Genomic DNA, 60948 nt, shown 5'->3' with positions numbered 1-60948 from the left:
TCCCGTCCCCCTGCGTTGTCTCACGTCCATCCCGTTTTGTCCACGGTGGCCTGAAACGGGGCCGCGGTGGCTGCCGGGAACATAGTGTAAACGTACCTTGAGTGAGAACCCCCACCGAGATGCCCTTGTCACCCTCTCAGCTGGTGAAACACTATGACACCCCTCTGCAGAAAGTCAAGTAAACAGTAAATTAGGATTATTTTTATTTAGATGGATGTAAATCAATAAGTTAAGGTCCCCTGTGACTGGTGACATTGGGACCAATAGGGCCTGAGGGGTTACTTTAAAGTTGTATTAATTTATTTATGTTGACTTCGTAAGCATGGTTATTTGGTTCAAAATAAATACCTCGATATACTGATAACACTCATTGACATAGCTTCTCGGATGTTTATTTGCTGTATTTTCATGTGAACTTCCACGTTTTAGGACTCCAGTGATTTTCTTCACATAACTTGAGTTTGTATAGAAAAAAAAAGTTGCATAAAGTTTCTCGCAATATAATCCCGATTCACACACTTAATATTGCCATTAAGAAACTTGCAGCTGATTAAAAAAAAAAAAACAAGATTGATTTAAAGTCTATATTGAAGACTACGAGAAGAATTGGCAAATTTTGCAGAAATACTGCTGCAATACTACTGCACGGAAAACAATAATGTCTGTCTGGAATATGTCAGAGAAGAAACGCATCTGAGTTTAACAAATTGTGACCGGACCTTGAAATCTCAATAAGAATTAGTGCCGTTGATTATTATCCAGGTACAATGTGTTCAAACTCCTGTGACAATCAGTGAAGACGTCCAATCTGAAGATGTTCAGAGAAATCATGGGACTCATGAGTACCTGCACCAAATGTTCATGGATCCAGCTTATGTATATTTTTCACATGATTTCCCTGTATCACAGCCGCTGTAGATCAATTCATTCTCTGATTCTACACGTGGACCGAGCAGCTGCTCCAAGGCGCAGACAGCTGGGTGAAAACATGAGTAACCTTTCCTACCATGCTGACACAGGATTACAGGCAATAAATACATGGAAATCATTTCAACTCATAAATATACTGCTGCACTTTAAACCCTCATAAATAGAAAATTACTAAAAGTAAAACATAAAAGTGAAATGAAATCGGTCGTGTTCTTTCAATTTTATTCATTCACAAATTAACGATTTTCTATTTGAACAGAATAAAAACAACTCGGGGAGATCGCACATGAGAAACTACAAACAGGATTTAATTAGATCAGAAATTAAGTGAGGTTTTATTTCTTTAATATAATCTGTATTATTCTGCAAGGTCGTATCTATAAAAGATAAAACATTTTCATAGTTTATAGTTTGGTTAAAAAATAAAATAAATCACAGTATACAGTACATAGATTCCTCCCACAATTTGCACAAAACTAAACTGATGCACAACAGAAGTGAGTCGACGTGAAGCAATGACGCAGACGAAGAGACAAAGATTAGCAACGAAATGAAAAGACTTTTTTTTTTCCCTCAAACAACCGACAGCCGACAGAGTCCAGGAGGTAGCTTCCTCAGTTAGCATCCCATTCGTGATTTCTCTTTTCAAATAATTTACACAACAAAAAAAAAAAGAACCTACTTAACAATTTGTACATTGTGAACAGATGGGACATTCAAACAAGCAGCGGACATTTTGGTTGGCGCGAAAATTCACACGCATGCTCAAGAAGTTGTGGAGTCGGAGGTGAGGAGGGAGGATGTCGTGTTGTGTTTCGTGGGAGGAGAGGAAGGTTTCCCTACATTGTCTGAATTCCTGAGAGCTCACATGGTGCAGGACTAGTGGATACACGCTCCGAGGGCGGCTCCACCTTCACCCTGCACCGTCCATCTCGAACACCTGAAGCCTTAAAAGAGTCTCTCAGTCACTGGCACCACATTTTAAAAGTTCAAGATGTCTCCTCTCATCCTTAAATAAAAAAAAAAAACAGAAAACGATTTGTACCGACATGTTCGTTTGGACTGAGCTCTTCCTCCTCCTCCTCCTCCTCCTCCTTTGCTAAAACGTGAGGAAGTTCTGCAGGTACTCGTCTAATAATGACTAAAATAACCCCCCTCAGCTCCATTACACCGGCTCATTTCAGACTTTTTGGCTTTAGTTGTGCAGGATTGTATTGACTCAGCTGGCTGCCAGTCTGCAGTTGATGTGAAGAAAAAAGAAGGGTGGGGGTGGGGGGGGGGGGGTGGGGTTACATTCACGTGTTTGACTTGGATGGTGTTAGTTTGAATCGCAGCCAGAAATTGTCTAATGAGTATTCAATCATCCCGACACATTCATCTCTCAACGTTTCGTCAATAACTGTTGAATTTGGTTGTAATTGCTCGTTTCTTTTTCACCCTTTATTGGGACTTGCCGTTTTCAAACCAAAGGCTCACTAAAGCCTGCAGCAGCGAGGAGAATACAATCAAACCAAGCAGCTGCTGCCTTCAGCTTCACCTTTAACTACAGACGTATTGAAGATATTCCCCCCTTTTAACAGCAAATAAACACGTTTACAAAAAACGACTGAGTTGATTCTCTTTATTGAAGTGACTTTTTTTTTTTTTAAATATCTGTGCTTCAGTTTTGTTTTTGATGAGACTCTTGTTTGTGAGCAATTAAAGTCACAGCTGTAATGCAAATGTTCATCATCACGAATATCAAGAAAGAGCATTTCCCTCTTCGTGGCCTCTGAAAACTTTTTTTAGTATCTTCTTGCTTTGAATACCTATTTTAGCCGTACTCCTCTAAACATGTCATAAATGTTTTAAATACAGTTTTAACTCTAAAAAAACAAGCCTGCAGTTGTACGTAATCTTAAAGTTTTTCTTTTTTTTTCAAATTCACTTCAAGTTAAATTCAACAGTTCATGTTGCAGCTTTTTAATAGTTTTTTTGCTCTCATCCTCAGAAATGAAGTTCGAGGCCAAAGAGAGAAAGACTGCTGTACTAAGATTTTATTTTTGTTTCCTCAATTTTGAATTGATTTTTATGTCATAAAATGCTTTAGTGTTGACCAAGTGTTTCACTGAAGCCTAAAATTGCCATTGAGGACTGATGGAAACAGAAAATCAATTAATTTGTGGATTTTGAGCTGAAAGGCTCAAAACAATGTGCCAGTTATTAAAATAGCTGTTGATTTATTTAATTCAAGACTACAAAAATAATTTGATGTGCAATAATATAGTTGCACAAATCCAGAATTGAAGTAAAAGAAAGTTTGAAACAAATCAAACAGCACAATGGACACCAGACTGCAGTAAATATAAGGTACCAAGATATTTTATTCCTTCCGTTATGATGCTACTAAACACATTTAATCATTGCAGATGGGATTCAGTGATTCATTTATCATCATCTCATTGATTTGTTTTTCTTATGTGTCCAGACGCTGACTAATGTTTCCTTTATTTCTATATTCATTGATTGTTGTAAATTAATTTCCTATTTGGATGAATAAATGAGAATTTCTTTTCAAATAATGAGCGAAGCATGTGTGTACTTTGTTATCAGAGGACATGAACAATTGGAGGCGCTGCTGTTATAGTGAAAATACTTTATATGATTTGTTGATTATTCAGAGGCCATTTTCAAACACATGAACTCGCCTCTAACTGGACATTCTTCTTCCTCCTCCTCCTCTTCCTCCTGCTGCTGCTCACACAATAAATAACATCTTTCCAACCCACTGAGCTTTGTTGATGCTAAAACAGTGATGTCTGCTACTTTTTATCACATTCTTAGTCTGAGGAACTTAAAGCGAACGTGTGTGTGTGTGTGTGTGTGTGTGTGTGTGTGTGTGTGTGTGTGTGTGTGTGTGTGTGTGTGTGTGTGTGTGTGTGTGTGTGTGTGTGTTACCGACCATCGCTCAGGTTTTCACCCATGTTGATCCAGCCTGCGAGCCGAAGGTTACATTCACTTATGAAAGTCCAGAGCGATTATGACACTTGCTACATTTGTTTTACAAAAAACAAAAACACATAAACGACGTATAAAAATCAACAGTTTGCTGCGGAGAAGCAAGATGAACTTAGAATAATTCAAATTTAAAAGCTTATAAGTGATCACAAAAACGTCGTCATGACAGCCAGCTGGAAGCGAGAGGCAGGCACTGGCGGCGAAACGTTTGTCTGTCTGTGACTGGATGAGCTCAGTTCACGTAGAAACAGTCTCCGAGTTCAAAAAGCCAAGTTCCCTTTAAATGATCGGCGGCAGCTCCGTTAACAGTCGTTAAACATTAAGTGCTTGAGGAATCGCAGGGCAGTTGGCACATGTTGCTGTTACCGTATAAAAACGTTCTTGTGTTTCTGTAGTGTCTAAATTCACATGACGGAGATGTGTGCACACGTGTGTGTGTGTGTGTGTGTGTGTGAGCTGTGAGGGTCTTCAGTCTTTAACTCGAGGTATGTTATATGAGTAGTGTACGAGAGGAAGTCCTCGGCTCTGACAGAAGCAGGCTCTGCCGCAGGCTTGAACCTGATCCGAGCTGTCCGACACAAACGAGTCGCCCTCGTCGGCGTACTCCGACTGAGCCGACGGCGTGCCGCTGTCGGCCCAGAACCCTTCTGGGCGCGGGCACACGGGCGCTCCGGCCAGGAGGGTGGGACAGCTGTGGGACTTCACCAAATGTCTGCAGGCGGTGGCGGACGAGGGGGAGGAGCAGGTCCTGGCACGCAGCGCCGCCTCGCACTGCTCGCACACCACTGCCTCTCCGCAGAGCTGCGAGTATACGCCGCAGTCAAAGCCCAGCTGGGTGGAGGAGCCCCCGTCCGTGAGTTCCGACCCCCCGCCGCTGTCGTCCCTGTGGCCATCGGCGCCAGACTTCACCTCCCTGCTCGAGCCGCCGCGGCCGCGCAGCCTCATCCAGTCCTCCCTGAACGCCGGGCTGAAGAACACGTACAGCACGGGGTTCAGGCACGCGGGCAGCGGGAAGAAAATCAGCGTCACCGACTTGGCGATCTCCGGACCCCCGGCCGTGGAGCCGGTCAGCAGAGGGGCGAAGGAGAACGCCGCCACCGGACAGAAGAAGATGCAGTTGGTGAAGATGAGCCAGGCAACGTGTCGCAGGGCGCCGGTCTGCTCTGGGTCGGCCAGCTCCACTCGGCCCAGGTGGCAGTACAGCTGCGTGTACACGGCGGCGGTGAAGAGGTACGCCAGAGCATTCAGCAGCACCAGAATGACGGTGACGCTCAGAGCCGGGCTCTCGCCTCCGGCGAAGGGCAGACAGAGCGGAGACGAGGACTGCTCGCTGAAGGTCAGGAGGGTGAGGCACGCTCCGCCGGCGGCCAGCAGCCCCAGCAGCCCCGCGGCTAGGCTGAAACGGCGGTCTCCTCTCAGGCAGCCGCGATGAGCGCCGCCGCTCCTCCTGGGCGACATCATCACCTTTCCAAGAATCATGCGCACGGCCACGCTGCGCTCCACAGCCGCCAGCGACAGCAGCAACACGGACCACTCGGACGAGAAGACGGCCAGGGCTCCCGTGATCTGGCAGCCGGGTCCCATCTCCCACCACACGCCGAACTTGGCGAAGGACCCCCACGTGGCGATGTCGAGCACCGTCAGCACGCCGACGTACAGGCCGGTCAGCAGGTTAGCCAGGGCCAGCAGCCCCATCAGCAGGCGGGGGGGAGACAGAGACGGAGCCGGGAGGTGGGAGTGCCCGGACCCCCGGTGTGCGGGAGAGAAGGTGACGACCAGCACCACGCTGTTGAAGATCAGCGACACCAGGCAGATGAACCAGACGGTCAGACGGATCATCCAGTTACCCAGCAGGTGCTCGCAGGGCTTGAAGGCTCCTGGGGAATCAAACAGTGGATCGAAATGTCGGGTTCATTTCAACACTGATCCTTAAAGTCACAGAATTCAAAGTGTGATGAGGTGATTATATCTATGGACTCCTGCGTCTGCAATAAAGATGACGGTGATTACCCGGGGAAGGAGAACAATGCATGACCATCGAGATTCTTTCCACATCCTCTCCACCTGAAAGAACAACGCAAACTATTAACGGGGCAATTTTTTTGGAAAAACACAATAGAAACGGAATCAGCAGAAACTTTCAGAATTCAAAACTTTCAAGTAAAACTTCAATAACATACAGTTGAAATGCAAAAGCAGCTCTTTAAAGTAAAAACTGAACAAACTTGTCAGACATTAACTGATGAATGAGAAACATGTTGCTGTTTTCTTTATATGATTGGTTAGTGACCGTAGGTAGAACAGGAAGAGGAACTCAAACTTAAGAATTAACAAGATGCTGGTTTTTAAAGATTCCGTTTGCAAATATACACACTGACAGCTAATTTCTCTGAAAGCATGTAAAAATTGACACTATCCTAACTAGTTTTGTTAAATGTAAAAGCAAATCATGAACATAAGAAACAAAGTATTGACAGAAATACAGATGAGAAGGTTGAATATTACTACGTGGTCAGTGGTGGCTTCTGATTTGAAAAGTAGAAAAGTACTTCACATGGTGTAAATTGTACTTAAATATGAGGAGAATAAATGCTTGAACACATCTTATACAATGTGTGACCTTTGTTTGATTCTAAATCTACAGATGGAATTTGTCTTGTAGAAACGTGGATGTAAAAAGTAAAACTTGGAAGTTATTTGTGTTCGCGCCTCAAACATTGTTTGAAACACTACAAACTGCACGTTATCTTTTCATTACTTACCTATCTGCCTCTAATTACATCTAAATAATATTTCCAAACACTGAACGTGTCCCAAATGACTCGAAATGCTGACAGGCGAAGTGGTGAGCATTTGTTAGTTTAAGTTATTTGATTCGATAAAACACATCAAATATCTCCTGATGCACAGACGAGCCATGCGCACAACGTGACCCGAACAACAAACAGGCTGCAGGCGGGGTCAGGGCCGCTCAAACCAAACGGTGACATGCGGCGCAGTGGTGCCGCCGTCGTGCTCCCAAAACCAATAAAGTACATTTTGTGCCACTGAAAGGGTTGTGACAGCACTGATCCTACCTGCGGATTTCTTTATGTCGCTGTCCTCAGAGGAACTCGTCACGGAGTCGCAGCCCACGAACGCGCAGCACTGGTAGGCGTACGGGACAGAAATGGACCTGCGAACAAACGGTGGATGTGGAGGCGCCGTTAGTGTCAGAGAGGACAGAGTATAGAGTGTGCAGATATCTGTTTAATAAAAACATTTGGATGTTTCCATAGTATGTCCACTGGAGGAGACCGACTCACCTGCGTTTCTCATTAGCTGTAAGAGGAGGAGGCCACGTCTGCTTTTGTACACATTTGTTCATTTGTTTCCAGTTCAGCCGCGAGGTTTGAGATTGTGCAGCGCAGCATGAAGGGGTCGTGTTTTATACATCAGCATTTTGGATGAAAATAACCTTTTGCCCTCTTTGAGTCACGGCGTCTTTCAGATTGAGGAGCGCTGCTCACCCAAGAGAGTTTTACTGGACAAATATTAGATCGCTTTGCTTTAATGAGCCGTTTGGAGATTTGCATAATGGAGTTGTTTTTTTTAATTGATACACTTTGAAATTCAAATGTTTTTGTGACAAAAGTAGATTCCACCTTTAGCTTTAAACTGCCAAAAATACACTTGATTGAATTTAATTAAAGTGATTCAGATCTAATTTTGAAAAGCCAGAATTTCTGAATACTAATATTTGACGCTGGAGCCTAAGATGACCTAAATTTAACTGGATCCAGAGAGCCATAGAAGACTATATACGGATTTGATTAATGTGGCCTTCCTTTCTGAAAACTTTTACAGTTTTCCAAATAGAAAACAACCACAAGTACATGACAAGATATTTTTCACAGGGCTCAACCGTTTTTCAGACCAAACCTTGTTTTTATAAAGCCATCCATTTTCTGTTTTGACATAATGAGACTAAAACGTGAGGGAATTGAACAGCCACTGTTAACATTTAGTATTATATCCTATATTATGTCTCCAGTCTCCTCAGCCTGCTCCTCACAGAACTCCTGCTTCTCTGGTTTCCTTCCAGCTATTGCTCCTCCCATAGCGTGTCATCCCCGCTGACATCCAAAATATTTGACATCCACCGTTTGGAAACATTTCAACGACTTGTTAAAACCATGTCAACCTGCACCGGTTGCATCTTATGTAAATGCTTTCAGGGATTTTCAATGTAACTAACTTATTTTAGCTTCCTTTAACTTTTATCTTCAAATTAATATTCATGAATCAGTAAACTATTGTGCTTGTGGCTTATTTTTACCTTGTAGGTTCACTCCAGTCCCTAATCTACAAATCTTGAACATTGCAGTTGCGCAATCAATGCTTTAACCCCGCCCCCTCCCCCACGACCTGCTGGTAATTTGTCCCTTACGTTCGCTCCGAGTCACAGCAGATAAAAGAAACCAAAGGCACAGTGAATTCGGTCTCTCACCTGAGTTTGGGCAGGTTCTTCGCTGTCAGCACATTTTTCATCTGCGGGTTTTGCGAGAGTTTCAGCTGACTGAGGGCGCTCAGTCCAGATGTGGGAATCACAGCCAGAGAGTTTTTGCTCAAATCTCTGCAGATGTTGGGACACAACAGGCAGTTAAATTCTGCGCCGCACACTCTGTCAGACCAGGTAATGCTACTTACAGGTTGGTGAGCGCGGTGAGGGTGAGGAACGCGTCTCGGTGGATGACGCCGATTTCATTTATACTCAGGTCTCTGCGTGACATCAAAACAGTAAAATCACAATCCAAATAAAGGTCCATCGGTGCAACGACGCGTGCGTGTATCACTGAGCAGACTCACAGTAAACGCAGAGCAGAGAGGCCTTGGAAAGTGTCCCTGTCAATTTGTTTAATGTGGTTGTTCTGAAAGCTTCTGCACAATGGAAACAGAAATTTGACAGCAGATGTTAAACACAATCGAGCTTTACAATTTTGTCTCAAGTGATGTCTGAATTTAATTTTGCACATCTGGCACTCACATCTCCTGCAGCCTCAAGCAGCCCTGAAGAGAAGGGAGCTGCTGGATCTCGTTGTAGGACAGATCTCTGAAGGAGGGAAACGCACTTCAATAACAAGATAGCAGAGAAAGTTTAAACCAAACTTGATAATTAAGCACTTTATCGGCAAGACAGACTTTAATCTGCTATAACTGATCTGTAAACATATTAATGTACACGTTAATGCTCCTATCTTGAGACGACTGACAGCAGGGGGTATGTGTCATTCTAATAACTGGTTGCGATCACGTGTATAAACATGTCATTATGGTGGTCGCACAGACGAGGTTAAACAGTTTGTCACACATTTTCTGACAATTCTATTTAATAGTGGACATTTTACTATGAAATGATGTAATTGCAGCTCTCTTTGAACCTTTGATTATTCATCAAGCAATATTCTGATCGTACAAGAAATGAAGTGACGCCCTAGTGATTTTCCCTATGATTGTGGCTTGAATACACTTTAACTTACTATTCTTTTAAACGTTTGATAATGACACTGATCTCTAGGGATGCAGGCAGGAGAAAGTAAAATCCCTGCTCAAAGGGAATTCAGACTAACAGCAGGACTCTGTGAAGAAGTCGCACAAACAAATGCTGGTTCAGGTCTGAGTTAAGTCCAATGGCTTCTGCAAGGTTTCTTACAGCGTCCGAAGTAACTTGAGGTCCTCGCACAGACCAGCAGGTATGGAGGATATCTTTGTTCCCGACAGGGTCCTGCAAAAGTTTCATAACACTTGTGAATTTATCATCAGACAACTTTGCACTAAAGCAGAAACTTTGACGCCAAATTCACTCACAGACTCTCCAGATTATTGGTCAAGGTGAGGACGGGGAAGTCCTGCATCATACTGGCGCCGCGGAGCATCCTGAAACACAAGATGGGAGGGAGGAATGATTCAACACAGCAGAGGTGGGGCTGCTGTGCTCCTGTGACCACCGAGTCGTTGGGACTTACAGGGAGTGCAGGTCTGACAGGTTCTGGAAAGCCGAGGCGTCGACGAACGACAGAGGGTTGTCATAAAGGTGTCTGAGGGAGCAGAGGGACAGTCCTCAACAAATCATTCACAGTGCGAGAATGGCACCATCTTCTGGACGCTCGTCACCCGAAGCCTGAAACTGCCTTCATTCTTTATCAGCTCAAAATGAACGTGTGCGGATCTAACAGGTCCTTCTGCATGGTGGCAGCGCTACTCTACACTTCACAGGAGTTATTCTGCGTGCCATGTGTTTGTGAGTGTCTCAGCGGGGGAGTTTGACCTTACATGGTTCGCAGCAGGGGGTTGTTATGGAAAGCTCCTTCCGGTATGGAAGCAATACCGTTGCTATGAAAGCCGCTGCAAAGGAAAAAAAAAAAGGTCAAGGACACAGTGTGAAGAAAAGTTTGCTTGAATGGACGTCAGACATACACGTTATGCATTATTACACGTGCAAAACCAACTTAAACTGCAACACTGGAGTTACTGTCAAACCATGTGTGTCTTCTTATCTATATCAGAATACTTTATGAAAGCATAACAGAAGCGCAAATATCACAGTAGTAATGTTAAACTATATCTTTGTTTTTGACAACAAATCTGTATCAAAATCAGTGGTCTTCAAAAGTGGGAGTGTCCTCCACCGGGGAGCGCAATACAAATGTCAAACAGGGGGTCAGGGGGACACCTTTTCCCAACGTGACGTTTTGAGACAAAAATCACGAGAAAAAGAAATACATGGAGGTTCTAACCAATAATCGTTTCAATAAAACAAGCGGTCGGGAAATTAATGGAGATTATTCAGAACAATAAAATGTGCAACAGTCACAGACTATATATAAAGGCTTTACCAGAAATGTTCACATTTACTAAATATCAACCAATAAAAGAGCCCCAACAAATCTGCATGTTGGCATTTGTTTTCCTCTTATTTTTTTACCGACCCATCTGACAAGTCCACTTTTTCCAGTCAGAGAAACGTTCAGACACAAGGCTCCTTTGTGAGTTAAACGGTCCTTGACTTCAGTAACAATGTTTCAGCCGGCGTGCAGAGACACACGGTGGGATACTCACAGTTCCTTCAGTTTGGGCAGGGCCTCGATTGCTTTGGGAAAAACCATCAGGTTGTTGAAGTTAAGATCTCTGGACAGACAGGGACACAGGAAGTCACAGTGATTTTCTCACATTACGACATGAATTCTTCTTTGTAAACATAATCAATGCTCCACGACAACAAAAATGTCCCGTGCACAAAACGTCAAACTTCAAACATTTAAAAGTGCGGTGTACAATTACCTTTTTTTTTTTTTTTTTTGCATTTAAAACGTATAAAAATGAGTCATTGAAAAATAATAGTCATGATATCAACCTATTGGTGTCTATGTGTTGGAAGAAAGCCCTGCAGATAAATCAGCGTCTCGTCCGTCCTCAGTCCAACCAGAAACACAGCAGATTGAAGTGAAAATACAACTGAAGAAGGATCTCTTGGACTTATAGTGACTCATGGGCGCCACCTAACACACAAAGGTTGCATCACTTTAATTTTAAATACTGTAACTTTTGATTTAACAGATGAGATTGGTGCCAAGTACTTTGACAAATCAAAATTACTCTCGATGTTCGTCTCATTTGCCACAAGACAAATAAAAACTAGTCACCCAGCTTAATGGAAAAACTTAAAATAAACCGCAAATATTTAATACCCCAAGTGACGTACTTTGAATAAAGAATGTAAACTATTAAGTTTTGAATTACCACACATGAATTGACTCCCTTTTAATCTTTTTTTTTTTTTTATATAAAAACAACCTTTTAACAGTCGAGAACAGATATTCTGGTGTCATTTTTGTCCACATATTATTTACATTATAGTATATTTATCCTCATCATTCAGATGGAAGAAAGTAAATATTTTCTCACCTGCTGTGAGTTGGAAAAAGATGGTACATATTTCTGACTTCAACTTTTTATAAAGCTGCATCTAATCCTGGAAAGGGGCTTCTGTGGAAAATATTTTATTTTTTATAAGTAGAGTACATTTTATTATGTTTCAAATTACCGTGAGTTTTGTATCCCCCACTACTGTGATTTAAACACATTCTGGCAGTCTTCAGATGATTCAATCATTTCTTTTTTTGCGATAAGAAAAATACTGTGTAGCCGACTGAATTACAAAGCAAACCCTCCAGTCAAGTTGTTCATAACTTACTGGAACTCACTGCTCTGCTCTAAATTTAGCTGTTAGTGTAAAATTCCTCAGTTTTAGGAGACTCGGCTGTGGTTCAGTTGGGACAGCTTTCAACCCCGAGGTTCGATGCCCTGCACTCGTGTTACAGAGTCGCTGGACGAGACACTGAACTTCAGTTTGTTGGGTGAGCACCGTGTATGACCCCGCTGGCCTCGTGAGTGATGGAGAAACGTGATGAATCTTATCAACTGCTAATCTGTAATGTATAATGGTAAAATAAGTTATTCACCAGTGAATTTTAAGCAATCTTTGTTGACATTGATGCTACTTTTCTCAATTTTGCATGCATGTTAAGAAACCACCATATTTGACTGAAATTATTTTCATAAAAACAAACTAGTAACACTGAGAACTGTCCATGAACACCTCGAGTCCATGAATGAAGCATTTGCTGTTGCTAAAACAAGCAAAGCAGATACCAGTGGAAAAAGCAGTGACTCAGCAGTTTGTCATTTTAAATGCTTGATAAATGGAAAATCTGTTTCCATCCACATTTAGTAAATTCAGTCATCCTCCTGCTGTTATAAGTGCTGAAACATCATGAAGTCAGAAAAAAGCCCCAATACTATCTAGAAATCTATAATGTGTACATGGTGAATGATGTAACACACTCCAGCTTTGGGTGGCAGTTCTTTGGTCAGAACACGGTTGCAAGGAGGTTATCCAACTCTTTATCACAGTGTCCTCTTATGGCTGCACACGAAACACAATGGACAACAGTCAATAAAATAAAGTCAATAATTAAACTAAAAGGAGCTTTGAAGGAAAACTGTTTAGCAATGTTCAGAAAATATGATTTTTTTTTTTTTTAAATAAAACCAGTACAAGCATCAGTGGATGTTGGATTAACTACAGTAGTCTCTAAAAATAAGTTCATTGAGCAGTTATTTGAGTTTTTTTCCATATACTCACAAAGAATCAATAAATATAAAATTATAAGACAACCCCCTAATCCCCAGGCTCATAATTGCAAACATGTTTTGCAATTCAAATGTTGTTCATACAAAGATTTGAATCGTATTGTTAAGCATAAATGAAATTTTTTAAAAAGCTTGCAATGGCACATGGGCGAGCACTCTTTATAGTGCAACTTCTCATGTGCGTCATGCTTACGTAGACTTTCTACTCGCTGGTTTGACTCCAAATATCATCGCTCTCAGGCCCGGTTGGACTCGCTCCTTCCTTTGTGTGTCACTCCAAAGTATTTGAGATGCAAATTTTAAAGCATCTGATTGGCATGTTACAAGCAACAGGTTTCCACAGATCACCTGCAGCATTTTCCTCTTTCTCATAACACCAGAAGCTGGATATATTAGAACCAAAATACAAAATGACCCCACTTTGAGAAGAAAAAAGAAAAAGTGTTTATTATTCTGACCAAAACAACATTATGGTTCTCATGACTTATAGGTTGAAATTATAATTTTTTTTATAAAAAATAAACCCTTGAAATATTTCAGAAGCTGACTTTCTCGGATAGACTCAAATCAGACTAGTTTAAGATTTTCCTGAAAAACTGGGTTGATTTAATCTCACCATTGAGAGCAGACTTTATCCAATAAGGGCATTGGACCTTACAGATCCCCTTGGTTTATGCTTCAAGTTCAGATTTTATGTTTTTTGTTCCCTTCATGGTTTAATATGTTTAAATTTGTTCCTACCCTCCAACAGAAAAAGAAACATTCTGCAAAGAGGGATTAAAAATAAGAATTGGAGTGACACAAATACTTCATTCAACATAAAGCAGGGTAAACCAGATATGGTGTTTATGACTATTTATGATTTCATTCCAATGTATGGGTTTGTTTTTTACATCTGGAAAACGTATATATAAAGATGTATGTTGTTGATGGGATGATGCTGTCTGGAATCAATCAAAAAAAAAAAACTAACTAAAAGAAATTTCAGTTTCACAGTTTGAATTAGACTGTGGGAAAAGAACGATGTTCAACTGCACATTGGTGTACTGGTCATGTGCTTGTTTTGTCTGGAAACTCAGATTTTCTTTCCACAGTTCCAACAGATGCATTTCAGGCAATGAGTGGCTCTTTATTAGCAGCAGGTGTTTGTGCAAATGTGTGTCCCTATAATGAAGCGGTAACCTGTTCAAGGTGTACCTTAACTTAATGGAAGTGTTTTACAGGGCGATTTTCAATTAATAGCATGGGGGACATGCGCCGGTGTTCTGTACAGGTGTGTGTGTGTGTGTGTGTGTGTGTGTGTGTGTGTGTGTGTGTGTGTGTGTGTGTGTGTGTGTGTGTGTGTGTGTGTGTGTGTGTGTGTGTTGTAGAGCAGCAGTTTAACTGTGAGGCGCAGCCCAGCACTGAAAGGTCATTCATGGCTGTGTAGCAGCAGGAAGTGGACAGTGGGAGGGCAGATTTGATAACTATCATGTACTTTGCTCTATTTATCCTGGAGCAATTAAAGGAGGAAGTGGACACAATGATGTGTGGAGCACTGAAGCAGAGGTGGGTGGGGGAAGCCGTCAGTGTGCGCGCGCGCGCACACACACACACACACACACACACACACACACACACACACAGCAGTATGAATATGCACTTACAGTGTCTCCAGGTTCACCAGTCCAGCAAAACAGTTGTCTCCAATCTCTTTGATTCTGTTGTTATGAAGATGCCTGGAACAGTAAAAGACGTTTTGCACACATTACTCACATGTGGGAGACCTTCATACCGACACAGATATGAGCCCGTGTGTCAGCCTTTGTTTATAGACATCCCACAAATAAATTCTGACTGCACACTATGACTGGTGAATCAGGTGTGTGTACGGTTTGTGTATACACGGTTGGTTTTTCTAGCTTAATAGAAACAAAGTCTTTTCTTCCTGTTTATCCTGACATGTTTATACGAACCCTGCAGCAGTACCACTCAATGCCTGCGTGTATATTTGTGTGTACAACAGCAGCAGTGGGGAAAAATGTGAGTTTGGAACAATCCCTCAGAGCTGTAACACTACACACTTTCGCGCTGGTTGCAGTGATGGAAGGTTTTCGGCATTTCTCCTCAGACATAGAAACAAACAATAACAGCTCAGAGTGAAGCAACTTTTGTCAAAAGTTCATTAGCATTCATATTGAAACCCCCGATGGCACATTTCGCTGCAAAAGTGCCTGCGTGTGAAAACGCAGCGGGGCATGAGCTGCAGCCCGTTCTGTTGACTTATTAACTTGTAAGCTGTGGAAATAAATACTACAGCATGTTTGTGTTTGGGGCTGATTTGCAGGCGCTCTGAGGATACACTCAGAGCGGGAGCAGCACACAAGGAGAGGTACTTTGCATTGATTTGTGGTGACAGAATGATGCAGGTGATGTATGAAAAACTAAACAGGAATTACAGCTCGCTTGAATTAAATGTGAGCACGAGTAATGTTGTTCAGATTTTACTAACTCGATGTTAATCTATGCAAACGGATAGGAGTTTTAAGGCTAGTACCTGAAGAGTCACGGTATATTCCATTTACATTAGAAAATATGACTGAAGAGACAGGAAACTACACTGTATGAGTGATGGGCGCTGGCATTTGAACTTGGGAAACATCCTGATCTTCTTAACACCCAAAGGTTTGCCTTTCTGCTGCGACTGCCTCAGGTCATGTTAGTAAACACACCAATGCTCTCAGTAGGTGCACTCGGTTAATTACAGTTTTTTTTAAAAAGTCCACCAGCAGGTTGTTCCAGCTCTGTTTACTTGTGTATTAGGCTACGAAAAGTACATGTAAATCCTCCTGGCTGCCCTGAACGAGTTCACATTTAATGACTCAGACACAAACAGCTTTTTTCTTCTTTTTTTTTTTAAGACGACTGGCAACCGGAGCCTTCATTGTAATGGAAAATTATCCAGTCTTGTAAGATAATGTAGCTTCGGGTTTCTATTGTCAGTAGGTTGTTTTCAGATACAGGTGAACTTGGAGGAGCGAGAGAGTGTAAGACACAGATGTCGTTTGGTGCCTGCAATGCTCATTATCCCTACACTGTGACATGGAGGCCCCTTCTGGCAGCCGGATGTTCAGTAAACATTTACACTTCAACACCTCTGAGAACATTTTCATTTCAAACCACAATTAACAAAACAGTAGCTTGACGAAACGTACAGCACGACCAGGCTGGTGAGGTTTGCGAAGGCGTTGTCTGGTATGTACAGGATGCGGTTGAGAGCCAACGTCAGCGCCTGAAGGTTCGCCTGGTGTCTCAGACAACCAACGGGGACCTCTGTCAGGTTGTTATCATCCAGCCAGAGGTGGCGCAGCTGCTGCAAGCCTTCGAAGCTGTTGTCAGGAACCATGGTTATGTGGTTTGCATCCAGGCGCCTTCAAGACAAAGACATTGCATTAATTCAATGACTGCAAACTGAAAGTGTTTCACCCTGCAGTGAAGTCCCGTCAACACTGAACGGATGAAAAGACAAGATTTTGAGCTTTTTTGTGATTTTGTGTCATGTACTGTTTTGATGCTATATAGTACCGTTTCATTTGTGTTATGTCAAAAGCAAACCGACTACGTCAAAATGTTACTTCACAGCTTTCTACAGAAAGTCACTGTTTCATGTGGGTCAAATGTTTTAGGAGCAGAACGTATTTATTTTAAAGAGGAACATCACATTGTACATTTCAATCTTATTTCAAGCTCATGCTGGAGTCCTGTGATCACAACAGGTTGTTGTTGTACGGTCCACCTCATCACAGAGGTCGTGTTTCAGCTGCTTGTCAGCTTTCAATTTGAAAGACAGGGTTTTGGACATTCTGTCAAAATAATTAGTTATCTTATAGACTAATACTGCGGCCACACCGGAAACCTCCAGAAAAGTGTGATAATGTATAACCACGTTATGAGAGCATGATGTGAGAATTTACTATGCTGCAACGCAAAACGCAAGAAAATCAATCACAATACAACATTTTGACAAAAGACGGATTTTTCTTTGTGCCGCAGAATAAAAATATTGTAAAATCAAAACTATTTATAAGCTCACAAACAAAACAACTGTTAAAAAAATTCAACATACTGACGAGAATCAAATAGAATGGAAATAATTTATTATTTTAGAGTAATTTATTCACAACATTCCTCCACACAGTAATAATTAAGAGTACATATAATATAAAACTAATGAAAACAAACCTAAAGTCCTAATTAACACTCAAAGGTGGGTATGAGTGCTTGTTTGTTTACTGTATTTACTGACTATATTCAGAAAATCAATAAAAAAAACCCTAGTATTTTCTCTCATCTCAACAAAGCATCCATCGATTGTCTCCAGCTGGTGCAGAATGACACGGACAGGCTGCCAACAAACTCAAACAGATCATATGGTCATATTACACAGGCTTCCCATTAGCTTTCCAATCAAGTTCAAAATCCCTGGTTCAACATTTAAAGCCCGACGTGGTAAGTACTTCTGAGTACCTGTCCAACCTGCTCTGTGTACCAACGTCTGTCTGCTGGCCAGGTCTGCTCGGTGTTTCCCACACGAGGATGGTGACGAGAGGCCTTTGAGTCTGTTGCACCGCGATTATGAAACGTGCTTCTGCTGGACTCGGCGGACATAAACCTGCCTATACAAACCTGTATCGGCAAGATTTTTCCAACTTGTGTTACATCGACTGGATTTAATTTTCTGTACGTATACTTTGTACGTATGCGTTGCATGGTTTCTATTTAACTTTGTCAATCAATTTGTTGGATTTCTCTGTGAAAGGTGCTTCATAATAAAATATATATATATATATATATATAAATAAAAAACACCATTTCAGTGTTATTAACCTCTGAAAACCAATGAAATACATGTTTGTTTTGAAGCAGTAATATGAATGCACAAGTGCCCTTTTCACCATCACCATGTCGTTTTCTCCAGCTATCCTCCCTCACAGAGTGTCTCACCCTCCCTCAAAATTCCTCAAGTGTCTGGGCTGGAAGAAAAACACTTTTGATTGACATTTAGCTCTCCAAGGCTTAATACAACTCAAGTCCTCACTCTGCCACAGCATATGACTTCTGCTACAGACCTTAAAACCCTTCACAGGGAGAAGACATCTGGTAAAAAGAAAGACGAGAGACACACACACACAAAAAAAAAAGAAAAGAGATGGAAATGAAGGACAAGAGGGAGGGACAAAGAGAAGCAACAAAAGCTGAAAGTTCAACGTTCAGTGCGTTTCAGCGGCTGGATCCATCTCCACCATTAGTCCCTGTCAGACTCTAGAGGCACAGTGATGGATGTAGCGCAGCTAATGAAGCCAAACGCAAGTTATGGTGTCAGTGACGCCGTCATTCGATAGTCACAGTAAAACAAAGATGAATATGAAGCCAAGGAAGCTGTGAGGCGACCGAGAGTGGACTATGCTGAAACACACAGGCCTCTGAAAGACCAGACAAACATAAGAAACAAGAGAAATTTGCAATCTGCTAAATAAAGCTGACCTACATTTGCCTTTGCTGGGCAAAAATACTGCAGCAGGAGCAAACTATGTGATACGGGGAAAACCAACCCGACATGACCGGAGCCTCTTCAGTAAACAATTTCAGAGTTATTCTGAACTTCCAGTTAATTTCTTACAGAGATCATTACAAACAGACCTCTAACGTATAGTGCTGACTGTGCATATTTGCTCGTTCAGAGGTATTTCAATGGCAAATATTTGCACTACTGAAGCAAACAACACAAATACAACTCCACCAATAACCTGGTGTAGAAGCCACGCGAGTAGAACAAAACTACACCACGCCGCATTATGCTGTGTTTTAGGATATGCTTGAATAAATGCCAGTGTTGTTGCTATCAGAATGGTTTTTAACATGACTCTTGCAATGTGCTGCTGAACATAGATCTTGTTACAGTTTCAAGCTTATCACGCAGCTCAGAGCTGGAATAGTTACCATTTCACAGTTTACAGAGTTCACATGACAATAAACAAGGAATATGGTCACCCTACAGCAGCGCCGCTTCGCTACCGCTGTCTCAGAAAACAGACAGACAAGCTCATCTCATACATCAACCTGGAGGGGAAAGAAATAAACTTCAGAAAGTGCAATTTATGGTCGTACTACATTCATGTACATTTGCTGTACAGGCAGCACTTTGTTTTCTGCTGTTAATATAACCCCCCCCCACACACACAAATTATAGAGGATGTTCATTCAGCTGGTTAACTCAGAAGGAAAAAAAAAGAAGCAGTCCCTTAAAGTGGCAACTGGCGGGTTTTCAGAAACGCAAAGAAAGCAAGGTTTTTTTTGTTGTTGTCAATAACAATAGCCTTTTTAGCAGAGGGAAAAAATTATGGAATCGTAAAAAAAAACCCGCGATTGCTTATGGAAGTTCTCTGAAACCGTCCAACTTCCTATTGGGAATTATTCCTATTTTCCCACTTGGAAGTGGGACCTTTTCCAACTTCCAGATGCTCATCACTGCCTCATCAGTACAAATTGTCACAGTGTGTTAATGACAACATGTTTAGGCAAGTTTGCTCCTTTCAGATTGTGGTTCGTTTCAACACTGATACATAATCACCTGTGTGGTACGAAAGTCATGGGATCTCATAAATCACTGGGATTTTTCATCTAAAAATCAGGAATGTGTGTAGAAAGTTGCTTTGATTTTTTTTATTCAAAACCAAAAGTGACACAGCAACTAAAACAGTGGTATTTCAGCACTACTACTATAAAAAATATAAAAAAATACAAAAATAAAAATTCTTAATAAATGATTATTATAATTAGAATAATCATAAGAAGAAGAAAAGTCTTTTTAAGAGTGAAAGTAGCAAAAATCAGTCCAACACAAACAATGTAACTCTAAAAACAAGTAAATTAACAGTTATTTGTCTGACAGCAGCCATGATGACCGTGTTTCTTCCTGTAGGTTAACCATTAGTCACAGAGAGCTTTTGTGAAGACATTTACATGCTATTAAGGGCCAAGGCAAGTGAAGTACAAAAGATTTTGAAACAAATATAAAAATCAAGAATTGAATTTTTCATCACAACATTATTTCACATTTACAATTGCTGTTTCTGAAGTAGAGGAATATATGTTGAACTTGACAATACAGTCAGTTTAAACTACATTCGTTCAGCATCACATCTGACTGCAGTGGGGGCCCTGACAAATAATATTATAACCTCCGCAAGTGTTTCCCTAATGGCTTATATGCAGGACAGGAAGGCCCACTTGAGACACAAAGACTTTCTGAGTGGACGAGGCTCAACATGTGGCCTTTAATTTCTTTGTTTGCGGGTCCAAAGTAGGGAAGCACAATACACTTGTCGGGTCCAAGATGCAGATATTTGATTGATATACAAGTGCTTAAGTCACTCTTATAATACGGTACTTGGGGTTAAGAAGGACATTACAGTAATGTAGAGGCCCTCCGAGGATGTGTGTGCGTGCGTGCGTGCGTGCGTGCAACTTACAGAGACTGGAGAGAGTGAAGATTGTTGAGTGCTGCACTGGGAACAGTTTTCAGTTGATTATTCTGCAGCATTCTGGAAAAACAACAACAAAGTTATGATTTTAAACTCAAACTTTTAATCTAAATAATATGGATGTAAGAGATAACTTCAAGGCTACGGATATTAGTGACATTTCTGAGGTTGTCCTCATAGCAAGTGCACTCATTGTTTATGTGGCTTCGCGCTGGTTACAATTACCCCCTCGAAATGAGACACTGGCTTCATGGAGGTTTCCTGAACAAATACAGACAACTGCAGACAGTCAGTGGAGTCTCCACAAATTGGTGCCGGGGAATAAAATGCAGTCTTTATGTGTAAAGTGTTTAATTTCACGACTGAACGTTGCAGCGTGAAAACTTAGAACGGAGCTCATGTGTAAAAGCCTGAACATAAATCAGACTTTTTTTTTTAAAGTTGCTGTTGGGTCACGAAAACTACCCTCGTTTTATTTGTTGAGCTACAACTAACCAACTAAGAATAAATCTCTTGATATGATAAGCACTTGTGATGCATCCGTTATCGGCCTTGTATCTAAGACCTCACCTGTAGATAAACAGGACTTTGAACTGTTGGCTTGGCGCACAAGAAAAACAGGGCAGCTCTTTGTGTGCTGCCCCGAGTGCCTGAGTCTCTGCAAGCATACTAGGGCGAGCTGCCCGCTCTAATTTAGGCCATACAAATTTTTTTTATTTATTTATCTTTTAAACAGAGCTTGTACACAATTCTCTCTAGGAGGGTTTTCATACACACACAGGCAGGGATGGAAAATTGCATTTTAAGACTATTTGAAGAAGATGTCCAGAGGTAATAAGTGGCAGCACCACAATGTTACCACAAATTGCAATATTTACTTTCTCCCCCAGCTTGTGGAAAATTTCACACCGTCGCAGCCGTGAGCATGCATGTTTTCCCGTGTGTGTGTGTGCCCGTGTGTGTGCGTGTGTTGACATTGGCAGACAGGGTGCGTGCTTACAGGACTTTAAGCTGATGCAGTCCAGACAGGGCTTCAGGGTGGATGAATGACAGGTCGTTCCCTGCAAGTCGTCTGGGTGAGAAACAGAATTTCTGAATTATTTTCATGACATTGTGCTTTCACGAAAAGGTATAAAGTCAAGGAAAAAAGTAATAGTTAATTAATAATGACATTAGAATTTTTCATAATTGCAACAAAAATAAGTTTGGAACAAGATATGGAAAAGAAAGAGAATATTAAAGCAGTCAGGAGTCACAATCATTTTTTTTTTTTTCTCAGATTGCAAAATGCAGGTCACATGTCACAAGGTACCCAAGAAAAGCATATGGGGGGGGGCAAAAAGAAACCCACGTGCTGTACAGTGGTGTCGTGGTTAGCACTCTTGCCTCATGGCAGTGCAGAGTTTGCATGTTCTTCCCATATATCCATGGGTTTTCTCCGCAAACTCTGGAATCCTTCGGTAGTCCAACAACATGCACAGTGTGTGTCAGTTTCTCCATGTTTACTTTGTGATGAACTGGCAACCTGTCCGGGGTGTGTGGGTGTCACATGGAAAGACGGAAAAGAAACAGGAAAAAAAAAAGAAAGAAAAAGAAAAAAAACCTAAAACCTTTTAACCGAACCCTGACAAAGCTGTACCACGAGCAGACAAAACCGTAAAGCTGAGAGGATGAGCGCGAGAGCCATCATTTAAACTACCTGAAACTTCGAGTTTATTAAAAAAAAATGGGACGCCAATAATCCAGCGGGTTTGTGGGGGATGTACTCCAGATTAAAGTTTTCATTGGTTGCAGGAAAGTGAAGACAAAGGAGAGGAAACTCCAACTTAACTGCTTACAGCGTTTCCCCAAATGCATCACTTCGCTCACTTTTGAAAGAGTGAACGCTACAGGGCAGAAATGATGGGTAGAGCTACATCATAGTGTCACAAAAAGACGATACGTTGAAGTGTGTTTTAAGGAGGAATTGAAATAGTTGGAGCCTGATCTCCTCAGGCAGGTCGTTTCACAGCCAAAAGGCCTTGATGAGTCGATAAACTTGGTCACCTTTAGATTTCTGTCTCGTCTCCAGAACAACCTGAGGGGAGACACCCGAGGATCTGAGGGCGTACAAACGCTAAAAGCAGACTCTCAGTATTTGTGAAATATATAACAGGGCAAAACTCCGGCAAGCTTTAAAAGTAGTCAGTAACACCTTAACGTCAACTATAAAATACACGGGGAACCAACAGAGGGAAACTAAAATTGGAGTTATGTGAGCTTGCCAGGTTAAAAGACACAAGAGACATTTCAGCAAAGAAATAAAATATTGAAACACAATTTTATTTCTGAATAAAGCAGTACTTTTAGCGGGGGGAGTGCACATCTTTACAGGAAGCCTTTCGGTGTATAAGGTTCCAGCTCTGGAGCGGAGCACGAGGCCTGGGGTGTCAAAGACGCGACTGTGCCATGGCCTGTTGTCACTTCGTCCGTCACCCATAAGAGATTAGAGCTGTTCCTGGATACCCCCTTCTTAGAGCCCTTTCTGAGCCCCGCAACCATTACTCTTCAGTGATCCCCTTAGAGAGCGAGGGATAATTCACAGAATACAAGCAGTTATATAAAATGTTGTAACATTTATCATAAGACAGCTGCATCAGCTGCATGAATTACTGGAGGCTGTGGGGACCCCTCCCTTTCCTGTTGGGAACAGGAAGTATATAGGAAACAGGGGTGTAAATAAGCAGGGGACAGACTGACTGGGACACAGAGACCAAGTATACTATCTGGCCTGAGAGATTAGCAACAGATTTATCACCCTGCAACGTGAGTCAGGCCAGGCTGAATTCCCTGCAACAAGAGCTGCTGGGTGCGAGCCCGAGAATCAAGGCCGACTGTGTGTGAGGACCACATGTCTGTTATGAGGACTTGAAACAGGTCTTTTGTTAGTTGGTCATAAATTTCACTGAATAAAAGAGCAAGTTATTTAATGGAGAATTCTGTGGGGGAAGTAGGGCCAGCCACGAGTCCACGTCGGTGAAACCAAGATCATTTAGGCCCTGTTAACATGTGCATTGAGTGGTACAGGCCCGTGGTCCCAACCTACATCCCAAAAGACCAATTACCAACTAGAACTTAATACCAAATAAACAATTGCCTATTCTGCATCTCTCCAATGCTGTCTGTATTTCCTGGCATGTCACAGATCTGCTTTAATGGGTCGAGGTCTTCACATAAAGGGATTCCTCAGAGGATTTCTCCAAAAGCAAAGGCCAAGTCAACTTTGAATGTCGACATACTGGATGTGTTAACTTGTCTGACGAATGCATTCCCACATTTAACCTGGTGATTAATACAGACCATAATATGCACTTGCAGTACAGGTTGTCACATGCATATGGATGCCTACAAATTCAAGCCAACACCACTCTGGGCAGAAGCTGTTAGGGCTCTCTCTTTTTTTTTTTTCCCCCTCAGATAACTATGGATGTGACTATTTCAGTCTATCTACGTGAGAACCTGGCGACTCTCACAAGTCTAATAACCACATGCAGACACAGTTTGACAAATCATCCAGCTATCTGTTAGGTTTCACAACACCAAGAGCTTCACCTTCTCCTGCCTTTTTCTGCAAATTCAGTACATATTGCTCCAGGGCTTTCATGATTCTCAATGAGGAAAGACTAAATCCTCTCCTTGTGCAACACCCCTCCCACAGGTCTGCTTCTGTCAACCACAAACCTACAAAGTGAAAAACTTAATTAAAATAATTAAAATATATAAAAAAAAAAAAACTGTGACATGACAGCAGTGAAATTACCACAGTCGTCTTACAATTAAAATGAAAAAAGCCTATTAAATTTAAACAATTCAATTATCTATTTTAGGAAACATGTGTGGATACGTCATAAAAAGAAGTAGTACCCGCCACAACAAGCTCCCACATGAGGGACACACACCTTTTGGTTATCGCTGTTGCTACAGGTAGCCTCAATAAGCCTGTGACTATATTTTCTACGTGCAAGTTGGCAATTAATTTGTTCACAACAATTTGTGATAATTGTGCACGAGCTAATAACAGAGTTACAATGGGGAAGGAGCATTTTCAGACGCCTGTTACCTGAAATACAAGTTACTGTCACGTTGCTGGTCTTAAAACTGAAGCTCAGCAATTATTTGGATACCAAAGTGGGTCTCTCTTGTTTGTGAATTAGGTTTTGAAGTTGAACAAATGTATTTGTCATTAAGACGTTTAAAAGGGAAAAGATGGTGAAGTTAAGTTATTTATCGTGAATACAGTTTTCTAACAAATATGTAAATAACTTAAATCTGGGTTCATTATCTGTAAAATCATCCGCGCCAGTGGAGTTTTTAGGTTGCCTTGACTCTGAAAGGATTCTGCTTCATAGCAACAAAGTTTTATCTCTCAGAGAGTAAATTACACAGAAATTAAACAGTTACGCAACACAAAACATCACTGTTGACAGAAAACTTGACAATTATATTACATAAAAAAAACCCACCAAAATGAGCATTTGAAACCCAGTCCTCCTACTTCATGACTCCATAATAATAATTATTCCTCATTACAATCATTATACTGCTGAGAAGAAAAACGTACGAGTCAGTCCATGATCCTTTCCATAAGTCCCAAATACTTGAGTGAGCGTAACACAACATAATCAGATGAGCTTAAATGCTGACAAAGATGTCATGCACTTACTTCCACATTCAAACATTTTTAAGTTAGAAGGAAGGTGATATATCCTAACATATAGATTTACACGAGACACAAGAGGAGGCAAGTTTATCTGTAAAGACATTTTTGGCAACTTAACAATTTAAAGCGTTCTCAACCATTCAAATTGAATAGAGAATAGGAGCAAAAAGGGGAGAAAGCTGGTTTCACACCGATTAGTGCCGATCAGGGTGTACAACTGCAGTTATTACACTTCACATTGACACTCAGCTCTGATCCAAACACGGCACCAACTGGCGGAGCCCTTTGCTTGTTTGACTACTGAGCATGACGACATGAGGACCGTCATGTTTACAGACAAGAAGGACGGAAACATAAATGAGGCATCAAATCTTGGTTTGACACCAAGTCAGTGGGGTCCAACCTTGGCCCGAGCAAACCTCTGTCCTGTTTTAAATGCCGCTCTGCTTCGAAACACATGAATCTATTCAACAAGCTCCTACAAAAGTTTAATAAGAAGCGTGTTGCAGCAGGAAGGGACCCCAAATATGCAGGACAGGGGCCTTGTAGGACCAGGATTGGACACTCGTGTGTTCCAAACATTTGGCGCAGGCAAACTCGGTGCTCTCGCCAGCACATTTCAGCACAACGGGCCGCTACGCTGTCACACTTGTGAAGCTGACGCTGTGATTATGGCCGTTTAGCTGGCTGTCTTTCAGGGTACTGCCGGTTACGTACGCAGTTTTATGGGGGCCCTTTGCGCGTGCGTACGGTGTTAAAGACCGATTCACCTGCACCCTTTGCTGCCACGCGGTTTCAAAACATGTCAATGACAACAAACGCACGCGCTGCATCCCAGCGTACATCCAGGCGAAATCAACTGACGGATTGGACAGATTTAATTTTGTGGCTTTACTCAATTGGCTTGATAGTTTATATGAGATAGTTTAAGATTTGTCAATTCTGTTTTTCACTTTTACATAAGGTTTTTATTAAAGGAATGCTGTGCAGTATCTGCATTGCTCATCAACCTCCAAGACAAGGAGGTATAAGAGTGTGGCGTGATGTCAAGGACCTGCTAATTTACATCAACTCAGTGAAGAAGGTTAAATATCTGCCACTGATTATAGTCCACCAGGTTGCCAAATAAGTCTTCCTAATAGCCTAAAACCTCAAAGTTTCCAGAGGGCTTCACCCCCGTGGGCGGCCCCCTAACACCTGGCCTAACTTGCAGTGGTCCCACCCCTATGCTGTCAGAAAATCCTGGTCTGAATCCTGAAACTGAAAGTGGGTTCTGCATGTTTTGTTCCGACTCTGGATACAGAAGGCAGGTTTTTTTTTTTTTTTCCCATCCCAGACAACCTATAAGGTCAGGACAGTTCACCACATGATGGAGGATATAAAGTGCATTTAATGCTTAAACCATTCACAGATTTTAAGACCAGCAGTCATATTTTGAAGTCAATTATGTGGATACATCATTGCTGATAGTGAAATAATTTTTTTAAAAAGAAGAATACACTACACAGAGATTTCATCAAACAACTAAAGAAGCAGACGATGACTAGAAAATTCTTTAAGAATAAGACACATTAAATCATCTTATCAAAAATGATTCTAGACAACAAAGTTATCCTCATCACTTTATTACTAGTGAAACAAAAATGGATAAGATGGAAGAAATTAATGGTTTTAACAACTTCTTTGGAAATATTGTAGCAAAACTAGCAGAAGCAATCACTGAAGAGAGGAGTGATCATATTATAGAGAGGAACCCCAGCTCAATGCTCCTTACAGCAGTACAGGAAAAAGTAACAATAGATATTGTAAATAAATCTATATACAACACGTCTGCTGATCATAATGGAATAGACATGAAAAACTGTTTAAAAAAAAAAGAAGAAAAAGATCATTGAGGGGATTTCAGAGCCACTAACATACATCTGTAATTTATCATTTCAAACCGGTGAATTTCCAAACATAAGAAACATACTTTCTGACGGTCAATACGGATTCAGGCCAAACAGTTCAGCATCACTGGCATTAACAGAATCGATTGAGGAAATTACAAATGCTCTAGTTCAAAAAAAGCTTTTGACACAATAAACCGTGACATATTAATCACCAAGTCAGAACGGTATGGGATCAGAGGATTTCACTGGGTGAAAAGTTACTTAATGGGCAGGACACAATTTGTGAAGCTGGGACAGTATTCATCATCATGCTTGGACATTGCTTGTGGGGTTCCCCAGGGATCAGTATCGAGTCCAAAACTATTTTTGCGCTATATAAATGACATTACTAATATATCAAAAGTAATAAAACTAGTTCTATTAGCAGATGACACAAGTATCTTCTGTTTGGGGGGTGATTTACAGACGCTACTCAAAACAATCAGTGGTGAAATGTGCAAACTAAAAAAGTGATTTTACCTCAATTAAAATCATTAAACTTAAATATAACCAAATTCATGGTATTTGGCAACGGTGAAAGAGATACATATTAAAGGTAGATGGTGTGGAAATCGAGAGAGTACATGAAAGTAAGTTTCTTGGTGTTATAATTGATGATAAAATAAATTGGAAATAACGCATAAAACATCAAGAAATATTTCAGTGCTCAATAAAGTAAAACACATCCTGGACCACAAATCACTCCACATTTTATACTGTTGACTGGTGTTACAATATCTAAATCACTGTGCAGAGGTCAGGGGGTAATGCATTTAAAGTTTCACTACAGCCACTATCAATATTCACAAAACGAGCAATGAGGATAATTTCATAAAACTGGGTATAGAGATGATACAAATCCACTAAATCAAATGAAAAATACAAAAAGGAATTGACCTGGTACATTTCGAACAACAAAAATAATGTATAAAGCGATAAACAACCAACTTCCTACAACTATTCAAAACTTATTTTTTTAGCAGGTTGAGGGTTAAATGTGGAGAGGAGATCTAAAGTTAAAACATGGTTGGTTTCGCACAACACAAGTAATTTTGTCTTTCAATATGTGGAGTGAGATTGTGGAACGGACTGGAGGTGGAGCTTAGGCAGCGTCCAAGCATGACCCAGTTCAAAAAACGGTACAAAGAAATGGTGTTCACAAAGTACAGGGAGGAGGGCAGGCTGTAGACACGGGTGTCAGGATGATTTATTATTTCTTTCTATTAAAGAAAAAAAATTCTTGGAAAAATGAAACAATAGAGTTTGTGGTTAATGTGTACATAAAAAACTGCAGAGGTATGAATAACTGATGGTTGAGGTGGAGAAGGGGGAGGAGAAAATAAGCCTCGTCATTTCCTACTCCTTTTCGGATATGTCAGGCCATCATTTTTTTGTTGTTGTTATCCGTTATGTTTGTTTGGATTTTTATAAAAAAAAGTTGCTATTGTTCCAACTTTTCAAATCAAAATTTTTTTTTTTTTTTATATAATAGTTTTTTTTTTTTTTTACTAATAGATTAAATGACACACACTTATAACAGATGTACTGAAAGAGTTGGAATGTGCCTGAAACATATAAGGAAGAAACATATGATTGAAGTAACATTAAACAAGTTACAACTGATGTTTGTAATCAATCAGTCAACAAAATGGATTATATCAGCCTGGACGGCCACATTTTCCAGCTGATATATAAAGAGCCCGTCACTGGTTTCATTGAAGAAGATAAAGAAACTGCTAAGGAGACAGAGAATGCCTCTGTCATCACGTCTGCTGAGCTTTGTTGTGCCTTTGGCAAGTAAGAAAGAGTGTGCAGCAGATTGCGTGACTGAGAAGGAGGGAGTACTCCTCCCTCGTCTCTGCTCCTGTCCTGTATGAAGATGGCCCGCTCTCTTTTCTTCCCCTGATCTTTTTCTCCTTTGGCTTTTTCTCCCCCTGCTTTTGCCCTCGGGGCCCATGCTCCGGTTAACTGACACTGCTGCAGCCCTAAAGCGAAAAAGTCATCCACTAAAGTTCAGAGACGGGACTGCCGATTTGCTCCCAGAAAAAAAAAAAGCAAAGGTTAAACCAACACACAAATGAACTAAGGGTTTATGTCAATCAAACTTCCTGCCTTCAAAAAAAAAACCAGGCTTCCTAAACAAGAGTCTCTCAGTTTTGACGATTTAAGATGAGAAAGACGTCGAAATGACAGTGGGTGGTTTTTTTTTAGCCATGTTGCCACAGAAACCATTGTTTTGCCCTTTTCCTTCCTGGCTTGCATTCCTCTGCACAATACGATGAAAAGTAAATTGCCTTTCAACAAAGCAGATTGGAGTGGTGCATGGAGGAGGAGAGGTGACGATTCGACCAGCTGAAAGATGCAAAAAAAAAAAAAAAAAAACCCTTGAAAAAAAGAATTGGGTGGGGGTAGGGGGCTACAAAGCCAAGTGAGGCTGGAGCCGCTGGAGTTTGCTCACTCAAGGGTCATTTTGCATTCTCTCTCGGCTGCATGTTACCTGATATCAGGTAGACAGATTTTTATCTCCGACTCCCAGCAGCACCGAGTCAGACAGCAGAGTATTTAAAGAGTAAAGAAATAACACCCACCAAGATTAGATGCATGCCACTCAACAAAGCCCCACAGCGTAGCTCTGCTGTTGCCACCCTGATAATCCCTTAAAAGCAAAAATCAATACAGGATGTCACGTGATTGCTGCCTCAATGCATGCCGCCTCATCTCACCTTTTATAATTGAGCTCTACTGCACCTTTTATAACTGCCCCAGTTCGACTCATGACTGGTGAGCGATTGGTTACCTCATGTAAAGCCACGCTCACCTTCTTCAGTGGAGAAGAAGGGGGCATGCCGTGTACCTATACCGTGGGCTTTTACAGCACAAACTGAAATACCCAGGTGCATATCATAAAGACCAGCCCTCATGTCAACGCCTCACAGAGTAAATACATCATTATAAGGTGGAAAAAAAAAGGGGTGTGTGGTGGGGGGGCAAGTACTCACAGTTCCTCCAGATACGGGAAGTTTTTGAATACATATGCTGGAAGTTCAGTGATGTTGTTCATGCTCAGGTCACTGTTGAAACAAAAACAGAAACACGGTTAAAGTGCCAGTTTCTTCATCCATTCAATGTAGTTGCAATAAAAAGATGAGTTTGTACTAGCATAACAATTTATTGAGAAAGGTGGTTTATGAATGGCTTCCTTGCTGGCATTGTGCTTGTTTGGCATTTAAACATGTCGTACAAATTTCATATCTCCCTTCCTGCCTTGACAACGAAGCCAGTTCTCTCTGGTTTTGCAAAAGGTTTCAAAAGTTTCACTTGACAACCATGATGTTGTGTGAGAAAATGAACTTTGCAGAATTTATCAAATGATATCCGTGGGGCATTTGTTTATTAAACCAGAGCAAACATGCATATTACCATGTTGAAATGTTTGCAGTTAAGATATGTATGAATACAATAGGGTTGTCAGATTACCCGTGTCATATGGCAGCTGTACGCGTTTGACTGTGCCTGCATGAGTGTAACCTCAACAAAAAAAGCCTTAAAAAAGCCCTTCTCTTTACCCGCGGGGATATTCATTTTTCAAATCAACAAGTAAAGATAGGCATGTAGCGGCATGAAAAATATGTGCACAGGACTTGATTTGCTTCCTCACCCCATCTAATGCAAGTCTGTGTGTTCACGGCCTCATAAAGAATATTAGGGGGGAAAAACCTGAAAAGGTGTATGTTTGCTGCTGTAAGGAGAGCCTGTCTGTTTTCAGACTTTGACAAATGGGGGTCTGCCACTTTAAAAAAAAGGGAACAAACACGCTGTCTAAAGTGCACTGAGGAGACTTCTGCAGCGAAAGAAAACAGTGCTCTGGCAGCCTAATCTTGATGAGGAACTCACTAACTTGCTTCAAAGAAAAATGCCCGTAGAAGCCAAATGCAAAGAGATGGCACAATCAAGATTGATAAAACATCCACAAATAAAGCACCCCCACTACACCCCTCCCTCCTCTTTCACTCTCCAACTGGCCATCTTGAATTTCACTGCCAGATCTCTCCTGGACCTTGTGTGTGGGCCCCTGAATCCTGCAAGGATCATATTGCCCTTCCTCCGCAGACCCAAATACACACACACACACACACACACACACACACACACACACACACACACACACACACACACACACACACACACACACACACACACACACACACACACACACACACACACACACACACACACACACACACACACACACACACACACACACACACACACACACACACACACACACACACACACACACACACACACACACACACACACACACACACACACCTTAAAAGGTGGGCCCTCACAGAACCCTCATCATCCCAGCGACCGATGTCCCATCTCCACTTACCTGCTTATCCAATTACTATATAGACTGAGCAGCTACAACAACACTTCCATCAACATCCTTCTGTTTTCTTCTTTTCTCCACCCTGACAACATCTCTGGTGTTCTGCAACCATGACTGCACATCCGCCACCGCTGGTGGTCAGATGGATACATTCCCTAACCACATTTTATACCGTTTGACCAACTCTTCCCCAGACTGTTGACTGGTCTAAAACCACATGCAGGCCTCGGGAGTACGGGAGGCCTGCATGACTCCATCACACTTCCTCCCTCCCTCTGTGTCCGACTGCTGTACTCATCAAGGTCCTGGCCTGTCCTTGCTAAGAGAGATGGGAGAAGACACTAAAAATGCAGCTGTGATAAATAGTGACAAGCCTAAACGCTTCTACAAACAGGTATCAGTAAATTCCTATCCCATGTGCCATTTGGCTTCTTTTTGAGCAGAGAGCAGACAGATAATCTGAGGAAAGGTATGAGGCGTGCTTCGAGGAGAGGAAAATGTGTCTGCTGCAGTGAACAAACTGTCAAAGTCACAATAGAATGTCTGTTAAAATTAGGATTTAAATCTGTTCAGAAAGATTTTAAAAACAGAGTCTAACTTTGTAACTGTATTTGCATGAGCACTAACCTTTTAGCCTGCAAAAGTGTTCATGGTTATCCGAAAACCTGAATAAAACAGACTGCTGGTCCTTTACAAGGCAATGAATGCCATTAATGCATCATTTTATTTTATTTAGTACAACTGCTGCACTGAACAAAGCATGTGAAATAAATGCAGGTCATAAACTGCACCTCCTTGCTGACACATTCTCAAGACAGCTCGATAGTCATGACCTTTGTCCAGGACTGCTACACCGAGTTTCACAAATGACAGTTGTCCAACAAACACAGAACACATACATTAATCCTAATGAGTCCTATAATGTGCTTTATTATCATCAAATCATCATGCTTGATAAGAAATGCATGTAGGACTTACATAGCCACTTTATACACCTGGTTAATCTCTCTTCATGGGGAAACTGTGCAAATTATTTGCGAGAGCACGAAAAGATTCATAATTTGGACATCAGTCATCCAGATAATTTCCGAGAGCAAACGAGGAGCCAGGAAAGGAATCTGATTGGGGTCATAAACCAAGATGCCAAGAACTGCTTTAACACAACTGGAAAGGTCATTGGTTCCTGTGGGAGGTTTCACCGGAAGGACAACAATCAGCGCAGCTCATCACAAATCAGGCCTGCATGGGAGCGAGGCCAAATATCAACTCACTCCTGGAAAAAAAAAACTTGTTCCTGGGGTCTGGTAAAAGTAAAATAGGACATTTCAGTTGTAATGCAAGGTGAAATACTTTGTGGAAACCAGACATAACTATGAACATAAAAACCTTTCTGTCTACACACATTAATATGTGAGTCAGTATGATTAAAACAGTGAGAAATGAGGACAATATAAAACATACATTTAAAATCATAACAAAAAAGCCCACTAAAACACGAGTCTGCCTCTAACATGTCTGAGGGTTTGTCAAACTTTGGAGATAGCTGAAGCATGGTACTTATCGTCAGCTTAAATTTACATCGAGGGGTTTTTCTCAAGTGGTCAGAGAGACAGTGACCAAACTGTTCCAGAGCGGCTGCTGCTCAGTGTTGGAATCAATGAGAACACTGAACTATCAATTTCACAATTATTCCATTAGAGACTTGCATTGATAACATTGTAAACACAGCATTAGCACAACACCTGTTACCATGGATACATGTACTTCACCTTACACACCGACGGTGGTTAAACTGTCCAGCCTAATAATGTGTTAACTAGTCTTCTATATAATCCAATATACAGCAGCGACATCTTTTACTGGAAATATCAGATGACATCGATGAGAGTTAGTTAATATATCAAGAAACCATTTATTTACAAGTTTCAGTTTCAGACATCGATTGTGTCAAATCGAAGAAAGGCAGCAGATGTTAAAATCCCTAAAGCGTTTAAAATCAAATGACCATGGCAGCCTGTTGATACGCGGCCTACTTTCCTAACGACACATTATGTACTCTGTCAATAATAAGACACATTTCAGATGCATTTGTGATTTGTTTGCCTGATAAAAACAGACGTGTCTATTTGCACTATTAAGCAACTTTTTACTTCACGTGTGCATCAGAGTGCAAAGCAGTGCGGCAGATGAATAGATCTAGTGTACGCTGACAGCTGTGGCTATGCTGCCTTCACTGAATGGGCAGTCGTGACAAAACAGTAAAAGCATTTGAGAGGTCAAATATGTTATAACTGAGTCTTTAATATAAGGAAATTGTCATTTTATGTAACAGCCTAAAATGTCACAGTGTAGACATACATTTGCGGTTTTCAGTTGAACAGAAGGGGGGGGGGGGGGGGGGGGGTAATGATGGAACTCTAAACTTGAAAAAGACAGAATGTAGACACATTTCCTTTTCAGACCTTTTAGTTCATTCTACATGTGAGCTTTATCCTTAAGTCTCACTGAAACGTTCATTGTTTGACTTTCATTTAAATGTTTTAGTTTTGCCAAATGACACACACTACATGTACAGTATCAGACCATGTCTACTGCAAGGAGAATTAGTACAAAGCAGTTGACACAATTCATTTTAAAGGACACTTAAAAATTAACCTAACTTCATTGAACAACATTAATATTCTAACCGAAGCATAACTCTGGTATTTAATGGATGAATGCTGAGATACAAAGTAAAGTCCTCACCCTGTTCCCGTCTGGCTACAACACCTGAAGTTCTGAGTAGTTTACCAATTAATTTCCACCACACTACGCTAATGTCACAAAGTAAAATGGTCAAACGCACTTGATATGCACTCTAAAATTAGAACCACAACAAGTACTGAATGCCCAGCAATGTGTCACTTATTTCTAAGGTTAAGGACAACACTCCTAAAACACCCCTGAATCATGTGTTTAACCATTTATCCATTTTAATTTCTATGAATTTGCACTTTCAAGCGCATTTTGGCACACTCATTGTCCTTTGGTGTCACATAAGACTATATTTTTTAACACTAAAAATGTAATGCCAACATAGTATCTATATAACTGACTCATATTACAAAAGCTTAGAATATGATTTAACTGTTGGATTTATCAGCATTTAGGATTTATCGGCCCAAATTAAATCACAACCCATTGTGTATTTCAGGCCTCAAGTGTATTTTCTTTGTTAGATGTGTATACTGTATAACCCCAGTGACTGTGATCTGAGCTACCAACTTGTACCAAGCGTGATTTTTACTCAACACTAGCTATCTTCACGTAGTTACCTACTTTCTTAATTCCTGTTCCTATTGAGAAATAAGATTGTCCTGTTTACATGAAGACTGATTAAATTGATCAGATTAATGTGCAAGTTTATAGGTACAAGAAAAACATCTCCCGATTCAATCAATAGATCAATGCTTTGCTTTGTGATGTTGGTCATTTTTGATGATATGCGCACATGATCCCGCATCCAGTTATACCTGGAAACTCACCAGTAATAAAGACAGATTTGTTAGCTCCAGACTATGTTAGGGTCTCATGACTGTTAAAAAAAAATGTATGACTGCCAACTTTACGCTTATCAAACCTTTAAAACATTTGAATGTCTTTTGATATGTTTCATAGCAGTTTTGTCTCCTGCATCAACCATTTGGGTTTTTTGTTTCCACAAAACACTTTGGCTGAAGTGTGACATGATGATGTGACATAACATTCATAGTGAATGTGCCGTTTACTTGGGCCGGATCATAAATGCCCTCCTCTCTTCTGATCTGAATTTCAATTGGGCCACTCTAATAAGATAGGAGGTTTTACATGATGTGATTGATGGAATTACTTCAGGTTCTTGTGTGGGAACACATTTCAGTGCTGCTCAGTTGAATGTGCTGCCCCGATCCTATCGTATGACACTAAAACCAAGTGGTGAGCCTAAACAGGTCTTTTTTGGTGCGTGGCAAGTAAAAACTGATTGAAATGTTACTCTTTTAATAGAGTAATCTCTGTACTATTCTCTACAACTCAATCCATGTTTTGGACAAAAAACGTTTGGCTCTATGAACCCACTCTCACTCGAACTCCTGTCTTTTGAGTCCCAGAAGTCCCCATGATCTTACTTTTTAGACAGTTGGTCATTGTCTGACAATATTAACAAACTCTAAAGACTGTGTTCACTAACTTTCTAAAAACATCAATTACGTCAAGAAAACACCCACAGTCTTAACTATCCTCTGCCTGGGCTCATTTTTAAGGAGAGAAAACTAAAGGGCACAAAAAAAAGCAAAAAACCTGAAATCATTAGCTGCAAGATGCTGACTGGTTGTGGGGGGATGGTTAAAGGTATATAAATGAAGGACCGGGTTAAGGATTCTGAGGGGGGGGGGGGGGGGGGGGGTGAACGTTAATATTCTTCCATCCACAGCTCATCCTGTTTGGAAGCGGGAACTACTGACTGGCTCTTTTCACCTCTGCTGACCAAGAACAAAAGTATCATTCAGTTAAAAATGGATTGAGGGCACCAATGGTGAAGCCGGCAAGCTCCACCAGCAGAGTGCAAGACCCCTGACGCCCCCCACCACCACCACCGCCGCCCCCACGTCTCAGCTTCCTTCACGTTATGAAAGGTCTAAACATTAGTAAAAGTTGTATGCCAATAACAACTTCCAGCTTCCTGAAAGTGCCGAGACTACACTAAAACTGAAAGCCGTGCGGCGAGCCTGCGACAGGTAGACTGCATACCTCCTGAAGGAGTGTTTGCTTTGTTACTGGCTGAGGGGCCTCGTCTTTTCTCTCATCTGCTTTTCTGTGACAGGACTGTTTCCATTAGAGAAGCCAAAACTCAAGCCCCTGTGGGCCGTAGGTAAAAGTCTCTGCCAACACTGATTTATTGCAAAAATGCTTGATCTTCCATGACCATGTTTTTTTTTCTTTTAAATAACAGTAGAAAGACAACATCAAAATAAGAAGTTGACAATCTGTGTTATGAGGTAATCTAGAAGGTTTGGGCATTACATTTTCTATTTTCTCATCAAAAGAATACACCTTTCGTTCTTTGTACAGAACAGCACATGATGTTTTAGGGGCAAGTTTCTAGTTTTTCACTCTGCTTCTGCAATCAGGACAACTGTTTGAAAAAAGATTGTTGCAATGACAAAACACTTGCATATGCAATTTCTTCCTTTCACGTCAACAGAAAACACTGTGGGTGCATTAGCCCAGAGAGAAGGAGCCCTTGCAGCTGCAATATGTCTCACTAATCCATCATGATCCCTAACCCCACTGCTCCGCATACAAAAGACAGAGGGAGTGGGAGAGGACAACTAAAGTTCAAGAGACCAGGAGAACAAATGAGAGAAGGACAGAGAGGGACAAACAACCTTTCACATACTTTTAAAGAGTCTGTAGTGAATCCATTAAGCAGTTTAGTGTTTAAAACCTGTCACACAGCATTTAGATTACTGTGTGCAGGGGCACATGGAGAGCCATCGACAGCACAAGCTTGAAAACAACACGCTTTTCCATTTGGGACATGAAACTGGCTCACAGAGTTGCAGTAAGGGCTGTGATATCACTTTATGAAAACATCGTGTGGTGTTGTGATTGAGATGTCTGACTGCTAGCGATATACTGAAGTACTCTTTCCAAGAAGAAGTATGCTGAGAGTTTGAGCAGTATGCAGTGCGGCGTGAGGCCCTGGTGTGACATGTATCTACTTTCTCCCTGCACAGTTTTACCTCACACTCTCTTAACAATGGTCATTTTAAGTGCCACATTATAAGTTCTAGTGCAGCGACACCATGGGTCACGGTTGTTGAAAAGGCGGCTAAACAGTACAAAAGTTTCCTAGAACAAACGTTTACACTTGCACACATTCAAACAAGTTATTTTCCGAACCAAGCAACACTTCTTGAATAAGGCTTGTTTGCTTTTGAGGGGGCACAGTCAGAGGTGGCGACTTTGGTTTGTCATTAACCCAGGGGTTGTGAAACAAACTGCCTCTTCATGGGACAATCATCAACTGTAACCACACCACTCCACAGAGAATAACCTACCTGCTGCCTGCTTGCCTCACTTTGTATAAACCCCAGTGCCCTGACTTGAGGCAGCAGTTAAACTCTTCAGTCAGGCTTTTACTGAAAACATGGGAGCAGCACAAGCCGACTCCTAATTTTTATGTACCAAATATACAGCACAACTGGCTACCATCCATGTATTACTCACCCAAAACTAACCCTTTTTGTGACCTCAGCAGTTCGCACATTTCTCAGGGATTCAGTCACCAAGCGTTGAATACAACAACTTTCAGGAGAAAGAAATCTGAAAAGTTGAGATTCAGCAACCTTTAAATGGTGTATTCTGTGCACCGAGGAACATCTTGTTTGCTCATTAAGGTAAAATGTTTGTTATGAGCCAAACTGACATTCAAATCGAATATTTCCACATACACACAGGTCTTCACATACCCTCCAGTAGAGCGTAACCACAGAAAAGAAGGATTTAAAAGGTGAAAATGCTGGTTTGAAATGCTGGCTTGATCACTACAAATATAAAAATGTTATTAATGGCAAAAAAGCTGATGCTTTTAAGTTCACAAAAATACCTTTGAAGACCTGGCATGCTGTTGAAAAGCAGGTAGAAATAATATTTTGAGTCACTATGTTTGGTACAGGGACCAAAAAAGCAAGTGGTCTGCTTTAAATTTGTTCTCCAAATGTACTAGGGCTACCCCCCCTAGACATTTCAGTGACTTAACACTGCTACTGACAACTTCTACAACCATTGACTACCAGGCACTAAATCCTGTAAATGAAAAGTAAAAAATGTCCATTACTGTATAACTTTGTAGTGTGGAAGATATCCCATTCACGTTGAATTGGTAGCAGAGAAACACATAAAACTAAATACTATTTAATTCACCAACAATATCACACCAAGAAAAGAAAATTTAAAAAAAAAATCTGATCGAGGTTGCTTGCCACAGACTTTTCTGACATTCATAAATCCAATATACTGGCATTAGTCGAAAGATCAGCTGCAACCTTTAGTTGATTCAGACATTTAAAAACAGCTTTCATTATCATTTAAGTTCCCCAATTGCAGCTGTATAAGTGATAACATTTTCTTTTTCCTTTAATTCTAAATGACAGTAAACCAAATATCTTTTGATTACAGTTTGTTGAAAACAGAACAAGTACAGCGTTGTGCTCTCAATCTCCCACAAAAACCTGTGAAGGTTTCTTCACCATTGTCTGGCTTCTGTAAGTCCAAACAACAACTTGATTGAGATTAACTGATGAAGAAAGTAGTTGTTGGCTGCAACCCTAAACCTTACAGCAGTGAATCACACTGCAAGATCACAGCACGAACTATAACTCCACTGTAATCAAGGATATCAAGTAAAGCACAATTCATACCCAGTTCACACATTTTTATCCACTTAAGGCTGATTTACTTCTATTTATGCCTCAAATAGTTGTGAACTGAGGCAGAGTGGTGACTAAAAATGCATCCTCAAGAAAAAGCCACTGTCAGATTACTACTCCCTTAAAGTGAGTACAAAGTAATTTCCTGAGAAACTAGATTATTTACCTTTAAACATTATATGTGGACCTTTTTTCCACATCGGCGTGAATACGCAAATAACACTTTAGTAAACAAATGTAGAGATGAAACGGGAATCTGTTAGAAGAAGCAACTTATTTTTTACAACAATGCATGTCAAAAGGTTTGTAGAGTGGCAACTTAAAATATTTAAAAAGTGATGATTAGACAAAGCGTGAACAAGGACAAATACCAGAAGATAAAGTTTGTTTACAGTCATGCGAGGGTCTGTAAGTCATTATTTACATCTAGCATATTGTACAATCAACATCTATTTATAGAAATGAGAAAGTTTCTCGGCAGCTGGGATTGAAACTGTGCAGCTTGAGTATTATTTGCGTGTATAATGAAACTTTCTAAAAATAAATAAATAAATTTAAAAAAAAGAGCACAGCCTAGTGACAAGTTGCTGTGCACTGACAGTGCTGATACTTTCTAACATCTCCAGGAGGACGTTTCTTGCAGGGGGGGCTATTTGTAGAAAGTTTACCCGGTGATGTTCGGCGCCCAACGTGCACTTGTGCTCTGAATGACAACACAGCGGGGGCCTGGACGGCGCCGCTGGATGAGTGTCGGTACTCACAGGTAGTAGGTGAAAGTGCTGATCCCGGACGGGACGGCGGTCAGTCCCCTCCCGGAGCAGTCCGCTCCCCCATCTCCATCGCAGCTGCAGGAGGGCGAACAAACAGCCGTGGACTGCCCTTGACCGGCGGCACCGGGGCGAAGCAAGCACCACAAGCAAACCCAAAATAAATCCACGCGCATTTTGTCCCCCGGTCGGTTTCAGGTGGACGCGGTGAAAATATATTAAAAAAAAAAAAAAAAGCCCGAGGAGGAACTGGGAAGGAGGTGAAGCTGAGGAGGAGGGGGGCCTTTGTTTGTGGTTTAATCTACTCCGGACGTCGACTTCTCATGTGGTCGGTCGGTTGAGGCGATGAAGCCCCCCCTCCCGAAAAAAAAAAAAAAAAAAAAAAAAATGAGGTTACTCAAAAACAAAAACACGACCTCTCCGGCTCTTCATACATTCACAAATCCGAGGAGAAAACGAGCCCGCTAACGTGTAGCTAGCCGAGAAGCCCCCCGGAGCAGCGGCGGAAACATTTTCACTGCCGAGCGTCGTTATTAGTCCGTGAAAATAAAAGTGCTGGCGACACGAGCGGGAGACTACCTTACGGTTTTGTTACGTTTTCTCCGTCCCATTAAATCACCCAACAAACCCGGAGAGAGAGAGGGAGTGAGAGAGGGTGGGAGAAGCGGCGTCTCCCCCGGTCCACCGTGCGGGAAGAAGCGTCCGGAGAAACCTTTACCGGGGACGGTGTGGTCAGCGTCCCGCTCGGTTTCCTCGCAGGAGAGCACCGTTCAGTTTTCAGCCATTCCTCACGTTCCCCTCCTCTTCTGCTCCTCACATCAACAGCATGCTGCTTGGTAGTGAGCAAGGCAGGCAGTTCACCCTACAGGACAACCTGCAGCACTGGGCCCGGCCTGTGCAGCCCCCCCCCCCCCCCCCCCTTCCACCCCCGGCTGCACACTCCCCACACACGAGTCACACGCAGGCAGGTACAAGTGTTTACACAAGTACGGAGGGCCTGGGAGGCTCCATGTTTCTGCATGTGCTCCTTTCTCTGCTCTCTGGGTTGCACATGTCACCCTAATGCACATGGCCAGGAAACTGTTAGGTTAGCCATCTCCACAGCGCTCTCTGAAATTGGAAGATTATTTCAAGATTTTAAAGTTTATTGAATTTTTAGGCAAGGCAAATTTGTTTAGAGAGCACCATTCAGACAAGCCAATTAACAGTGCTTTACAAAGAAATAACACAAATGCATTAAAGCTTCACAAAGCAGTACAATAAAGCAAACAATTTAGAATGTTGAAGTGAATAAGAGTATGACATACTTTAAAACCTCACACACACAAATATGTCTGCTCACCAGAGGAGCCCACATGGTTCTGGATACCTTTGCAAACAATGGACTCAGTCTACACGTCCAACATAGAAATAATGCATTGCTACTTGAGGAGCTCTACTCATCAAACATAGAAATAATAAATTTCTGCATGAGCAGAAATTATTTTCTTACACACTTTTGATTACTATTTATAGTTTTGTTGTTCTTTGAGGGTTTTTCACAGTAAAATACTCTATATACCAGGGGTGTCAAACACATTTTAGTTCATGGGTCACAAACAGCCAATTTCACCTCGAGTGGGTGGTACTAGTTAAATTACTACTGTCCCAACATAAAGTCACATTTATCAATACCTTCTGGTGCAAAATACATGCCCAAAAACCTTCTCCCATAGCTGTTGCATTAAGCATGTTTTTACAAACTCACCCTGACATCATGGCTTTGAGACTAATACGAGTTTCCTCGTAATTATCTCAGTGTTCTATTGTGTCCATTACTCTTAAGAAATTTGTTTGAAAAATTCAGTTTCCTGTGAAATCTTTACAATTTGCTTGGTGGTTTGGCCAGATCGGAGCCTGTTGCGGGCTGCTTTGGACCACAGACCTTATGTTGGACACCCCTGCTGTACAGTATATGAGGCATGTCAATCGTATGGCGTGAGGGTTATGTAGGCCCCTCCGATAAGTTTGTAAAGTGTCAACATGACAAAGAAAAGTTCCACAATGACAAAGTCAAGATGTTTGTGGAGTTTCCAGGTGAAATCTTACTTCTTTAGTTTTTAATTGATCGTTATGCTGTCACTTTATTGGTCTGGCCTGCTCTTGATCAAATTAGCCTTGATGCAGCTTTATATGGTTCGGCAATGTTTTTCAATGGACATACTGTCACTTTAAGTACTTTAGTGTGCTTATTTTTAAAGTAAATGCAACAATCAAGTACCTGACTGGGGAGACAAGACGCTTTCCCCCAAAGCTAAACAAAACAAGCCCCCTTTTAGGATGCTCTTTAAATCCTGAACTTTATGACTCAGTTCGTAAGAAACTGGACCAAATACAGAAATTATGAAATATAGTCACAAAGACTCGGGAGCCAAACAAAAAGTGAACACAAGAATTATACTGTTACCTTTTTTTTTTCTTTACCTCCTATGCGTAAAAAAGAATTTAAGTATTTCCTACCTGTACCTCGACCAAGCAATATTTCAACTCAAGTGAAGCTGTAACTAATGGTGAACACTTTGCATTGTGAATCACATACACACCCCAATGGAGGCGACTACCATGCAGGTTGCTCAATCCATCCATTGAGGTTCACTGGGGTTCAGTGTCTTGCTCAAGGACATTTCAACATGTGGACAGATAGGGAATTGAACCTGCAGCCTTAAGCTTGAGACCATCTGCTCTGCCAACCGAGCCACATCTGCCCCTCATGATTAGTTTCCAGATGGGTCGATGTCTACCTGTTTTTCGCTCCTTTTCGCTGCCTGTCAAACAACTGGTATGAAACATGACATGCAGCTTAAGTTGTGTTTTATCCTGACTGAAAGGAACAGTTACAATCAATGAAGTGATAGCAAAGGGTACAATGGCAAATGCTGATGACGGACAGAGACATAGGAGAAAAACAAGACATTGCATTCACACCGTGGCTGCAACAAGAAAAGTAGATATGGAATATAAAGACTATTATCATCCTAGGGTAATAAAGTAGGAGTACATACATAGCAAATGATGAAACAGATCTAATGTTGAAAAAGTTATTTTAGACAAACAAAGCTTTATGAACATCAAAGCTTGCTTTCCATGTGTTTCCTTTACACAGGTGACTTAAAGCTTGAACTGAATCTCTAATTGTAAGGTCCCCTTCTGTGTTTTTGTAAAGTCTTGCCTGTCACTGACACTCACCTGTTTTTTCTCCGTCACTGCACACTTGTTTTTCCTGTCTGCCCTCTCTCCGTGCTTCTCATTCCCTCAATATCTTTCACCTGTATCATCCCTTCCCCAGTGTATATGTAAAGCGCTTGTGGGTGATATGCGCGATCGACCGATTGCGCTGCATAAATAATAGATCCGTTATTTGTGCGACGGTCCGTACGAAGACCACTGCCTAACCCCAACCCTAAACGTAACGCTAACCCTAACCCTAAGCGCAGCATGGTTGACCGATTGTGCGATTGGCCGATATGTGCGCTAATTAAGGAGCCATTATTTGCGCTGCTCAATCAGTAGATCGTGCTCATGCCCCAAAAGTACCGGACATATACAGTCTGTTGCCTGATCACTGTTGTACCTTGTGTCAAGACATCCCATATTCTTCCTTGTGTTTCTCTCTGTGATTTTGGATGTCTTTGTATTTTGGACATACTTTTGGATTACAGAATATTCATGGAATTCTAGATAGTATTACTTACTACCAGAGACATTCACACATATGAGGTGACATCAAACTATATACAATCCCTTATATAGGAATGTAGACCGCTGGAAGCAGAATGTACTGATTTTATCAGAGATGGGCAGTTAATTTCCCTGAGGAGCAACATGAAAAACAAGGACCACTGTTCAGAGTGCTGTCGTAGGTTTATAGTAGTTTAGCCTAATACTAATATATCTGTTTATAAAAATAACTTTATTAGATTCATTCAAGTAGTTCTCTCCATGGTTTGTCCTGTCATGGTCTTTGAACGCTGCAGCCTGTTCTCTACAAATCAAATACACTGCTGTATCTTTGACACCAATAAATTCCTAAATGGGTGTTCGCATCTCGTTAAAAGTTCTACAATCTGCGACAGTGTCCACGTTGTGAGACATTACAGTGCCTACAGGCCCTTAAATTGGAGGAAAAAATAGATGCTATCGCCTTATTAAAAATGGAGTGTATGAGTGTATGAGTTAGTGAACATGATACAACCCATGTTCACTGACTCACATTTGATCCATATGTTCTCATCAATCTCATACAGGGCCTTTAAGGACAATATAAGGGTTGCATGTGGTCTGATCTATAACATTTATGTGATGCTTATATTGGTCATAAATCAGAATTCTAAAATGAATTTTACCTGTACGATGTACACATGGCAGCAATGTGTGTCTAATTTCACGAGAAGATCCTGACTGGAGTTAAATATGGTTACCAAATTTGGCCAAAGTTATGGAAATAGGTTAATGGTAATGGGATGAATTTCGTTTTTTCTATTGTTGAATGCAGGATACACGTTGGACAGCTCACCAGTCCATCACAGGGCAAACAGAGGAATAAACAATAACACTCTCACAGTCACATCAAAGAGCACTTTTATGAGTGAAATGCATGTTTTTGGCTTTGCAAGGAAACCAGATGACTGCTGATGGAATGAATTTATGAATATGTAAAAAGTAACTTCTCAATGAAGTTTTATATAAATATTTTGTAAAATCCTTACTTGGGAAGAACATTCAATACATTTGACTAGAAAGCAAGCCATTTTTTATTTTTAGTGTTTGTTCCTCGTCTATAAAAATAATCCAGTAGTTCACACTGCTGGTCACACAATTGAACACTAACAGTTTTCATCAATCAAACTGAGAGGGTAAATATTATTAAAAATGTTTTACAATCCATGCAGTTCAGGTGAAATCATGATAAATTATGAACAAGTGATCCAGGTATCTGTCCATGCAGAATCATGGGATTTGTATGTTAAAAATGACAATGAATAGAAAGCAGTGCTCATGACAAAATCATATTGAAAACTCTACCCAACCACCTGCTTACAATTATGACAGCTCCAGTTTACATCGAAGGATGGAGCCACTGACCCATCATGGCGCCCACCAACATGTTCTGTGGGCGATATATGCTGCCACGTTCATACATTTTAGGTACTGAGAAGGTGACAAAACAATAACGTATTTGTTTTACTTTTCTGCACGTTCATTTCTCGAACATAAAGATTCAAGCTTCATGAGCTTTCCAAAGCTCCCCTCTGTTTTTTAATGTTGTATTGTTCCGCTTAAGAATCTCAGGACATAGCAATCAGACGATCAAACCATCTGTTGCATGACTGCTCGCTCTGCTGTCATCCAGTGCAGAATGAAATAAGGGCCAAGCGGAGACCTTCCTCATTCTACTGTGTGATGGAGAACAGTTAAGACATTTATAAGCACCTTGTGAATGTGAATGGAGTAGTTTATCGCGATATAGTGCAATTAAGATAACAATTGCACACTAACTCTGTGGCAGTAAAAGTACACACACAGTTGCGCCTCTCAACAAATAAATCGGAATTGTGGTAAATACAAATGTGAAATCAGCATGGCTCTTGATATTGGTTCTGGGCCACCCAAGGCACTTTATCACTGGAGCCCACACTTCCAGGGTGTGTTTTAGCCATTCGTTTTCAATTTTCAGTTTGTGAACAGATTTAATATTAATAAAAGGCAGTACAGCTAATGCGATCCCCTTTGTTGTACTCTGTTCTATCTCGAACTGTCCTGTTTCCTCGTCTTTTGTAATCCGAGACACTATTGCAGCCAACTGAGCAGCCCAATAATAGCTTTTTTGGTCGGGCAGGCCCAGACCCCCTTATCTTTTTCAATGGCCAACGTTTTTAGTCTAATTCTGGGCCTGTTGTTCTGTCAGATGAACTTAGAGATTCATTTATCTAGTGTTTTGAAAATGGAGACTGTAACTTTTATAGAAATATAAAGAGTAATCTTGGAAGTATATTTTATTTTTATTGTCTCAATGCTACCAAATAGGGAGATAGGAAGGATCTCCTAGCCTGTCATGTCACCCCTAATTGTATAATTATTTGATCATAATTGGTCTTGAATAATTGTGTACGGTGGGGGGGTGATAATAATTCTTAAGTATCGAAATCTTTGTTTAGACCAACGAAAAGAGACATCCTCATTTAATTGTACTGGCCAATTTCCTGAGATCATCATCACCTCTGATTTATTTTGATTAATTTTGTATCCCGAGATTGCCCGATATTTATCTAGGCACTGCATAAATGCTGGAATGGTTTTCAGTGGGTGTTTTATGAAGATCAAAATGTCAAAAGTGCTACTTTGTGAACTGATCCTTCCTCATCTGTTAGTTACTTCAATCTCTTCAATTTGTCCATATGGCTTCAGCTCCAGGTTCAATGCTCATCACAAAAAAGGATAGTTGACGAGTCCCCCTGTCTCACATCTCTCTCCACCCTATTTGTACTTTTAGAAACCATGTTACTGATTTTAGTCCAGAATACAATTGGACAAGAAAACACCGAGCCAGCACATGTAACCCTCAACATTCACATCATAAACCTTGAAAGAAATTCCTATTTCATACTTAATTTCTATCAGAAATCCACCGTCTCAGTAAACAGAAATATTATGAACTAGAACACACTGCTCTGATTCATGCATTGCTTATTAATCATCTTAAACAGCAACTGACACTCAGGGCATCTCTTCCTTTCACATTATGGGATAATCAATGGTGCATGGGGGAAAGGGCAGTCAACCAAATAAAGCACAAGGTGCACAGGGTGTGGTGACTATGTTTGGTATTAGCCAGAGGCCTTTGACGCACCTGCAGCACATATGGAGACATATTGGATTTCCCACAATACATTATCACTGGGGTGGTTTACAGGATAGCATCAATCACCAGCGGCCTAATCAGTCTTGCAAATGCACTTAAAAAGGGTTGGGTTGTGAAGCAGGAGCCTCTTGAGTGTTTTAATGACGAGCCAATAATAGATGTAAAGAAGAAAAACTCTTCTTCAATTCATTGAGCGGTATGAAAAAATTAGAACACTGAAAGACACACGATTGGTTTTTTTTGTGGACTGGAATAAAATACTTTATGTTCACATTTCCTCTTTAAAATATAATTTCTCATTAAATACCCAATCTGTTTTTTTTTTTAAAATAGTGTTCTAATAGATTGATACAGATGGCATTTAACAATTGATCACCTCTTCCGGATTATTTGTAAGATTAAAGATCTGTTTGTAGACTCTACATATTGATTGCATGACACTATTTCAAGATGCACAATAAATCCATATTCATGCAAGTGGTTGCATCAAGGGAAAAGAAGGCTGAAGTCATGTGGCATGTTGGCTAAAAGAGGAAGAAAGCCTCATTTAGAGGAGCACAGTGTGAACACAGCTTTAATATAAGTGACGAGTAATGAAATGTCAGCAATAATTTATATTTGTGTCCATATCTACAACTCTTTTTGAAAACACCCTGGAGCTACATACTTAATCCCAAAAGATTCAGTTCACATCAGCTTCTATTTAGGCAAAATATTTCTGCTCATCATAAATATTTGTAAGAGCTCTGCAAACATGAGTAAAACTTTTTGTTATTTTCATTTTGTAAATTGTAAAACATATAAAATATTAACATCACTAATTCAGAAGTTATGATTTCCGTCTAACTGAGTATAAAAGTCAACAAAAAGAGGAAATTAAGATGAATTATCTACTGTATTCCAAGTAATGACTTTATTCCAGGGTGTGCTGCATGTCGTTCACTTCAGATCGCTACAGACACTCAAAATGTGATCAGGTGAATCACATACACATTGCTTTTTTGGAATAGCTACTTCCTTAAATTTCTGGGGGAAAAATGCTAGTTTAATTTGAGCATTTTACAATGATATAACTAAAATGATGTTTATCCACACCGGCAACAACATGCACAGAGGGCAGGGTTTCAAAATAGTCCCACTGACTATTGCATTTATACAGTTGAAACCAGACTTTAAATACACTGGATGAAAAGACAAAAAAAATTTTTTTTTCTCAATGTCTGACGTTAAATGAGACTAAACTCCTCCTGTTTTAGGTCATTTAGTATGCCCAAAATTATTTCTCTTTGCTAAATGCCACGATAATGAATAAACAATTCTCTAAGAAATTCTCTCTCTCATTATTTATTGAGGCATTTTTTAGCAAAGATAAATGATTTTAATTATTCTAACTGACCTATAACAGAAGTTTAGTCTGATTTAACTTCAGACAGTGAGGGTAAATACATGTATGTGTCTTTTTCTACAGGGTATGTAAGGTTATACCTATTTAATACATTATAGTGAAAGTCTAGCACTTAGAGATAAACGTGTGGCCATGAAATACGCACATTTTGGTTACTAAATGGTTACTTACATATTTAGAAACTCATTACATCGCTTTGTTGGGTTGGGTTGAGAGAGTGACAACAGTGTTAAATAGATCTCAAATATATTATCTTCATATGAAGAACTGAACATTTAACAATAATCCTGGATGTTCAAACAATTTGAAAATAAAGTATCTTCACAAGTGTGGAAAGACGTCAATAAACACTATAGGGTAACTGAACGCGATCTCAGATCTACTGTTGTAATACAGGTTTACAATGTAGAATGTTATGTTAATAATAAATAATTCGGCAAAAGAGAGCCAAAAGTGTGTATATTTTGAAAAGAAAATAGTTTTCTCATTAACATAGCTGTGGGTGTAGCTGCTGGATTCTTGTGAAGAGAAACACCACCCCACAGTGGTTAGAGTTTCTCAGTGCTCCACACTGCTTTCCTTTCACACTGAGTTGTGATTACTTTAGCCCCTCGGGAGCATTCAGAGGCCAGACTCAGTGAGAGGAAAAGGATTGTTGGTATTTTCCACTTGAAAATCTTAGAATAAAGCATGGCAACGTCATGTAGGATGAATGACCCCTCTGTGGTGTGATCGTCTTTCATCGGTCTTTCGAAGTAATGGAGAGGTCAAAGAAGGAAATGAAAAGCTTGAAAAAAGGAGGTTTCTGAGCAGTGCACAGGGGAAATTACATCTTCAGATATTTAAAACAATCAAACAGTTATTCAAACTACTTTGGTCAGTCAAATCATTTTTGTGATGAAAATATCAAAATACATTTGGCCAAATATACAACTTGATTCACACTGTCACTAAACAACAGTTTTCCATTTTGTTTGTTTGACAGTTTTAGCCATTTTGTATTTCAACTGATAAACTTGTGTTTTAAAAGAAATCAACACAACAGGCACCATATAAGCTCCCCTTCAACAAAGTTGCAACATTTTGACATTAATAAAAGTCAAATAAACATTTTGATGTTAATAATAAGTCCTCTGACTCATCCGAATATAGTGAAAACAGTTGCTCGTAGTGATAAACCCACAGAAAATTATCTCCAATTATAATTACCTGAATTCATTGTATTGAATTAAGGCCCTTTCCAGATGTAATACCACCTTGAAAAGTGAACGAGGTCTCTGTTTTGCCTTTACACATGAAGAGCAATATGAGCCTTTATTTGGAATCGTATTTCAGGTCACCTAATAAACACATTTAATACACGCTCGCTGTCATTTGCTGTCATTAACAGCCGGGTCTTTTGTCTCTTCTAGCTCCTGAGGGAAAAATCTGGTTCTTTAAGCACTAACTGCTCCATTGTGCTCACCAGATTTCAAAAGCTGCCCGCTGCGGCCGAAAACGATGCTGATGAGAGTAAAAACAGCCAAATAAATCAGAGGCTATAAAGCTCCATGGAGCTGAAGGTAATTGCAGAGATAGGTGTGTGTTGGGTGACGGTGAGAAAGTTTCTTTCATTTGTTAAACCGTATCTGTTTCATAAAAAGTTGCAGAAGTGTAAAACACTTGAGGGATGCTTGTAAGCGTAGAGTCAATACCACCCTCCTCGGAGCATGTGTTTTGCAGAAGCGTTTGATTTTTACCACACTGCCTGTATTAAGACCATAAATTGCCTCTAAGGGTGAATGTGGGTGTGTGTAGTTGTCTGTTTCTCTGTGTTTGCCCTGTGATAATCAGGTGACTTATTCAGGGGTGTACCCTTGCCCTCATCCATATTTAGCACGGATTGGCTCCTTCCCCCCGCGGCCCGGCGCAGGATCAAGCAGTATAGAAGATGAATGGATAGATGGATGGATTCCAGTATTAGCAGATTAGACACATGCCCATCATGATGTGCACAACTGATCTCAGCTTGCCTCATTTAGAGGTTGGTGTAGATCCTTTTTCCATATCAGGATTGTGGTTCTCATCAAAAATAGAAAGTAAAAAGATCTTTTGAGTCGTCTTGGCATCATACCAGCAAAATTACACTATCCCCTGTTGTACAGTGTCTGTACCAACAAAGGGTTATGATTTCACTTTTTTGTTTTTTTTTGTTTTACTGTGTATTCAAATTTAGGCCTATGTATGTATGTATGTATGTATGTATGTATGTATGTATGTATGTATGTTGTCATCCTGCTCCAGCACACCTGGGCTGGAGCAGGATGTGTCATCATGAACTTCTGCAGAAAGCTACAATCCAGTGTGTTGAAGGTCGCAGGAACACAATAAAACCATACAAGAATGTGGATCTCCATCACCAAGAGCTGATCTTTTTACTCTTTGCTATGCTCTCACACCTTTATGTCAAAACCTATCAAAACATTGTAACAGCACATTTCTCTACTTTACTTCTACAAGTGTATTCTCATAAATGCACCTTGACTCAACCAACTTTTCTCAAGCAGTCCCTAGTGGTCATGTGAGGCACCATCATTTACAGCCCCCAAAATGAAAATACTACATTTTGTCTACGGGCTTCTGTAGACTGTATAATTGTATGTTAGTCCCTTTAGTTCATTAATTGATACATTATGCGACATGCATTGATACGCAAAGACAATATCATATACATCATCACTGTTTGCCTACAATGCTGTCAAGCCAAAACGAACAATGCTGACCAAAATTAGAATAATTCTTCTAACATAGCATGAAAAAATAAATAATTTTGAGATCGTCACCATTGCCCTGTCAAGGTCACAGTGTGTAACTGTCATTAATGCCACACATTTCTTGTGAAGAAGTGGTCTGGGTTGGCAGATGAGTCTGCAAAACATTTTGGGTAGTTTTACATTTTGGATGTTAAATAATTACATAATAATGTTTATTCCAGACCCGAACAAATCATTTCTGTCACACTGTCACAACATGAATGGGTTAGTTATCAAGTTCTCCACTACCTTTGTGAAGCCTGTGGCTCATCTCCAGCTACCATGGGCCGCAAACAACGAACGTGGTCATTTAGATTGAAGGACATGTTGCTTTCTCTCTTTTCCCTGTGCAACAAGAATACTTATGGCTACCATTTTACTGACTTGAATAGACATTGTGCTGAGAGTCTGCTTCCGTATAAATGATTTCATATGACTGAGACTCTGGCATTAGGTAATTATTTCATACAATTCTAATTTTCTCTTCATGCACACCATCAACCTTGGGTTTCTTTTTACAGAGGCTCATCGTCTTTTCTTCAGTCAGAGTTGGACTTATTTGTCCTGTTATTTCATGCCGCTCCACTGTGTGCTGTGAGAAATGTTAGTGATTTGCACTTTTTTTTTTGTCTTTGCTAGGCTGTTCCTTCGAGCGCTGATGCTGAATAGGAAAAGCATATCCCATTCGATGCTAAGAATTGAACATGTATTAGCAAGTTAGTGATAGTGTGATCATTGCCAGACGACACTATCTGTCTGTCGTCAAAGGGGCTGTTCGTGGTCACAATGATCACCTTCTTCTAAAACGCCCTTGGATATTTGATCGTCGTCTTTCACAGACTTTAATAAACCATCTTTTGTGGGACGATCACAGCAGAGACCGGCAACGAGCGTCTCAAGCAAAGGATCGTAGAAACAGAGTGGGCTGTGAAGTGAAATGATGACAATATAGTCTTCATTGGCGTTTCAAGGTAATAAAGCACTTGTCACATTGTTCAGAGAGCATTATATAAATAACCTTGGGACAGTTCAGTGTTTTTCAGATCATGAAAGGGAGGCTTTGAGGACACACACAGTTGTAGCCATTCAGCTTTCAGGGTGCTGCTGCTGCTGCTCATAAGTGTCATTTACACCAATTTTATATTCCCCAAATAAGAACTACGGCATTTACTCTGAAGCTGTGGTCATGGAACTAAATAGAAAGTGGATCGGGTTGTACTGACTCAGATAGATTAAATTTGTGGATGTGGTGACCCAGAAATGTTAACCGTTAAGGCCTACAGCTAACATTCTCATATTAAAGGTTACTCATGGATATAATTCCTCAGCAGCAATGGAGGACAAATTGCTTTAAAGAAGTGTCTAAGTCTTAAGGCCTAAAGCTACCACTATCATTAAAAGTTACTCATGAATATAATGTCTTACCAGCCAAAGAGGGCAAATTGTTCCCGGTCTTTAATCGCAGAAAGGTTGGTATAATGTTAATGAAGCACTCTCATGTATCATTACATATGTTCCCTTCATCAGGGTGTCAGCGAAGGAACATCATGACATACATTTTCTGTAAGTTAAAATGTTTTATCCCAGAATTTCCCCTTTAAAATCCTCCAGAATGCATGTCCAGCACATTGCATTCTTGCATGATCAGCCTATGTGGTCTTGTTATTCAGCTTGGCTGCCTGTATAAATGCTCCCTGTGATACTGTGCCCTCAAGCTATGGTTTAGTATCTGAGTGAGCTCTCATCAGCACAGTGCCCGCTGTTGTTTCTCACCAGTCGGTGACATGTGTCTTGTAGAGAGTTTCCTCGGAGATGAACAAGACGGTTCTTCATCAGACTGACATCTGTCAATGTTCAAAAGTGACAGTTTAATCCAGCGGGGAGTTTACTGGCCTTCTGCTGACCCCAAACATATTTCAGTTTTCTTAATGTGAGAAGAGCAAGACTTCAAATTTTACACACACACACACACACACACACACATTGCTCACCATGAATATCAGAAAATAAAGAAAAATGGCACAAATCACAACTCTTCAGAATTTACCGACACACTATATTATTCTCAAAGCATCAACTAGTCATATTTGAACACTGGGAAACACTTGAGGTAAAACAGACTAACTAGTGAAAACAATTTTCTGACAATGAACTAATCAAGTAATTCATTAAAAAGCTGTTTAATAACTATGTTGCATCTGACAGTTCTTAAAGATGTCATTTCTTTACAGTAAAACATGTGGGCTTGCAAATAAATCAACTCTGGCATATTTACTAGCAGCATCATACGAGCAGTTTTCAGTCAAAAATGGTCAGTGTGTACACCATGAACAACCAGTGTACAATAACATACTGTACATGCGTACCCTTTTAGCCACAAAGACCAACCCAGTGTGAAACTCTGTCAAAACAGTCCCAAAACACAGTAATTGAAAACCACAGAGGCAAGAGAAACATAGAAACACATATTAGCCTACGTGTGTCCTGTAGCTCCAGGCTGTCTTTGAAAGCATGCTGTCAGCTTAATTTTCAACCTCTCAATCTGAAAGTCCTGCTGATGGTGAGGTTTGGCTTATCCTGCCTGTTCATTGTGGAACTGCATTTGCAATCGATGGAGGACCAGAAAGCCATGCTGCTTTCCTTTTGTGTACCCACAAAGTCTACTGGGTGTACACAATGAAAAGAAACAGTGGTGTAATTTGAACAGTACAGTATGTAGGGGGGTGGAAGACGAAAATCAGTTAAAAGGTTGTTACATGTTTCGGCTAAAATTATTGACAAAGCAAATGCCAGCTTAGTCAGTTGTTTACTATCAATGGGTGGAAATATTAGAGCCAAAAGCTTTGTTAGCTAAATTGGTCAGATTTCAAGTTTTTGCAGAAATACTTCAAAAAAAATACCAAATGCATTTCAATTCAATAGAATTTGTAATTGTGTCAACCCCTTTTTATTATAATTGCTCTATGCTTGGTAAACTTTAAATTCACTGAAGCCCCTGCTTGGAATTTTCACTGAGTGAACGGAGGAACCCTCCCTACAGAGCAACAACTAAATAAAACCCAGCAGGTCCCCTGTAAATGATTCTTGCACGATCTGTAAAATGTGTTAATCACTTTGAATAATTCTTTAAACTTCTAATGCTAAAAACTAAATATTACTGCCATGTTAATCTGAGCATTTTCTGACAAAACACGTCTTGAGAGTGTTGTATTATTTTGAGATATCACATTCATTATTTCCATATGTATGGGTTTGACTGTGTTTGTATACCTGTAAGAGCTCATTTATTAGGGTCCAAGCCAAATTAGAGATAGGATAGAACCCTATTGGAATGCAAGGAATAATAATAATAATAATAATAATAATAATAATAATAATAATAATAATAATAATAATAATAATAATAATGCACATGGCGGACCGACTGATCAGCTCTGACCAGAAAAGGTTTGTTTTGATAAAATTTTGAATTACCTTTAAAACTTTCAAACGCTCTGCTTTAGTAAAAACATACTATCCATATTCTTTTTATATACTATGATGAATACCAACAATTAAAGATGCGACAGACGCTGCTTCTTGCCTTCCCAACCCTCCTCTTAAAAGTTTGGGATTGTCAATAGTAGCCATGAATCTTGTGGAAAAGAAAAATACAAAAGACTATTTACATGAACTGATAAATTTCTAAACAAATGTGCATCAATAGAGTCTGACAAGTGCATTTCAGCTTTGATACAACCTGCTTAGATAACTTGTGAAATGATTTAAATCCTCCATCCACATTCGTGTGCTTGCAATCTGCTGATTTCCTTCATCGGCTGATACATAGTGTGCATGCTCATAAAAACTAGACTCCTTCCTTGCTCTTTAGTGTCACTGATGGTTTAAAAACTCCACAGGGTTAAAAACGGACCGTGTGCCAAATAGGGTGTGAACCCGTGTTAGCCTGGTAATTGCTAATTAGCGCTAATATCTAATTACACCAGATGAAAGTGACATATGGAGCAACATCTACGGCTTGAAACTGAAGCCCGTGCTGATGTACCACAAAGTGCAATACTTACAGAGGGTCACTGGGTGCTGGCTTCAAACAATCTCTGACTCAAGTCCACGCACACACTAAAAGATTCAGCCTGGCCTGTTTGTAAAATCTGCTGCAGCACTGACATGTTGTATTCTACAGGTTTTAATGCACATGGTGCATTCAGTCCTGATGTCTCTCTGCATTAACGCAGGAATAAATGGCATTAGATAACTCCTTTTTGTTCCTCAAATCACCCTATTTCCCTTTTTGTCCTTGCAGAGTTAACCCACTCCCTACTGAGAGAAAACAAACGATTTTCTATTAGTTCTCAAGACTCAAACAGTGAGTGTGACTCACCGTTGGCTTATACAACACAAACCTTCATAGTTCTCTAAGCTCTCCTATCCTCTCTCCTTCTGTCACTCCTCTCATTCTATCTTTTGCTCTCCATTTTCTTCACCAAAATACAAAGTCTCAAGGGTGGACCGAATGTCCTCTTCCATTTGGCTGCTATTTTGGTCTCCATGTCAACAAGATATGAGTCACCACACCCTCCAAAAAGCGTGGACACAATCACTAAAACATGCTACTATTAATACAGCGATCAACCAATTCATTTACGGCTCAAACATTACTGTGCGTCAGTCGTGCTGAGTTTGAGCAGCTGGCCCAGTGATGTGAAGATGAATGAAACTACGTGAACATTCAAACAAAGCATCGCACTGTAGGCATTTTCTTCTAAAGGAACCTATTTTTATATGCTGCTGCTAAAGCACTTTCAGCAAACAAAATATAGGATGTCAAACCCTGTGTGTGTGTGTGTGTGTGTGTGTGTGTGTGTGTGTGTGTGTGTGTGTGTGTGTGTGTGTGTGTGTGTGTGTGTGTGTGTGTGTGTGTGTGTGTGTGTGTGTGTGTGTGTGTGTGCTCCCTGAGAGCTTTTCTGTCTGTCTGTCTGTCTGTCTGTCTGTCTGTCTGTCTATCCATCCATCCATCCATCCATCCATCCATCTATCTAAAATCTGTTTGTGTATCTGTTTTTCTCCTGGCAAGCAGACGGTCCAGATTAATGTAATTTAGTGTCATTAGGCCCATTATACTTTGTTTGAAGTGGCTAATTTGATGTGATTCATCTGCTAATTACAAGCCTGTTACTGTACCCTGACATGACTGTAGCCTCTGTTATTAGCTTGGAATCTCACATCGTTTGCAAATTGTTAGAAGCATGCACAACGTGTCAGCTCTGTTTGGTTTGCATAATACAATTAAACGTTTTGATTAATACATTATGTTAGTGATTGCATGGAGACTCAGCAGCAAGCCATGTCTCCCCACAGAGGGAAGGTTCACGGGCTCAAATGTGCCGGCAGATGGGGTCTTTTTTTGTTTTGTTTTTTCCCCTGGAGTTTTTTATGTTCGCCCATTGACTCGAAAGGACAAAACACTCAAGGAGTTTATTTATCTGTCTGGCTTATTTTTGCTTTCACATTCATTGAGAACAAATACATAGACATTTTGGTGACATCTTTGCACTTGAATTTGAAAAACATTGTTCAGCATATCAAGGTGATGGTTGCAGAAACAGGAGCTGATGCCAGCTCACGTTGAGCAAAAAGCAAGATACACACTGGGCAGATCACCGGTCTACCGCCGCGCTAACTGAGAGATATTCAATGACGCACATATAAACACACACACGTATGGGTGTGAGAATCACCATTTAGCTTTTTGTCCTTCGACTGTGGTTAAAATCAAAGCACCCTGAGAAGAGCCAATGCAGCCACAGGAAGAGCTTTCAAAGTCCTCACAGAAAACCTCCAAGGCCACAATTAAAGTCATCTGGCTGTGAAGAAGAGTGCTAAACGCTTCAGTACCGTGCAGCAACCAGAAAAGAACACAACAGTGAAAAGAATTAAGAATATTTTCGGTAAAAAAAACAGAGGAAGCAAACTAATAAAAATGTGCTAAATTACATCATCGTGGAATGGCTCCTACTATTTTGGTTGCCCATTGACATCTAAGAGGAACAGTTTCTTTTTTCTGTTTATCAATGAATTTCACAGCTCTTCCCTTCCAACAGAACACTGTGTCCACTTTTAGTTCATGCTGACATTTGAAGTTGCTCTCACTGACACATTAAACCATTTGGCCATCCTTTGCACTTACAAGGGTTGTTAGTTGTTCTGTGTTTAATATCTAAATTATAAAAGTTTGTTGTTTTTGTTTTTGATTCAGACTTGTAATTGTTTTAACTCTCTGGGTTGCTTCTCATGCATGCATCAATCTTTCACGTTGCTTTATCCAACTTTAGGTGGCAAAGTGCTGGAGTTGATCCCATATGACTAATCAAAGCGCAGAGAGAAAACCCAAGCAAACACAGGGAGATCAAGCAAACTGCACAGTAAAAGTCCGAGCCTGGGCACACACTTGCAATATATTTGTTTTGAGGCAAGAGCACTTGAAGTTACTCTCACCAGAAAAAACTTTTAAATTATACTTTACATAAAATGTATCACTTCTGCACAGAGAATAAACCAATACACAAAAAAAAGACCATTATCACTCAGTTCCACAAATTTCCAAACCGCAGTTGCCTCAATTGATCACACCAAAGTCCGTATGTTTACAAACAAACCAGAATATGTGGCCATCGAACTCTGCTTTTGTTTCACTAACTAACGTCATCTTTGCAATCCTGCCGCGTGGGTTTCTGGGATATCAAAGATGGCATCGCGGCAGCTCCAGTGAAAATATCAACATTTAAGCCATTTAGCCCCAAAAAAGCCAAACTTTCTCAAAGAAAGAGTCTTCAAGCTACGAGAACAGCCTTAAATGTTCTCGTGGAACATTTCAGACTGTGAAACCGATCGCTGATCATTTTTCCAGTGCGAATTGAGATCAAGTGTACAAATGGGATCTCGCCTCGGGAATCTTTGGTCGTTTCCATGATGTTGAGATGTCAACAAACCTCAGCATCTTTCGCAAAATATAAATGCTGGAAATACATGTTTGTCTGAGTGTATCGATGAATTTGATTCAGAAAGGTATTGACAAGGTATTAGTGATGTACATGAACAACTAAAACTGGCTCTTAAAGTTTTCATTTTTCCCGTGTGGATTCTGGTAGAGGAACTTTACCTGCTACAAGCCATGCAGCCTCTCATAGTTTGTGCTTTATTGTGATAGTTTTGGGTGAAGCATACCTTATTTTTTAAATACACTAAAACTTCAAGTCACTCATCATCATTCAATTTCACAAGACCACATTTTAAATGAAGTTTTGAAGCAACCACATCATATTAAGATAGACTATGATTGGCTCATAAAAACGCCCAAATGAAAACTGGGAATGTCTCAATGTGAGGTGAGAATCTAACCACTACACCACCACGTAGCCCCTCACTGCTTTACAGCAGTGTAGTAGTAAAGGGAAGGGGTGTACAGTTTGAAATACAACTCTCCACTGAGATAAGCACACCCCTCTATAACAGCCAAAGTTTACAGCTTTAAGTTTAGCAGATAATATTTCTAACCTACCACTCATGTGCAAACTAATTAATAATTTCTCAGCCGATGTCCTGAATGAGAGACATCAGAGGGCTGAATCACGTCACTGGATCTCTCTTGTGCATATATCTCTGCCAGCACGGTTAAGCAAAAGTCTCTTCTAAAGACCTCAAGGCTTTCGATGTTTGATAAAATGCAGAGATACGATTAACTACTCAACATAGTAGCTTGATCAACTACATTTACAATGATAGAGCGCTGCACAAGCTTTAATCAGTCTGATTTAATGTTTATTAATTCCATCAAGAAATTCTCTTGGCCTATTTCTCCACAGGATTTCTGGAAATTGTCTCATTCTGTACAAAACCTAGGCAAGCTACTTTAACATTTAGTAGCTACATGAGAAATGTACTTTAGATATGTGTAATTCAAGCCTTCCAATTTCCAAAAATATTATTCCAACTTGAAGTCGCAACGAGCTAGAGCTGATCCCAGTTGATAGGCAGAGTACACAAGTACAGAGAGAGGATCAGATCCCAGAGAAAATGCATAGTAAAAGCATGCAAATTTCAAAGAAAGGCCTGGACTCCTGAGCCTGGAATCAAACCGGGGTTGTCTCATCACGGGGCTGCAGTGCTAACGCAATGCACATCCATCAGATCCCCAAAAGATCACATTTACACTCTACCCCATAACATCCAAACAATCATCTACTCCCTGTAGAAATATTTATTATTACATCCACAAATTGTTTGGTTGGTGCACTGAGCAGAAATGAATCAAGCCTGTGAACAGCTCATGAGTGATAATAGATGAGCTCATTTTGTGTGGATTGATGAAGATATTTCCTTCACATTAAAACTGAAACAGTGAAGCTTGCAGCAGATTGTTACACCCAAAAAAAAAGATCCCCACATGGGCCATTTAGGTAGTTTTGATGATGATTATGTCCGCCTCCATGGTTGAGAGAAACCTAAAGACGTAATCATGCCGCATTATTGCTTCTTGAATGTTCTCAACATTTATCACGAGCTCCTCAAATTACTCAGATTTTTTTTTTTTTAATACTTAGTAATATTTGTGATAGAATTGCAAAGACTTTATCTATTTTTCCTTTAATGAGAATATTGACATTTAAATAGTTGATGTGTACACACGGTAGGCAGTACGAGTGAGGAATAGTTTTCAATCCTAAAATTCGTAGTGTCTAAATGCCCTTCCTGAACTGTGGTGTTGTAATGGCGGAAGGGCTTGTGTGGTCTCGTGAGCTTTAGAGCTGTGCCTCCCGGAGCGCATGCTCCTGGTAGGGTCACCCAAGGCAGGCAGGTCTGGAGTGAAGGCCCAGACAAACACGTCCGAATTTCACCCATGCTGAGGAAACACAGTGTCGTGTGTACCAGACAAGGGTCACCGGAAGTCTTCCCCAGAGCCAGGCCCAGGGCTGGTGTTTGCAGTGCCTGGTGACCGGGTTGCCAGTGTGTCGTGGTCAGACACGGCCTGAACAAGCCAGGTGGGATGGCTACGTGGGCCACCCACCCGCAAAGTCCAACTTGGGGGAGCAGTGCATTATGAGAGAGCGGAGAGCCATGTGGCATTGTGAGCCCCTGCAACAGAAACAGGCTGTTTGAACAAGGAATGTCACCTCACTGGGGTGGAAGGAGCTGGATCTGGTCCAGGAGGTTAAGAGGTAGATATGGTAGATGCACTGCATTGGTTCTGGAACCGCACTATTCGATAGGTGATGGTCTCTTTCCTCTCCAGGTGACGAGAGATGCTGGGCAGGTGTGGGGATACTCACAAGCAACTGGCTGGTGGCCATATAGTCGGAGTTTGGCCCAGATGAAAACTCTAACTGGTGTTTGTGCTTATGCAAAAAATGGCACTTTTGGAAAATTTGGCCTTCTTGGTGCATGTAGGTGAAGTCCTGGAAAGGGCCAATGGACTCTATAATTTTCACAGGGCAACTTCAAGGCTCATGTCACCAATGACTGGGTATCCTGTACGTGTTGCAGAACTGTCAACTGACCATTATCTGGTAGTGAGTTCACGTAGCAAGTAAGACTACAGGCCAAACCCAGCAAACCCAAGCACATAGTTAAGGTATTACTGGAAAGGCTAGCAGAGGACTCTGTGTGAAATGATTTTGCCTCTGAACTCCACTAATTGAAGCACAATATATTTATTGGACCCTTAGGGTTATCTTGGGGCTACACCTCCCAGCTGACAATGGGTGAAGACAAGGTAAACCCTAGACAGGTCACAAGACAGACCAGCCTTCATTTCCCATGCGCCACCCATTACCTTTTCACATGTTCACCAATTTTCTTTCCTTAATCTACTTCTGACACTATCCACTGTAGACCAAGGACACCCAACAAAAGGTGTAGTGTTGGAAATGATCTGACCAAGTTGGGCCCTTCCTCAAAGTGACTCAAATCC

The 60948-nt window shown here is 40.7% G+C and overlaps 1 protein-coding gene across 2 annotated transcripts; it reads right to left on the bottom strand.

Annotated features, from left to right (window-relative positions):
• Positions 1–1133: 1133 nt before the first annotated feature.
• lgr4 (leucine-rich repeat containing G protein-coupled receptor 4) lies at positions 1134–40727 on the bottom strand. 2 transcript variants are annotated; one of them, XM_080492657.1, is made up of 18 exons: positions 39881–40727; positions 30272–30343; positions 21643–21714; positions 20631–20702; positions 16314–16529; positions 14766–14837; positions 11026–11094; positions 10240–10311; positions 9933–10004; positions 9775–9843; positions 9620–9691; positions 8954–9019; positions 8776–8847; positions 8617–8688; positions 8417–8542; positions 7005–7102; positions 5938–5991; positions 1134–5804 (listed from the first exon to the last, which is right to left on the bottom strand). In XM_080492657.1, exons 1-18 carry the CDS (start codon positions 40060–40062, stop codon positions 4396–4398), a joined length of 2937 nt encoding a protein of 978 aa, XP_080348783.1. In that variant the 5' UTR covers positions 40063–40727; the 3' UTR covers positions 1134–4395. The 2 variants fall into 2 exon arrangements, with proteins under 2 accessions (XP_080348783.1, XP_080348784.1); XM_080492658.1 differs by having other exon boundaries at positions 5938–5985.
• Between the last annotated feature and the right edge of the window lie 20221 nt (positions 40728–60948).

This window comes from Lipophrys pholis, assembly GCF_963383615.2.
Source record: "Lipophrys pholis genome assembly, chromosome: 2".
NCBI classification, from domain to species: Eukaryota; Metazoa; Chordata; class Actinopteri; order Blenniiformes; family Blenniidae; genus Lipophrys; species Lipophrys pholis.
Note: the sequence above shows the minus strand (reverse complement) of the source record. Positions and strands in the feature narration are given on the sequence as shown.

What these genes read in the sequence shown, in the direction of transcription:
- lgr4 (XM_080492657.1), bottom strand. Translation starts at nt 40,062, where the DNA reads ATGCGCGTGGATTTATTTTGGGTTTGCTTGTGGTGCTTGCTTCGCCCC. An exon ending in CTGGTGAACCTGGAGACACT is followed by an intron (nt 11,095 to 14,765) that starts GTAAGTGCATAT and finishes CTGTCTGTCCAG; the next exon opens with AGATCTTAACTTCAACAACC. An exon ending in CGACATAAAGAAATCCGCAG is followed by an intron (nt 5,992 to 7,004) that starts GTAGGATCAGTG and finishes TTGTTCTTTCAG; the next exon opens with GTGGAGAGGATGTGGAAAGA.